This window comes from Aplidium turbinatum, chromosome 4 (assembly GCF_918807975.1).
Source record: "Aplidium turbinatum chromosome 4, kaAplTurb1.1, whole genome shotgun sequence".
Lineage (NCBI taxonomy): Eukaryota > Metazoa > Chordata > Ascidiacea > Aplousobranchia > Polyclinidae > Aplidium > Aplidium turbinatum.
The window spans coordinates 45,148,681-45,202,850 of record NC_137475.1 but is presented as its reverse complement, the minus strand read 5'-3'; the positions used below and the strand labels follow the sequence as shown (position 1 = coordinate 45,202,850).

General features: G+C 37.6%; 3 protein-coding genes and 1 long non-coding RNA gene across 5 annotated transcripts; 3 read left to right on the top strand and 1 right to left on the bottom strand.

The window, feature by feature from the left end:
• The first annotated feature begins 8,085 nt into the window (after positions 1–8,085).
• On the top strand, positions 8,086–12,108 carry LOC145768798 (uncharacterized). 2 transcript variants are annotated; one of them, XR_014288978.1, is made up of 4 exons: positions 8,086–8,852; positions 9,372–9,600; positions 10,113–10,270; positions 10,494–12,108. It is a non-coding gene; the product is annotated as an uncharacterized LOC145768798 (long non-coding RNA). The 2 variants fall into 2 exon arrangements; XR_014288977.1 differs by having other exon boundaries at positions 10,113–12,108.
• A 10,211-nt stretch (positions 12,109–22,319) lies between these two features.
• On the top strand, positions 22,320–29,802 carry LOC145768636 (caspase-2-like). The gene is made up of 9 exons (XM_082580185.1): positions 22,320–22,537; positions 24,069–24,761; positions 25,899–26,012; positions 26,370–26,477; positions 26,778–26,948; positions 27,306–27,398; positions 27,727–27,903; positions 28,268–28,374; positions 28,672–29,802. The coding sequence occupies exons 1-9, from the start codon at positions 22,379–22,381 to the stop codon at positions 28,745–28,747; spliced, it is 1,698 nt and encodes a 565-aa protein (XP_082436311.1). The 5' UTR covers positions 22,320–22,378; the 3' UTR covers positions 28,748–29,802.
• Positions 29,803–31,858: 2,056 nt separating this feature from the next.
• Positions 31,859–38,960, bottom strand: LOC145769636 (ubiquitin-conjugating enzyme E2 D3). The gene is made up of 6 exons (XM_082581309.1): positions 38,837–38,960; positions 36,827–36,890; positions 34,876–34,907; positions 34,524–34,601; positions 34,176–34,281; positions 31,859–32,476 (listed from the first exon to the last, which is right to left on the bottom strand). Exons 1-6 carry the CDS (start codon positions 38,858–38,860, stop codon positions 32,334–32,336), a joined length of 447 nt encoding a protein of 148 aa, XP_082437435.1. The 5' UTR covers positions 38,861–38,960; the 3' UTR covers positions 31,859–32,333.
• An 8,919-nt stretch (positions 38,961–47,879) lies between these two features.
• LOC145768389 (S-phase kinase-associated protein 1) lies at positions 47,880–50,666 on the top strand. The gene is made up of 4 exons (XM_082579872.1): positions 47,880–48,082; positions 48,670–48,813; positions 49,621–49,761; positions 49,940–50,666. Exons 1-4 carry the CDS (start codon positions 47,915–47,917, stop codon positions 49,973–49,975), a joined length of 489 nt encoding a protein of 162 aa, XP_082435998.1. The 5' UTR covers positions 47,880–47,914; the 3' UTR covers positions 49,976–50,666.
• Positions 50,667–54,170: the final 3,504 nt, after the last annotated feature.

Genomic DNA, 54,170 nt, shown 5'->3' with positions numbered 1-54,170 from the left:
AGTACATTATGCTACAAAACTTCTTTTGTTTTAATTAGTTTTGTTCGCCGTTCAGATCGTATCTTTACATTTTGTACAGGTCAACTTATACACCAAGTCGCTAAATATTTCAAAGTTGAACTTGTAATCAATTTGCTTTGCCTTTTTCAGAAATCTTGCATCATATTCATGAACAGAAGGACGTGATTATGCGTACTGCCGCCTGAAACAAAAAAATTGATCTAGAGCCACCTGCACTCGACTCTCTAGCGCCTCTCAAAGAATACAAAAAGCCAAATGCCAACAATTAAATGCTACGACGACCTCAATGATCTCCAACTGCGATGATCTCTAGCAAACAAAAAGGAGACAAGGCTACATTTGTATCAAGTCAATCGGCATGGTCTGCTTTTCAACAGAAAGAGCCAGACAAACAATGAATGCCTGCTACGGTTTTCAACGGCGCTTACAAAACAATTAATGTTTCTACGAGGTGGACTCTTCAACACAGCACAAACTCAGACATTCCTTTGCGGAAGGCGGTGGAACCACGCAAAATCACTTCGCGACACGATATCACAAACACAACACCACATTATTATCATAAACACTAAACATACCTATTTCATACTACGGTATGTCTGTTACAATTGTGTTAACGTTTTAACTCCTTAAATTTGAGCTAAACTTGGTACCCTTGGTTCCAATTTAGCCCAAATTTGGGGGGCCTCTGTAGCGATCCATTATTTCAACATATAAGTTTTCCTGCCTTTTACTAAAGTTTCTGTAATTTTTCATGTAAACTGCTCCCGAAGTAAATAGAAAAAAGGGAACAGAAAATAAAAGGGTTTGTTCGCCCTTTGACGAGAGCTCTATCGCATCAAACCAGCTCAATTAGACAAAGAGCTCTATCAAATCGGACGAGCTCACACGAAACCAGCTCACATCAAACCAGCTCAGTTAGACCAGTTCAGCTCTCAGAAAAACATTAAATTAATTGTTTAATTAAAATGTAATAACTCGTGATAATGTTTCACGATCCTGCAATTTCACTATTCTGTAATGTTTAAATTCAATTTGTGTTATAGACCTACAATATTATACGAACACCTTCTGATAACTTAAAATTATAATTCGAATAACAATAATTGTGTGGAAATTATTTTATGGAGTCAGATAGCTAAATTAGATAAATAGAACTTTCATCAGGTAGTTAGACAGCCTTAATATTAATTCAAGATATAAACAAACATTAGACCTTAAATAACAATAGACCTATATGTAATTATTACCACACTATACGCTAAAAAAACGAGAAAACTTTACGGCGTAGTCTTAAGCGACAACTATCCAAAAAAATGTGGCCGTAAGCGTTAGCGTAAACAAACGTCTATGCCACAACTCTACGGCGTAGAATTTGCGACGTAGGCCTATACGTACATCTCTGTACATAACCTTGCGTTTTTTCGATGCCTCCGGTTGCGTCATCAAAATGTTTTTGCAGATTGATTGTGATGTGCGTCTGTTTTTTGCTTTAGCTGTGGTTCTGTGCGGTACGCAGTGATGCCGAAGTAGTAGCCCGTCCAGTTAGCTCAGTAGTTACGAGCCTGGCTCAAGATCAAGCGGCGCTGGTTCAACTCTTGGGATGTGCGCTTTAGCAACGCATTCTAAGGACTGCTCTCCATTCAGCACCGCACCTAGTGAATGGAATCATTCCCCGACAACAACACTTCAACAATCGGAATACCTCACGCTGCCAATCTCGGTAACTGGCCCTGCGTCAAGAGCCTCTACATTCTACAAGTAGGCTATGCGAAACTACCAGGAATAGGCCTATAACCTATCAAGGCTTTGTCAGTCCGAGGATAAAGATTCAAAACCAACCAACCTATGGCCAGTGATGCCCAATTCACAAAGTTGAAAAATTAAAAGTTTAAGGTAAAAAGTTAAATACGTGAGGGTTTGGACTGTAAAGTATAATACTAATACGAATATGTCAGAATGCTAAGTTGCTGCCGCTACATAGTTTGGCCCCTGTCAAAGTTGAAACGTAGGGGAAATTCATTTGGCAACACTGAACCTTTGACTAGCGCAAAGCATAATAATCAGGTTGCCAGATTGGGCGCTTTTACGCCCAATCGGGCTACTTTTGATTTCTCCAGGCGCCAAAAATTCGCGTTGGGCGCGCTTTTTTGGCTGGCGCCCAATTGGGCTACTTTTTTTTTTAAATAATATAACGTTTTATGTAAAAATTGTATCATGTTTAAGATTTTTACCTAATTCGTAGTTATTTCATTGAGGAGCAGCGTTTTTGGAGGCCTCGGTCAGGCAGGGTTACCAGTTTGGTATAATCCTGGCAACTTAAGTGATCCAGGTTTTCATGAAAATGCAGTGGATATTAGTTCCAGCGCTTCCACTTTGGTGGTAATTACCACAATTGTGGAATTTTCATCATACTTGTGGTAAAAATGTGGTAATGAAAAATTTGTGGTAATTTAGTGGTAATATGGGAATTTTGTGTGGAGATGTTGCCAAAATGTGGAAATTATAAATTTTGAAAATTTGACATAAAATACTATCAATAAATAAGAGCATTTAAACTGTTGTCTTCCGAATCGAACAGATATGCACAAAACTAGCCTACTTATAATAGCATGCTACTAGCATTTTCCGCTGTTTTCGGTTTGATTTTGGAATGCGTCCTGACTTTTGACTTTGAACGTAGGGTAACCATGTGATGGTAACCATGATGATCATATTCATAGTCAAGATGTTGTTCAGATTCTAGTTGCGGTGTCAAGTACAGTACTTTGCTTACTTATTTCAAGCGTTTTAATAAGTGGTACCGTTTATAAACTGAGTAGCCTAGTTGTTTTAGACCTTATTTTACACTATATAGTGTAAATATAGCCAAATAATAGCGTTGCCAGATAAGGAATTCTGTCCTAATTTGAGAAAAGTTTAAAGCTGTTGAAATCAAAAACTTGCATTTTGGAATTTTTTTTTAGTTCTGGGTAAAGATCAAAACCCTAACCTTTTTATTCCTAAGTCTAACCCTTCCTAACTTTAATCCTAACTTTGGCAACAGCTGATTGTAACCATGGCAACAAATGGGTAAAAATAGCTACTTTGTTCATGTAAAAGTAAGTGAAAATACGGTTAAATCGGGAAGAAAATCACAGTAAAAAATGTGGTAATCTGAGGACAAATGTGGGGTGCTGGTTTAGGATCAGCCGCCTTGGTTAGTGACGTCACAAAAATCTGTGACGTCATGCAAAAAAACGCAACTACTTTTAGGAAGGGTGCAAAAACGCGGAATAGAAGTAAAAGCGGAAAGCCTATTGATTTTTAAATATTTGTAGGCATTATTATTGATCAAGCGCTAACTTAAACTGTTACTATTTTGTATCAATTCTCAGCAATTGAATTTTTACAATAAAAATACTTGCTTTATTAACGTAACAACTTTCACGTTTATATGTTATCTACAAAACGAGCAATCGTGGTTCAGTATAAGCCGCCCACAGTTTGCTGTGATCGATGAATACTGCCTCCACCAAATATGCTGTAGCTTTCTCATTTCTGCTTGGATTCTAACAATTTTACTATCGTTGGATGGCATTATGATTCATCTACTCGAATGGATTAATTGCCAGTCTAAAGTAGGCATTACATTTATGTAGCGCTAACTTAAACTTTACTATTTTGTACCAATTCTCAGCAATTCATTTTTTACAATAAAAATACCAAACCAACACAAATTAAAAGAGTATGTCTTGGTTTATTCATATGTTAACTTTCACATTTATATCTAATCCACAAAACGAGCAATCGTTGTTCAAACGTAACCGCTCGACGAAGCTTTTTACCAAAACAATGCAAACACAAAGCGATCAGTTTCGAGTGTTCTAACAATTTTTCTATCGTTGGATGGCATTATGCTTCATCTACCCGAATGGATTAATTGCCAATCTAAAGTAGGCACTATATTTATGTAGCGCTAACTTAAACTTTACTATTTTGTACCAATTCTCAGCAATTCAATTTTTACAATAAAAATACCAAGCCAACACAAATTAAAAGAGTATGTTTTGCTTTATTAACCTAACAACTTTCACGTTTATATGTTATCTACAAAACGAGAAATCGTTGTTCAAACGTAACCGCTCGACGAAGCTTTTTTCCAATGCATTTTTCAAGGCGATTCGATCGTGGTTAAGTATAAGCCGCCCACAGTTTGCTGTGATCGATGAATACTGCCTCCACCAAATATGCTGTAGCTTTCTCATTTCTGCTCGGATTCTAACAATTTTACTATCGTTGGATGGCATTATGCTTCATCTACCCGAATGGATTAATTGCCAATCTAAAGTAGGCATTATATTTATGTAGCGCTAATTTAAACTTTACTATTTTGTACCAATTCTCAGCAATTCATTTTTTACAATAAAAATACCAAACCAACACAAATTAAAAGAGTATGTCTTGCTTTATTCACCTAACAACTTTCACATTTATATCTAATCCACAAAGCGAGCAATCGTTGTTCAAACGTAACCGCTCGACGAAGCTTTTTACCAAAACAATGCAAACACAAAGCGATCAGTTTCGAGTGTTCAATACAAGCCGCCCACAGTTTGATGTGATCGGTGAATAGTGCCTCCACCAAATATGCTGTAGCTTTCTCATTTCTGCTCGGATTTTAACAATTTTCCTATCGTTGGATGGCATTATGCTTCATCTATCCGAATGGATTAATTGCCAATCTAAAGTAGGCATTATATTTATGTAGCGGTAACTTAAACTTTACTATTTTGTACCAATTCTCAGCAATTCAATTTTTGCAATAAAAATACCAAACCAACACAAATTAAAAGAGTATGTCTTGTTTTATTAACCTAACAACTTTCACGTTTATATGTTATCTACAAAACGAGAAATCGTTGTTCAAACGTAACCGCTCGACGAAGCTTTTTTCCAATGCATTTTTCAAGGCGATTCGATCGTGGTTCAGTATAAGCCGCCCACAGTTTCACGTGATCGATGAATACTGCCTCCACCAAATATGCTGTAGCTTTCTCATTTCTACTCGGATTTTAACAATTTTCCTATCGTTGGATGGCATTATGCTTCATCTACCCGAATGGATTAATTGCCAATCTAAAGTAGGCACTATATTTATGCAGCGCTAACTTAAACTTTACTATTTTGTACCAATTCTCAGCAATTCATTTTTTACAATAAAAATACCAAACCAACACAAATTAAAAGAGTAGCCTATGTCTTGCTTTATTCAAATGTTAACTTTCACATTTATATCTAATCCACAAAACGAGAAATCGTTGTTCAAACGTAGCCGGTGGAGGCAGTATTCACCGATCACATCAAACTGTGGGCGGATTATACTGGACCACGATCGAATCGCCTTGAAAAATGCATTGAAAAAAAGCTTGGTCAAGCGGTTACGTTTGAACAACGATTGCTCGTTTTGTGGATTAGATATAAATGTGAAAGTTAACATATGAATAAACCAAGACATACTCTTTTAATTTGTGTTGGTTTGGTATTTTTATTGTAAAAAATGAATTGCTGAGAATTGGTACAAAATAGTAAAGTTTAAGTTAGTGCTAGATCAATATAATGCATACTTTAAACTTGCAACCAATGAATTCGGATAGATGCAGTATCGTGCATTCCAACGATGGTAAAATTTCTCAAATCCAAGCAGAAATGAGAAAGCTACAGCACATTTGGTGGAGGCAGTATTCATCGATCACAGCAAACTGTGGGCGGCTTGTAATGAACACTGGAAACTGATCGCTTTGTGTTTGCATTGTTTTGGTAAAAAGCTTCGTCGAGCGGTTACGTTTGAACAACGATTGCTCGTTTTGTGGATTAGATATAAATGTGAAAGTTAACATATGAATAAACCAAGACATACTCTTTTAATTTGTGTTGGTTTGGTATTTTTATTGTAAAAAATGAATTGCTGAGAATTGGTACAAAATAGTAAAGTTTAAACCATCAGTTAATGGCTCCAGTGTTTATTTGTGTATTAGGGTTAACTGATTCGTATAGATGAAGCATAATGCCATCCAACGATAGTAAAATTGTTAAAATCCGAGCAGAAATGAGAAAGCTACAGCATATTTGGTGGAGGCACTATTCACCGATCACATCAAACTGTGGGCGGCTTATGCTGGACCACGATCGAATTCGCCTTGAAAAATGCATTGGAAAAAAGCTTCGTCGAGCGGTTACGTTTGAACAACGATTGCTCGTTTTGTGGATTAGATATAAATGTGAAAGTTAACATATGAATAAACCAAGACATACTCTTTTAATTTGTGTTGGTTTGGTATTTTTATTGTAAAAAATGAATTGCTGAGAATTGGTACAAAATAGTAAAGTTTAAGTTAGCGCTAGATCAATATAATGCCTACTTTAAACTTGCAGCTAATGAATTCGGATAGATGCAGTATCGTGCATTCCAACGATGGTAAAATTTCTCAAATCCAAGCAGAAATGAGAAAGCTACAGCACATTTGGTGGAGGCAGTATTCATCGATCACAGCAAACTGTGGGCGGCTTGTAATGAACACTGGAAACTGATCGCTTTGTGTTTGCATTGTTTTGGTAAAAAGCTTCGTCGAGCGGTTACGTTTGAACAACGATTGCTCGTTTTGTGGATTAGATATAAATGTGAAAGTTAACATATGAATAAACCAAGACATACTCTTTTAATTTGTGTTGGTTTGGTATTTTTATTGTAAAAAATGAATTGCTGAGAATTGGTACAAAATAGTAAAGTTTAAACCATCAGTTAATGGCTCCAGTGTTTATTTGTGAATTAGGGTTAACTGATTCGTATAGATGAAGCATAATGCCATCCAACGATAGGAAAATTGTTAAAATCCGAGCAGAAATGAGAAAGCTACAGCATATTTGGTGGAGGCACTATTCACCGATCACATCAAACTGTGGGCGGCTTATGCTGGACCACGATCGAATCGCCTTGAAAAATGCATTGGAAAAAAGCTTCGTCGAGCGGTTACGTTTGAACAACGATTGCTCGTTTTGTGGATTAGATATAAATGTGAAAGTTAACATATGAATCAACCAAGACATACTCTTTTAATTTGTGTTGGTTTGGTATTTTTATTGTAAAAAATGAATTGCTGAGAATTGGTACAAAATAGTAAAGTTTAAGTTAGCGCTAGATCAATATAATGCCTACTTTAAACTTGCAGCTAATGAATTCGGATAGATGCAGTATCGTGCTTTCCAACGATGGTAAGATTTCTCAAATCCGAGCAGAAATGAGAAAGCTACAGCACATTTGGTGGAGGCAGTATTCATCCATCACAGCAAACTGTGGGCGGCTTGTAATGAACACTGGAAACTGATCGCTTTGTGTTTGCATTGTTTTGGTAAAAAGCTTCTTCGAGCGGTTACGTTTGAACAACGATTGCTCGTTTTGTGGATTAGATATAAATGTGAAAGTTGTTTGGTGAATAAAGCAAGACATACTCTTTTAATTTGTGTTGGTTTGGTATTTTTATTGTAAAAAATGAATTGCTGAGAATTGGTACAAAATAGTAAAGTTTAAGTTAGCGCTACATAAATGTAATGCCTACTTTAGATTGGCAATTAATCTATTCGAGTAGATAAAGCATAATGCCATCCAACGATAGTAAAATTGTTAGAATCCGAGCAGAAATGAGAAAGCTACAGTATATTTGGTGGAGGCAGTATTCATCGATCACAGCAAACTGTGGCCGGCTTATACTGAACCACGATTGCTCGTTTTGTAGATAACATATAAACGTGAAAGTTGTTACGTTAATAAAGCAAGTGTTTTTATTGTAAAAATGAATTGCTGAGAATTGGTACAAAATAGTAACAGTTTAAGTTAGCGCTAGATCAATAATAATGCCTACAAATATTTAAAAATCAATAGGCTTTCCGCTTTTACTTCTATTCCGCGTTTTTGCACCCTTCCTACAAGTAGTTGCGTTTTTTTGCATGACGTCACAGATTTTTGTGACGTCACTAACCAAGGCGGCCGATCCTAAACCAGCACCAAATGTGGTAATACAAGTGGTAATCTAGCTTTGTAAAAGTGGAAGCACTGATTAGTTCAGTTAGTTTTTATTTCTGACCATCACAACGAAAAACAATATATGTCAAACATAGCAGGGGTCTAGAAAAGGGTAGAAGTGAAAAAACACGGACGCTACAACGTGCATGATGCCAAAGCAAGACAATTAGTTATGGCATGGTCGCAACTGTAGCGATTCATTATTTCAACATATTAAGTTTTCCTGCCTTTTACTAAAGTTTCTGTAATTTTCCATTTAAACTGCTCCCGAAGTAAATAAGAAAAAGGGAACAGAAAATAAAATGGTTTGTTCGTCCTTTGACCAGAGCTCTATCACACGAAACCAGCTCACATCAAACGAGCTCAGTTAGACTAGTTCAGCTCTCAGAAAAACATTAAATTGATTGTTTAATTAAAATGTAATAACTCGTGATAATGTTTCACTATCCTGTAATTTCATTATTCTGTACTGTTTAAATTCAAATTGTGTTAAAGACCTACAATATTATATGAACACCTTCTGATAACTTAAAATTATAATTCGAATAACAATTGTGTGGAAATCAGTTCATGGAGTCAGATAGCCAAACTAGATAAATTAGATAGATAGAAATTTCATCAGGTAGTCAGACAGCCTTCATCTTAATTCAACTTATAAACTTATACTTAAATATAATAATAATAAAATATTACCACATTGGTGACCCCGACGTGATTAGGTTTTTAAAAATAAAAGTAAGTTTAACAAGATAACCAAAATATGGAGACTCTGGTAAGTATATTATGCTACAAAACTTTTATTTCTACGTCAATAATAAAAAAAAACACGAGCTCACAATTATTTTGTAAAAACATGTCACCTTTTATGATTTCACGCGTCGATTTTTTAACAATTTTTCTGTAGCGTATTGTAGCCTACTTTTTTAAAGCACCATGCCGGCAATTTATTGCTTGTTAAACGTAACTGATTTTTCTTGTTTGCTCAATAAAGCGAATCGTTCAACGGCAGACTACTTTCAGCAGCCGATGTCGACAATTTATTTAATTTTATGCCAAAACGCCAATTGCCAATGTAATGTTTTTAAACGTTGCTTAGATAAAGCCTACTAATTGCCAACAAGTTGCCGTTGCAGGGAAACATAATTATGTAATTTTTTGTAGATTTATCGCAGTGTCAAATGTTACTTAAATCTTTAGCTCATTTTAATATATTTTTTTTATTTTTGCCTCCTTACATGCAACTAGCATGGCAGATTGCCAGGTTCGAGCCTCAATCTCACTTTTTATACAGACGTACACGTGCAGGCACAGCTCTGCAAAGCGTTATGGTGTCGCTTCCAAGCAACCATCCGTGAGTTTGTGCGTCTTTTTACTCCGACAAGGAGCATCTCCAAATAGGAGAAATCATTGTGAAGACTTTGCTTCACAACTTTGCCACCCTTATGTTCTCGGCTGAAGCATCAGTTTGTATAACTCTGTGGCGCAAAGACAGGGGAAATTATGCGAAGCCACCCAAAGAGGTTGTACTTTTCGTGTGCCCCAATTTTTTTTAATATTACTAGGAGCTAACATGATTTAAGAAGCGTTGTTTCTGTTTGCATTGCACTACTGTCTATGCACAGTTCTTTTTTTTTACCCTGATAATGGAACTTTTGTGTGTAAGCTTGCTTGGCATTTGGCCATTATCTTTTGTCTCTTGAGATTGAGAAGGCAGAATCGCTGTCACGTGTTCTGGTGCTGAGATCGACAAAACAGCACTATCCATCACAATTAACTTTTACTCAGCAAAACAATCCATTGATGACGCCAATCTCCCTCGACTCAACTGACACTATATAATTTCTTCCATTTGTAATTGTGTATCGAAATATGGCTGATCAATGTTGGATAACCGTTTTGTAGCATATCGCTGAAAATCTTCAAGACAACCCATAGGGTTGACGTGGCTAATCTTAGTGTTTAGTGTTCACGTTGGGTGAACAGTTTTCGATGTTTTAGTTATGTTGCTGTATAACGTTTTTTTCGTCAACAGTGCTATAATCGCCACCAATGATGTCACACGCTGTGAACAACAGTGATGCACCTTCGAACCCCGGAAATGTAGCTAAACAACAACCTTATCAATCAGTGACGTCATCCGGCGAACAGTCGATGGGCAGCTCATGCGGTTAAAGCTGCAAATATTTACTTGTACGTTGTATTTTAATATTGTAATTATGTAACTTTATACTGTATTTTTTGTGTCTTTTTAACAGCGCCAAGCTGTTGTGCTAAGACGAATGGTCTTAAGGATTGACCACTCCAGCATTTGTCCATTTGTTTATTTTACAGTCTGCAGTAATCGCAGAATTAGGTTATTTTTGTTTGTTCTAAATACATGTGACTGTTTAATCAACCATGCAGTTCCTTGCAGGAAAGTTGCAGCTTCTTCCAGTATAGCCATTTCAAGTACTTTGGAATGAGGTGCACCTCAGCCACTTTGTCAGCTCTTCGATGTCTGGCTATATAAGATGGCCAACCTGCTTTTCAAAAGCTCTTGCCTATACACTGTAGGTTATATAGCTTCATCGCAAGAAAAATGCATATATTGCATTAATACGAAATCGTTGTCTTTTTCTCCACTGTCTGCATCTTTTCCAATGCAGATCCAGTGGTTGTCAATTTCAACCTTTCTCTCTTTATAGGTTGTCTGCTAAGCGTTTTTGTTTATTGTGTATGGTTGAATATGACTGCGAGTGGCATGCAAATGCGCGCATCTAACGGTTGGCATGGCATGTTACTAACCTATTTAACCTATGTTGGGCAAGCATGCATATGCCCACGAAACATTAGTTTACATACTGCATGAAACAACCGCATGGTGTTGAATCATGTAGCCTACTGTATCTTTTTTTATTTCTGTGTTTTGTTTGCAGTTGCTGAACGACTGTTCAGACTTATCAACATATACGATTTTGTGAATGGTAGTTAGACCTGTCGATGCCTATGCTCTTTTGTTTTAATTAGTTTTGTTCGCCTTTCAAATCGTATCTTTACATGTTGTACAGGTCGACTTATAAACCAAGTCGCTCAATATTTTAAAGTTGAACTTGTAATCAATTTGCTTTGCCTTTTTCAGAAATCTTACACCACATTCATGAACACCAGAAGGACGTGATTATGCGTACTGCCGCCTGAAACGAAAAAATGCTCCAGAGCCACCTGCACTCGACTCTCTAGCGCCTCTCAAGGAATACAAAAAGCCAAATGCCAACAATTAAATGCTACGACGACCTCAATGATCTCCAACTGCGATGATCTCTAGCAAACAAAAAGCAAGACAAGGCTACATTTGTATCAAGTCAATCGGCATGGTCTGCTTTTCAACAGAAAAAGTCAGACAAACAATGAATGCCTGCTACGGTTTTCAACGGCGCTTACAAAACAATTACTGTTTCTACGAGGTGGACTCTTCAACACAGCACAAACTCAGACATTCCTTTGCGGAAGGCGGTGGAATCACGCAGAATCACTTCGCGACACGATATCACAAACACAACACCACATTATTATCATAAACACTAAACATACTTAATTCGTACTATGTCTGTTAAAATTGTGTTAACGTTTTAACTCCTTAAATTTGAGCTAAACTAGGTACCCTTGGTTCCAATTTAGCCCAAATTTGGGGGGGCCTCTGTAGCGATTCATTATTTCAACATATTAAGTTTTCCTGCCTTTTACTAAAGTTTCTGTAATTTTCCATTTAAACTGCTCCCGAAGTAAATAAGAAAAAGGGAACACAAAATAAAATGGTTTGTTCGTCCTTTGACGAGAGCTCTATCACACGAAACCAGCTCACATCAAACGAGCTCAGTTAGACTAGTTCAGCTCTCAGAAAAACATTAAATTGATTGTTTAATTAAAATGTAATAACTCGTGATAATGTTTCACTATCCTGTAATTTCATTATTCTGTACTGTTTAAATTCAAATTGTGTTAAAGACCTGCAATATTATATGAACACCTTCTGATAACTTAAAATTATAATTCGAATAACAATTGTGTGGAAATCAGTTCATGGAGTCAGATAGCCAAACTAGATAAATTAGATAGATAGAAATTTCATCAGGTAGTCAGACAGCCTTCATCTTAATTCAACTTATAAACTTATACTTAAATATAATAATAATAAAATATTACCACACAACACCTTAATAAAGTTTTTACGAATGTAGATAGATGAGAAAAAAAAGGCTAGTGGATTTTTTTTAACAATTTATATGAGTAAAAAAAAAAGCAAAAAGATAGTTTCTACGTTGATCGACCTTGGTGGGTTATCAAAAGTGTTGATGGTCTTGAGGAGAACACTCTTCATGCGTTAACTCAGGGGTGTGCAACCTTTATTACGGGATGGGCCAGATATAAATAACTGGGTGAAACCGCGGGCCGCACGTTTATTTAACATATGATTTCTAGAAGTTGCAGGCGCAAAAAAGTAGTTTTTTTGTTATTCATGTTATTCTTATGGCATTATTAGGGGTTATCTCCTTGCAGAAATAATAAGTTAAGACGCAGAAATTTCTGAAGAAAACTGCTATTCAAATTTATTGTCACACCGTCCTTTTAAACGACTTCATTGAGAAGTTTGCAGCTGGCTTCTTTTCCCGACGGCTTTTTCCAAATTTACCGTACTTTAATGGAAGTGTTCGCAATTCGAAGTCCACTTTCCAAGTGTTCGTCTGTCAGAACTGATCGATAGGGAGATTTCATGATGCCCATTTTAGAAAAAAATTGTTTGCACAAATACATTGAGCTAAAAAGACCCATTTTTGAAGGCATGGATTTTTTCCAATGTGGAAAGTTATCCTGGTTGAGATGTTTTCAGTAAAAATCGCCAAGATTCATTTCTAAATATCATACTTTGCTTTCAAATCCGTTTTCTCTTGAAGATCAATCAATTCAAGTTGGATATCAGCAGGTGCTTTTGTTAATGACTGTGTCGAATGGCGAAGAGAATATACCAAACAAATATTCATGAGATTTGAAGTCCTCGAAACGAGCCAAAAATTCATACAACAATTTTTCAAATTTAGTTTTCTTCTCAGGATGCATTCCATACTCTCTCAAAGTTGGAAAGTGGAAAACATTTCATTTGTGTTTGTGAGCTTTCCAAAGTCGTAATTTGTTCATAAAGCCTTTTATGTGACCGTACATTTTTACGTTCCAAATAATTAAACACAATGGATTAGCGGTGGCCGGTGGGAGATTTCTAAAATGTTTAACAGAAGATGCGAAATCTATAATAATCTACTCCACAATGAATTGTTCACATGTACCAGACTTAACTAAATTATAATATAAACACGTTTCACGGGCCGCACACAATTCAAAATTGGCACATCTTTGCGGGCCGCACAATTTTTCTTTGCGGGCCGCATTTGGCCCGCGGGCTGCACGTTGCACACACCTGCGTTAGCTCATCGCGAAAAGCAATTAAACTATTTTTTGTGTTTAGGTACTGGTACCGGTACTTGTTTGTAGTTATTTTAACAAACAGTTAAGTGAATGCATGGTTGCCAATCTTTCTAAAAGATGTGAAGAACTGGAAAAACACTTATAATTTGGAACTGATGATCAAGCGCTCTGGAAAATTTTTGTATGAGCCTATCTCTTTGCTTGGGCTCCATTTTAGAACCCCCAAACAATTGGGCTACTTTTGGGCTACTTTTTGCATAAGCTTGGGCTCTTTTTTATATTAACTTCTGGCAACCCTATAATGGCTGCCCCTGTAGTCTGTGGCGGAGGCGCTGTTGGCAGTTGTATTCTTTCTTACTTTTCTGAAAATTTCTGCCGTATTTTCAGGGTTGGGACTATCGATTACGAATCGATATTCGATAGCGTTATTCTTTACTTTGTCACTATCGAATCCGTGTTTTCTTTTCTTTTTCAAATAAGTATCGATTAGCTGCTATTCTTTACTTTTTTGTGTGTTGAATCCGATATTCGATAGTTTTTTGTAAAGTTTACAAATAAACAACGTAAAATATTAACCGAATTCCACAATTTTATTAAGGCAGAGTTTGAAATTCTATTGAAAGGAGAAACAAAATTTTTTTTTGCGCGGAAACCCTGGTTGATCGCTGGTTGGTTGGTCGATTTAAACTGTGTTTGTGACTTTTCTCAGAAGGATTATTATTGCATGACTGCATCTAAAATTATGTTTTGTTACTCCTAGTCCTTTGAGTGGGAAGTATTATTTACTTCTTTGAATTTTTTCAATTTGTTACTGCCTTGAGCATTCAGAAAAAGTGGTGGAATAATTGTTTTTTTTTCACAATATCGATTACTAAGCTACATTCTTTATTCTTTACTTTATTTTCTAGTATCGAAATCGGTTAATTCTTTACTTTTTTTGGCACTATCGAATATCGGAATATTCTTTACTTTTTCACTATCGACTCCCATCCCTGCGTATTTTGTTGCGGAGTAGCGGGAAAATTATAGCAGTTCCAGCCTTGCTGGTTGATTTCGTTTAGTTTGGTTTCATACAAAAATACCATTTCTAGCTAAACATTTCGTTTGTTGACTTTAATGTGTGCAAATTTTCATGTTACCTGCTACTTTTAAGTTTGTTTCAAAAATTTGGAAGGTTGTTAAGGTGGCATCCTATAAAAAGTGTTTCACAAAACAAGTAGTTGAGTTTTTTGGCCAAGTAAGTCACACCCGTAAACCGGGGTGACTTTGTTCACTTTTATTTTTATGCAAGGTTTCGGGGAATAACTTTGTTTCGCTTTTGTATTATCCATGTCATCAACCCACTATAAGAAATAGTCCTTCCGATTTTTGCTATTATTGTATAATAAAAGCAGATTGTCACTGTATACATCTTGTGATAGTTTAGCTTAATTTGCACCAGTAGAACATCTTATATCATTTAATTTAATGCCTGGTGAACAGCCTCATTCAATTTTCAACCCATAATGCAATTGTTATTTTTGCCCATAATTCCTGGGAAATTAAAAGGTGTTTATTCGTTTTATTTTTGGTTATCCACGTTTAGTTCAGTTTGTTTTTATTTTCTGACCATCATAACGAAAAAAACAATACATGACAAACATAGCGGAGGTCTAGAAAAAGTGTCTGGAATGGAAAAAAAAAGAACCAGTTACAGTAAATAAGTCACTATAGCCTACTCTTCCGATAGATTTAAATGTTTGTTTTTTTCTCTAATCGAAGTACGGACCGTCCTGCTGGTTTAAGTTCCGATATCATGAGTCTGATTTAAGGATGTTTAGTTATACCGTACAGAAGGCATAGAGACCACGGTCTACTAAACTTTTTTTCTTACAGATCAGTACGAGTATAAAGTTTGTAGAGAAAATCTGTCATTTAGCTATAATATAAATAATGGGACGTGTGTACAAACGCAAAGTTGGGTTAAGAAATTATAAGTCTGCTTACAGTGAAGACACTCTTTCCAAAGCGCTGCAAGAAATTCGCTCCGGCAAACTCTCGATACGTAAAGCATCTTCTCAGTACCTCATACCTTACGTCACAAAGCCAAAGGGATGCGTTCCAAGTCTATTGGAGGCCAAAAGAGGTTAAGTGACGACTGTGAAAGCCTACTTTTGACTTCCATAGACACACTTACCGAATGGAAGGTTCCCTTAAGTGGAATGGACGTTCGATTGCTCGTGAAATCGTACCTCGACTCGCGAGGAATCACTGATCGACATTTAAGGATAACCTTTCCGGTATCGACTGGTTAAATGGATTCGTGAAGAGGCACAATTTAACTCAAAGACAGACAATGTCAAAAGCAGTCGAGCCGAGGTGTGCAGTGAAGATATGTGCACCTATTTTGACCACTTAGACATCACGATGGGTGGAGTTACCCCAGAAAACATTTACAATTATGATGAAACAAATGTGACAGATAATCCTGGAGTAAAAAAAGTGATCGTACGGAGAGGGCTTCGTCGGGTGGAGCAGAAAATAAAGCATTCCAAACAAAGCATTAGTATTATGTTTTGTGGGAATGCTGCAGGGGATTATTTGCCTCCTATGGTGGTTTACCGGGCGAATAATCTTTACTCCACCTGGACTCAAGGTGGTCCAAATGGAGCTAAATACGATTCCACTCCGAGTGGGTGGTTTGATTCTAGAACCTTTGAGGCTTGGTTTTCGGATGTATTTTTACCAGGTGCATCCCTAAACCCCGGCCCAAAGGTTTTGATTGGGGACAATTTGCCTTCTCATTTTTCCCCAAAAGTCATTCAAGAGGCCGTAAATAATAATATCCGTTTTGTCACCATGCCTCTGAATGCCACCCACCTTTGCCAACCACTTGACGTAGCGGTATTTCAACCGGCAAAACGGACTTGGAGGAAACTGTTGCAGGAATGGAGAAAGGAAACCAGAATCAAAGGGTCTATACCTAAAAGTGTGTTTCCTTCCATGCTGAAAAGGTTATGTAATAGCCTTTTACCGCAAAACATAATATCAGGCTTTCGTGCAACTGGGCTTTACCCATTAAATCGGCAGGAAGTACTCACACGTCTTCCAGGAAGAGGCCAAGATCCTGGTGGTGAGGGAACCAGTTACGAGGCTTTAAATAACTCTGTGATGAGTCTGTTACGGAGTCACTGTGGCCTCAATAAAAACACTGAAGGAGGTTCCCGACGGCGAGGAAAAAAGATCATTCCAGGGAAGGTGATCACCCTAGGATCTTTAGTTGCACAGGTAAATCAACCGTCTTCCTCTAATGTTTCCTCCGCAGCATCAGCGAATCCGACTGAAAATTGGGTGTGCTCCGAATGCCACGAATTATGGGAAGAGGATGGAGACGATCGCTGGATTGTGTGCGACATATGCGACAAACAATATCACCTTCAATGTGCAGGAGTGAAGTACCGTCGCAAAGACTATTATCGTTTTGACATTGAAAATTTTTCGTTTCATTGTACGCAGTGGATCAAGTGGCTTAAACGTGTTGGTTGTTCGTTAATTGCTTTGTTGTTATGTTTTTACTGTTTCATTACAAAATGGTGGTGTCATTTGTGAAGGTTTTGATGTTACATTCAGTGCTGTTATTACACAACTATTCAACATTCGAAACTGAATGCTTTTGCTTTCTATTTGCTTTTTGTCCGTGCGTCAGAAGAGACTTTCTCAGGCCAAGGCAAAGATTTTAATCGTCTTCGTGTGAACCTTCTTTCCACCAGTTAAGGGGCTCTACCTTTTACCACCCAGGAGACAGTGGCTGTGATCCGGTCTAGATGTTTGAGCAAACATCGAGCAGCCATTGTAATGTCTCGTCATCCAAATTGCGCAGACCGCAGATCCCATTTGGGGCAAGGTAGACTGCGCAGTTGATCATGTGGAATGCTGTTTGTTCCTCCATGCCACACTCATGGAAGATACCATTCCCTACTCGTGCATATTGGAGCGAAACAGTCCAGAACAGATTTCTATATTTAATCAATATCTTGTTTTGTCCCCTACAAATTTTTTAAAAATTTCAAAACTGAACAAAGTCATCTCATTTGCGTGCAAATTTGTTCAGAGAATCAGTTTTGCAGTGTGGCTTGCGGGGTGATTTTGTTCACGTACTAACCAAAGGATAGCGCGTTTCGGTCAGCAGCTATGGAAATAAGCAATATATGATTGGATAGGTGAGACCACAAGTGTTATAGTGAGTAAGGTTTCGAATTTCAATCAGTTGCAATTTTTAATTTATAAAACAAAAAGTGCCGATTTGGAACAAAGTCACCCCGGTTGACGGCATGTACTGAGTTTCTTTATTAGTAGCCTAAAGCTTATTGGGTTAAATACTACTGAACTGAATAAAATTTTCAAAATAATGCATTGGATAGCAGTACCGTATTTGCATTACCAACAGGATAGTAGCAAAAGCCATAAACGGTCATTTAGACTTAGTCAGCCACCACCCAGGGGTAGGGTGCACCATTTGCCGAAAATTTTTGATAAATGAGCCTAACTTTTTTTTATATGTGAGGTTAGCTAAAAAAATGACTTGTACAAAATTTCACCCCGATTGAACAAAGTTTAGACCCCCCACCCGGCCCTTAATTTTGGACTCCGATGTCGTTTTTTCAACGTTTTTGCCACTAGGTGGTGCTATGTTTATGCTACACGCATGGGGTTACTTTTAAAAGATGGCCCTTCAATATCCTCATCACATTAAAAAAAAATTTTTTAAATCAGTCAAGGGGTCATCGAAAAATGGGTCAATTGATGTTTTATTTTAGTCAAAACACTGCAGTACGACATCTAGTGGCGAAAATTGAATTCAGGATATCTGCTAAAGTTCTTATCCAAAAAACATAAAATTGGTATCTAGACCCCCATTTTCGAGGGTGGAGAGTCCATTTTTTCCGTTTGCTTTGCATTATTTGGCCACTAGAGGGCTTAATGCTCAATTTCAAACTTCAAATGCATTTAAATTGTTGCCATAAACTTTTACCGTTTTCACAGGAAATTATTAATAGGTTTATCTTAAAACTATACATACCGTAACACTGGTTTGTTATGTCTGACTCTAGCTTTAGAGAATCGATTCTTGAAACAATTGTAACAGAAGATGACAAAAACATCAATGGAAGTAGGCTACCAACTGAGCATCAAGTCCTTCTTTGCTACTTGGCACATCGTGTATGTCCAAGTGTATCTTCTAAACGAGAGGCTGCGAACAAAACCGTAGATTCTGTGATTCCTTTTTTTGAGAAAGCTGGTGTACCTACTGTTCATAAGCAAAAAATGGCTGAAGCTGTAGAAAAGTTATTGGGAGAGTTTGAGAGTTTGTTAAAGATCAAAGTGAGTGCCCGAAAATCTGGAAAACCTAAAGAAAGAATCAACAATTTTAGGAAAAGAATAAAAGAAAAAACCATGAAGTTTTGGCCAAGAAACGTATTGAAACTGATGACCAATGATGACAACAAAGCTTTTTTGGAATCAATGATGTCAGATCGAAAAGCATCGCTAGCTGGAAAGGACAGGACAATGGCTGTTTGTGTCAAGAGGAAGAAGACCAGAAATGACCAAGAAGCTAAAAGAAGAAAGCAGCATGAAGTAGATGCAGCTCACCCTGCCTCTATTGTGCTCAGTGACGGCACTACTACGGACACAAGCACAGATGATGATAACGAATTTCATCAAAATTCCTCCTCCACTCAGATTATCAGGAAACACACAAGATCTGTGAAAATCGGAGTCAATGTCCATATCCCTCCTGATATACTGAAAACACCGAAAGTAGTCCAGGCCTTAGTACGCAACAAAGTTTCGTCTTCTGCTATTTCAGCTGTGTTGCATGAACTTATCACTACAACAGATGGAGATCCTTCCAGATTAAGCTTAAGTTACACATCCACAGAAAGATACAGGATCGAAGCAATTCAAACTATCTCAGAAGAAATTGCTGACAATTGGACACCCCCTGCAATAGCAAATATACATTGGGATGGTAAGCTGATGGATGCATCAGATGGAGTAACAAAAGTTGAAAGATTACCTGTTCTTTTATCTGGTGTTGGAGGTACAAAACTGTTGGGTGTACCAGCTATTCCTCATAAGTCTTCGGATTCTGCAGGTACCCTCATTGCCAACGCATCTGTAAATCTGGTCAAAATATGGGACTGTCGCAACAGTTTGTCTGGAATGGTATTTGATACCACTAGTTCCAATACCGGAGCTCAAACGGCGGCATGCGTGGCCTTGCAAAATGCCATTTCAAAGCCTTTACTTTGGTTTGCATGTCGTCATCATGTAGGTGAAATAATTTTGAGCCATGTTTGGGATATTCTACAAATTGAAGTATCGAAGAGCCCTGAAATATCCCTCTTCAATAGATTCAAGCAATTCTTTCCTGCTATTCCTTCTTCAAACAAAGACCTCGAGTATATTAATATTCCGGAAAATTTAGCTACAAAACGAGAAGAAATTATCAACCTCTGTTACAATTATCTGCAACAGCCATGCAGTAGGGGGGACTACAAAGAGTTGGTCATGTTAACCTTGCTCTATCTTGGAGATACCTCAACAAAAGAAAAATTTAACTCTTTCAATAGACCTGGTGCCTTACACAAGGCACGCTGGATGTCAAAACTGTTATATTCAGTCAAAATGGACTTGCTAGGATCCAGTATTAGCAACAACTTAAAAGGTATGTTTGTGAGAGGGAAACATAATATTTCAAATGGTTAATTACAAACTGGTGTGTTAAGAAAGGTTCCACCCTAAAGGTATGAAAACTAGTCTATTATGCTGTAACAAATTTTAAGTACTAGTTTTGCTTATACAACTGCTATGCAGAGTCGACAATTTTACATAATCAAAATTTGTTTTTAGGGAAAATTTTTGGCAAAGATCAATTGGAGAAGCTTCAACGTTTTGTGAAATTTGTTGTGTTTTGCTACATTCCATGGTGGCTTACTGCTCCTATACCATCCAGCGCTCCTAAAAACGATCTACTTCTTCTTCATTCATTCCTAGAATACAAAAGCATGGATAAAGTAATCGCAAATGAAGCTCTTCGACGATTTGGGAAGCACATGTGGTATCTGACCGAAGAACTTGTCCCATTGACCTTCTTCAGCAACAATATAAAAGATTCTACCAAGCAAACAATGGCCAATAAATTGCTTTCTAAAGAAAATGATGGTGTGTGTAAGAACAGATTTGGTTCTGGATTTGGGAAACCGAAGTTTTCAAATTTACCGAAGGATACTTTTTCGGATTTAGAAATATACATTGGCGTTGATTCTTGGGTATTTTTCAATGTTTTAAGAATTGACACATCGTTTTTAAAGCAACCTGTTAAGACATGGAACAGCAACCAAGCCTACACAAATGCAAAACATGTGGTGGACAACATCAGAGTAGTCAATGATGCAGCAGAGCGAGGTGTTAAACTGGCACAAGACTTCCATGGAGCTGCACAAAAAGAGGATCGCTACCAAAAGATACTACAAGTCGTGGAAAATTCCAGAAAACTTCTACCTAATCAAAGAAATCAGAACACTAAATCTTCATCGTGGTTTCTGTGCCTATAAATTGTTCAACCAGAATTGTTCTTTCAGCTTGCATACTAATTTGTGTTTTATTGTTTGACTGTACTTTAACCATACTTAAGTTAAAACTTATTAACTTTCTAAAAATTGTCTTGTATTATATTGAAGACTTCTGTAGCGTCATCTAGTGTCCTAAATGTGCAAAACAAACAGCAAAAATGGACTCTCCACCCTCGAAAATGGGGGTCTAGATACCAATTTTATGTTTTTTGGATAAGAACTTTAGCAGATATCCTGAATTCAATTTTCGCCACTAGATGTCGTACTACAGTGTTCTGACTAAAATAAAACATCAATTGACCCATTTTTCGACAACTCCTTGACTGATTTAAAATTTTTTTTTTTAATGTGATGAGGAAATTGAAGGGCCATCTTTTAAAAGTAACCCCATGCATGTAGCATAAACGTAGCACCACCTAGTGGCAAAAACGTTGAAAAAATGACATCGGAGTCCAAAATTAAGGGCCGGGTGGGGGGTCTAAACTTTGTTCAATCGGGGTGAAATTTTGTACAAGTCATTTTTTTAGCTAACCTCACATATAAAAAAAAGTTAGGCTCATTTATCAAAAATTTTCGGCAAATGGTGCACCCTACCCAGGGGCACCGGAACCATTTTTGACTGGAGGGGCAGGATTATAAAAAGAGGTACTTTTGTTGCTGAAAGGCCAATTTTTTTAAAGTTTTAGGATAAGATATACTAGGTTAGCAATAATGCTGGGCAGTTCATTATTTTCACACCCCTGCCACCACAATGAATAAATCTAATTATATATTATTATTAATGCACATACCGGTAAGTTAAACAAGACAGGCATACTAGGCCTACTTCAATAAGAGAATTAGTCTGATATTGAGGATAAGATACAGTAGCAGACTAGAACACAGTGGTTGCTGAAGTTTTTCTTAAATAACAAGAAAGCAAAAGTTTTTTCCAAGTTGCCTCTAATGCATTATTCAGTTCCTAGACCTTAAAATCACCTACTGTGACATTTATTTAATTACGGTAAGATATTTGGAGAACATTCATATAAAAACCAAATGGACACTGGAAGCATTTTAAACTGTGTTTTTTGGAAACATATAGTTCTGGTAACTGATAACACAAAATATATTTTTTATGTCTTGTATCAGGTTTAATGCATTTTATACCATATTCACATAGCTAGAGATATTGAAGTGCTTAAGTTAAGTGTCATTCTGTAGACTGCAGAAGAGAGCTTGCACAATGATAGCAAGTCACCAGTTGATATTAAAAAAGAAGCGACTGATTCTTGCCAAAGAAATGCTTTGTGATGAAGTTTTGCAAATTCTTGTAGAAAATGAAGTTTTAAATGATTATATGGTGGAAAAGATATGCTCAAAACCTACCTCATTTCATAAAAATGTAAGATTTTAAATTGGCCACGTTATGTAATATTTATATATGTGCAACATTAAATAGGCTATACGGTATACCTTATGTTTTAAGATATTACTGGTAGCTATACATAGTATTCTTCTACTGTACTATTTGGAGAAAGCCTTTTTTCGGAGATTTCTGAAATACCACAGCGACGTGTGTTTATTCTAAGGAATTAGCTTATATATATATAATAATTGAATAAAGTCTCAACTAAAGTCTAAGCGAGAAAAAGAAAACAGTTGTCAAATGACGTTTCATGATTAATAATACTGGTTAATCAAATACAGTCTCAGTGCATAAAAAAAAAGTTCTCCAACAGCGTTGCATATCCTTACTTATTACGCATGAACTGGTTTTTTTTTGCTGAGACTTCTCGGTCATTTGTCCGAAATGACTTGAAAAAATTCGGTCATTTTTTATTTATTTTAGTCATTTTTTCTGATGAAAATATTTCCTTTCAAGTAGCTGATACAAACCAAAATTTACACTTTCTGACTAGCTACAACATTAAGTTTCGCTGAGAAACGTTGTTTTTTTTTGGACATTTTGACCGAATTGACTACGGTACTGTATATATATTTTTTTTTGCTAAAAAATTGGTCAATGACCGAAAAAAAAACAGCGCATGAATTATTGCCACGGTCGACACATCAGTGGCGAATCTGGCAATCGCTTCCATAAAACATGATGAAGGATTTTATTAACCTGTAGGGTAGGTAGGTAGGTAGGCCAACTGCTTTTTTGTCAGATACGTATGAAATCGCCCCTCCACTCAACATTACTAGCATGATCCACCACTGTGACATTAACGATTATAGGTTAGGTTAATGGCCTAACTGTTGCTAGATATTGCTATAGCCTATACCAGCAAGATAACAGCTGGTCTACTTCCACCTCACTGAAACATTAACTGCGTCGTTTGCATGAGTATGAGACGGTAAGCACACTGAGCTCCCACCTAAATGATCCCTAAAAATTATTTAAATTAAAGCCATTGCTGGATTTTCAAGAAATCACCAAATCGGTTTTCTCCAAAAAAGGCTGTCTCCGAATCGAGCCATTCCATGTAAAGGGTGACCTGGTTTTTTTTTCGGTCATTTATCAACCGATTTTTTAGCAAAATGTTCAAAAAAAATATAGTCAATTCGGTCAACATGTCCGAAAAAATATATTGTCAATGACTATATATATATGACCAAAAATGACTAAAAATGACCGAAATAAATAAAATTGACCGAATTTTTTCAAGCCATTTCGGACAAATGACCGAAAAGTCTCAGCGAAAAAAAAAAACCCAGATGGTGACCCTGCCGAAACTTATGGTTTTAAATATATTATATATACATCTTTAAAATGTGCATCTTCTGTTCTGGAGCAAATTCAAATTAAATAAAAACATAATTTAAAATTTAGTTGCCGTGGCTTTGTACAAGATTCTCTGCAAGATTTCAATCAATCAACCATGCACTGTATGCTTTTTGCTGTCAATTCATTGTATGTTAAAATATTACAGGTGGAATTATTGACATTGCTACCCAGAAGAGGACCATTTGCCTTCCAGCATTTCCTTTCTGCCCTCAGAAGTTCAGATCAAAGTCATCTCGCTGATTACTTGCAATCTGGTTTTGAAATCACACCCACAAGTTGTATGACTGATAGAAACATTCCCAGCAAGCTAACATTAAAGTCAAGTCCAATCTGTTTGTCACCTGCAAGTGGTCATGAGCAACCTACGGAATATGCAGACTTGTCAATATCTTCCCCTCAATGCACAAGACCTACCCATTCCAACTCTGTTCCTTGTAACAGATCAGATACAAGTACAGGATGTGCAATGGAGTATCAATCAATTTGTGGAACTAGCAAGAGACCTGTTGAACTTCAAATTGAAAATACAAATGATTGTCCAGTGGCAAAAAAACGAAGACGAATAAAGGGGAATTCACCAGAAGTATCCATGGAAACTGTGCCATCTCCACACGACCCTCTTGCAGATATCCTCTCCTCTACTTCTGAGTCACTTTTGCTCTCTGCTGCTAACTTATCGCTGCCAAAGTCACATTCTGCTATTCGAAGCAACTCTTTGGGTTCATATTCACCTATTCAATCATCTGCAAACATTTCTTCGCAGTGTCATCTTTCTGCATGTGACCTTGCAGATGGGCCAACAAAAGACGACCTGGTAGTCCGAAGGTCCAGACAACAGGTCTGTTGTTCAATGCGGGTTTGCAATTTTTAGTAATGTTAAAAAAGGAGACTTTTGATTGAGCTGTATGACTTCATGTGTTTCATTGCGGCAGTTTTGTTTTGTTTGGTTGCTGTTGGTTTAGTGCGAAATTGTGCGTTAGTTGGTTTCAGCCAGAATAAAACCTGTTCTAGTCACCAAGTCTGTGGAGTCGGGCGGGAAATGTAGTTTCCTAGTCATGGGCTATAACGGATGGTGTTGGAGTCAGTATGTCGTTGTTCATTTCTTTGGCTTGAAGCTGCTGCCTTCATAGCTGTCTGTTGAGTTTATATTGTGTTGTCAGGCATTATCACTGTAATGATAACTCATGACTAGGGAACTGTGTTCTGAAAGCTAGTGCAATTCGCTATTACCATGCAGCGAACTCGCAGCATCAGACTAAAACAGATTGTTTGTATCAACATTTTTCAAGTAAGCAACGATCATGCTGCTAAAAGCGAAACTCAATTTATTGCAAAATTTTTATTGTTTATCGTTTTGTATCAAGCTGGAGTCGGTCTTATTTTTCACAGCCCTGCTAGCCACAATACTTCACTATTTTGCAATATAACATAGTAACTTTAGCGGGTTTAGCATACTTTATTTCACACAAAATATAACATAATTAAAATAAAATAAACTCAAACGTTTTCGACACGTACGTGTGTCCTCATCAGGAATTAAATTTGCAATACATAAAATGAAAAATCGTAAGATAAATTTGACTATGCACTGTAACGACACTCATGTCTACACCTCATGTGATCTGGTTTCGCAATTTACTTTCGCAGTTTTACATTTACTCGCAATCATTCTCTTATCATTTGTTCAGCTTGTGCTTTCAGTCCAGAGTGTCGTTACAGTTACAGTGCATAGTCAAATTTATCTTACGATTTTTCATTTTATGTATTGCAAATTTAATTCCTGATGAGGACACACGTACGTGTCGAAAACGTTTGAGTTTATTTTATTTTAACTATGTTATATTTTGTGTGAAATAAAGTATGCTAAACCCGCTAAAGTTACTATGTTTTATTTCTCTATGGTTCAACAAAGCAAACTCTCTACCAAAGCTTTATCATTTTGCAATATCACGAATAATATTTCTTATACTTTTAGTTTCAACAAGAACATGTCATGGATTGTTATGAGATGGCTTCAAATCCAAGAGGACTTGCCTTAATTATCAGCGTTGATCAATTTGAGCCTTCAGCATGCTTGGACAATCGTCTAGTGAGTTGCATACATTAACGTACTACTTTACAACTTCCCAGTAGATGCATGGCAATGTATTGCAATGGTGGAATCCATCAAATTACTGTAACTGTGATCAACTGATCAATGATCATGCAAGAGCTGCAATCAACTATTTTCGAAAAATATTTGATTGCTGTTTTGGGTTATGATGACGCGTTATATTGGCTAGTTTATGACCAAAAATCAAATATGCTGAACTCTGCAACTAATGCAAACGTAAATCAGGGTTTCAGGGTTTTTCACCCATTTTTTTTAACACCCTTGATACTTTAAAAGTGATCAAATTGTCTCCGTATTTATATCCTTCAAGCTTTAAAGCGTTTTATAATCCAGGCATCCGATGTGGATCGGGCAAGGTTGGAGTTTGTTCTGCGACAGTTAGGATTTCGATGCTACCTGCTGGTGAATGGCACTGCCCGGGAGATATGGACAGTCTTAGAGGTGCTTACAACTGTCTTTGTTCTCTCTTGCCGCTCCCGCAAATCGTGGCGCCAAGAGTTGTCTCAATTAAACGTTGCGCTATCCTAAGCGGCTAAGGGAAAAAAATCTTGTCGTAAAAATTGATCTTTTTTTACAAAGATACAAAAATGTTTGTTGACTTTTCTCAAAACATCTGCTGGTTTTGAACGTCCTAACATGACAGCTTCGAAAATACTTTGACAACCGAGCATATGGTAACATTAAGCATTGTAAGCAATCACTTGTTCTGGTGGAAATCTCAGTTTTCTGGTTGTGTTTCAGAAATTCGCGTCTTTAGAAGATCACGAACATTGTGACGTGTCAATGGTGGTTGTGATGAGCCACGGGGAGGAGGGATGCTTCTTCGGCCGCGATGGTGGTCGTGTCGTCATCGATAATGTGCTGGATCTGTTCAGCAACGATAAGTGCAAAGCATTGCAGAACAAACCAAAGGTTCAAACCAGAGTTCTTTTCATCTGGATTCTTATCAAAACGTTACGGTTTTGAAGACGTTGCATTCGCGACAGAGTTGACTTTTTTTATTTCTACAACGAACCTAATTGGAGTACACGGCATCGTTTCGCCGCTGACCTGTCGCAAGGACGTTATCACCACTACATAACTTGATGCGAATTCCTTACTGATCCGATTAACGCTTTTTCATCACAGCATGCCCATGGCTTGTTTGACTCGATTCTTGGACATCTGTTGATCTATTTTAGAAAACAGCAAGAGAGTAATCTTCCAACAAGCTCCAATACCTTCCAACAATCTTCCAACAAACTAATTGCTGATATTTTTAATCTTTAGATTTTACTTTTTCAATCGTGCCGAGGGGAAAGCCCCGACAGAGGTGTGGATGAAGCAGATGGACCAACGTCAGATCTCCTGAACAGGATAAAGGTAAACTCCACATTTCTTACTTTATTCAAAAGTCACTTCAATTCCAGCGAACATCGAGAAGCAGGCGCGGATCTTAGATAGTCTCATGTGATATACGTCATGACGTCATCATCATTCCCAATGGCTGTACCGGCACGCGCGTGTCAAAACGCAAAGATCCGGTGTTCGATACCCTGCCTGGCTTGAACGTTTATCGTATTCATGTAAGCCCGGTGGTGCTCGGTTCTGTTGAACATGATGCTAATCCTTCTTGTTGCCCTCTCATGTGCCACCGTCAGAGCAAGAGTGCACATGAGAGCATCTCGAAGCATTAACTCTGTGTTTTCAGCCTCCAGAGAGCGATGTCATGTCGAGATCTTCCTCTCGCTCCTCTATGAACAGCATGACGATACGAAATAAATTGCCGAGTCATTCTGACTGCCTGGTTGGCTACGCAACAGTGAAAGGTTACGCAGCCATGCGGAACACCAAGTACGGAAGTTGGTTCATCCAAGCTTTGGTCCGGGTAAGCGTCGCTGTTCCATTCATACGTTGCATAGCTTTGCAACTATACGACATTTAACATTGTAATACAAAAACAAAATATAGCGAACGTTTTCGACAATACGCATATGAAATGTGCCAATCGTTTCATGAAGTCAGCCTAACCTAAAAGTATTCAAGTTCCTTGGACTTGACACGATCGCTTGTTCTAATTTGAGCCACAAGAAAGTTTTAGCTTATTCTTTTGGCGCTTTTTTACCTTTTATTTAGGCACGTGACATGCTTGACTGGCATTACAATTGTCAATGTTTACCCAAAGGGTACTGAACGGTTTCAGTTCCTGTTTGCTTTTGCCGTAACTGATCAAAGCACTTTCTCACCGCCAGGTCTTAGCCTACCACGCATGTGATAAGCACATTCTCGAGATCATGACCATGGTCAACAATTTGGTCAAAGGCCGCGAGGGATGGAGCCCTTCCTCAGACTTTCATAGGTTTGTTTACAGATGATATTGATGTGCTTTGCATTGATATGGATTTTATGTCGTTGAACTAATCAACAAAATATCTAGTAACTTTATAATCGTGCATACTTGAAACAGCCGCATAATTTGAATACCGGTAAAACGTTTTAAACTTAGGCTAAAGCTTACGAAATTCTTAATAAAAATGTAGTTTCACATCTATTGCTGGCTTATGAGTGGCGATACGTTGCCTGCACACTACGTTGTGTATTTCGTCTCATATTCCTTCCCTTGCCATCAACTACCAGTGATAACAATGTTTTCCAGGTGTAAGGAGATGTCTATCTTTCACACGACCTTATGTAAGAAGCTCTTCTTGTTCCCTGGCCTCCAGCTTGCCTGATTGATGTTTTGTTGAGGATGTCTGTGTCCACATAAACATCAGTGTGTTGTCAACAAAGACAATTACTTCTCTCACGACGGTCACCTCACAGCAAGCGGGCGTAGTGAGTTGTATGCTACTGGATCGGTCGCTCACTGAAGTCAGTGACAATGCTAACATTGTTAGTAACAATGGTCCCCGAACGCACGGTACCACCTGGTCCCGTCCGTGTAGCAACGTGGCCTCGTTCTGCCATGAACATTTCAATGGTTTATGTTTCGTGCATAGAGACATTAAACTCTTAATGTTTGCTTATCCTACTGTGGTGCTGGTGTATTGCACACGAAGTGACACATGCAGCTTATCCTTCTGGTGGTTTCGCTTGACTGACAAGCAGAACGTCATGCTTTCGCAATGCGCACTCCGATCCTGCGCATCTGTTTGATTTCTGCTTAACCTATCCAGGGTCGTTTCATAGGCTACTCTCTGCGACGATGATCATACTTTTTTATTAGTTTCGCATACCTTGTGAACCATAACTATTGTTGCTTTTTGGAAAGTGACTGCTACGCAAAGAGTACTGGGTGCATGCTGCTTCCCAGGCGTGTTGATTGCAACAGAGCCCACTTGCACGAGCCCCCCAGTTCATACACGCCCCCCCCCCCCCCTTACCTTGTTTATTGCAATGATTACCATGAACTGTTTGTAGGCTTATTAAACTTTGCCTTGTTTGATGGGTGATAGTTTTGTCTCCGCTGGTTCATTGCTCTCATCAACTCATTGCGAACCTAGTCTTGATCTCAAGCTATACTCATTGTGGCTATAGTTACATCTGTTACGTGGCTTTTAACGTTGTTTTTTTTAAGTTCAAAATGTTTTACTCGATGTCGGTCAGTTGCAAAGTGCAAGTAAAGACAGCATCTGCGAGACAGAAGTTCATAAGCTTTCTCATTGCCACTGCACGTTTTGTATCTGGTTTTATAGTTTGACATAAAAGTAGTTTGCTGCTACTGTTGTCTTGGGCTACTGCCATTTTTTATATGTGTTTGATTAAACGATTGCTGTGTTTTTGTTGACATTTAGTTCATCTGCGTCAAGACGTGTAGCCTAGTCCAAATATCATTGAGGGGATACTAAGAAATGGCTTTAAACAATCTGCTGTTGTGGTAGACACACTCGCTCTTCCACAATGCGTCGGTGCTCCAAACTGTCAATTGGTACTACCAGGAATAACCTCGCAAGTCGCCTACGTTAGCCACACCACGCAAACGCGTCCAGGAGGTGTGTATTTACTAGAGAAGTTGAAACAAACCCTAATGTAGATGATACCAAAACACACATTATAGCCTACGTTGTGATTGGCAATCTTCAGAAACAGACGTCGGTTTTGCAACAAATCGTTTTAAAATTACAACCCAAATGTTTTTTTTCACTGGAGCTGCAAAAGCAGTGTGGCAACTTTCCCCGGTTACCAAAGACAGAAAGTTAATGCCGCTTTGAGGTGAAACTGCCCAGCAAGCCAATGTTGCCATTAGTAGCCTACATCGTTTTAACTTCTCCAGAAGATGTAGAAATGGCACCCTTTGATTACTGGATATGAAATCGAATTTGCAACATCGAAACAGAAAAATAAAATTTTACTAACAGCAGACGTTCAATACCGCAGTCAAGTTGCAATATAGGCCTGCGCCTACTTCCTTGGCTAGCCTACCTATGATAGTTGGTGCGATCCGTATTAAATATTTACGCAATATCGGGGACCATGGGAGAAACTCATCCTCCTGAGCAAGTGCACTTCTCAGTGCAGGTAGCCCCACCTGTCGTATGGGTGGGAGTAACAATGTTACAGTTGAACGTGGAAGGCCTTGTCAATGCCAACATGTTGGAACACCTAGCCTCAAACGCAAAAAGAATGTTAGTAGTCTACATATGCCCAGGTCCGAAATGATTTGTGCAGTAATCCTTTGAAAAAGCTTGGATTACGGTGACCACTGCGACCTATATGTTCATAAACCTTCTGATCCCTCACGTCCCTGCTAGTGATCCACAATTATTTATAAAAATCTATCAATCACACGTTTGAATAATTCCGGTAGAAGTGTTTCTCGAAGTATTTTAAAGGCGTAACAAGAAAACACACTCTTTTCTGAAGGGCACCGCTTGAAACCTCTCCCGCAAAAAAGCAACAGTGATTCCTTCAATCGAGTCTGTCAGTGCAAGCTATTCATTGTTGGCAGAGCAAGATGTGCCAAATTTCATAAGTTTCGTTAAATCGCAGCTTGTCGCAAGCAACCTGATGGTGATATAACTTGAATTTCTTGTTTGTGCATAGACCTCTCTGCAAAAATTGACCAACTAGGCTACCAATACGTAATCGTTCATTGGGCTTTTAACTAAAGACAAGTTGACTCGCCCCTGTTAGATTGTGAAATAAAAACGCAAGAATTTCTCCGTTTTCAGTGGATGTAACTTTTCGAAGAATACTTGCAACTATCATTACTAATTCATTGAAGTGTCACGTATAAATTGACACTGCACTGAGGTGTTTGCTCATAGCATACCAATCACTCACTTCGGTTGATTTTGAATCTTTATCCTCGGACTGATAAAGCCTTTGATAGATTAATCTTCACGCACACTTGTTAACCGCGCTTTTGACGCAGGGCCGGTTACAGAGATTGGCAGAGTGATGTTTTCTGATTGTTGCCAAGGAATTATGTCATCCACTAGCAGACGCTGAGTGGAGTGCTGTCCTGAAATACGTTGCTCAAGCCGAAGCGTACACCCCGAGAGTCGAACCAGTCGGCGCAGTGCAGTCGCTTTTTTGTACTGTATCGTGCTTTACTATGACACTGAACAAAAGGAGTTTGCTACTGGTTTTTGTTGACGGTTTTGTCTTCTTTCGTACGTCACTGTGGGGGGTTGATAAAAAGCAAGAAAACGGCGTCAAATGATCGCAACTCTCATTTTAGCACAATACCTGATCTAATACTACCAGCATCCACAGTGCTGTTGGGCGTACCTCTTATTGCTGGATCAGTGAATGAGCGTCCTACCAATCAATCGAACTGTCAATATTTGATACTACCGAGATGAACCTCCCAAGTTGCTTTGCAATACCACGCAAATACATCCACGAAGTGTGTTGTACTTACAAGAAAATTTGAAAGAAACGGATACGCTAACCCTAAAATAGACAATATCAAAACGAATATATCCGTTTCGATTGGGCAACCTTCTTGTAACAACTGTCAGCTTCACAATGCATTTTTGGCAAGACCTGAACAACGAAATTCAATCTCACCAAATTATACGTTTTTAGTGAAGTATTTAAACAAATTAAAGGGAAATGGTCCATTGATGAGATGCCTGCCTTTCAAAACTAAAGCCAGGAAAGACACTAAAGATTCGTGGTTGCCAATAAAACTGACAAAAACATGCAGTGTGACAACTTGCCCCGGGTATGAAGGTCAGAAAATTAATTACACCGTGGAGTAAAACTATGAAATCGAATTTTACAGTAATTCAACGTCTTGCAACGTTGAACCGACAAAGAAAATAAGATTTTAATAACAGAAGACGTTTAATATCGCAGGCATGATGTAGTCTAGGCCTGCGCGTACTTCCTGGTCCATTCCTTGGCTACCGTATTATATTTGGTGCGATCCGTTTTAAACATTCGCGCAATATCGGGGACCAGGGGGTCATCGGGGTTCGGGTCGCATAGCAACGAACAAATTGAAAGCAGAACTAGAAAAGCAAGGAAAGTGGTTTAGTTGGTGTCTGGTACTCTGCTAGGTCTCAGCAAAATCAGAAGTTTTACAAAGATGTAAGATCTTCAAACGTTGAATCAACATAAAAAGTCAAATATTAAATAGTTTGTTAACTGGATACGTATAAAATTGCTTAAACGCCATGAGCCTAATCTAACCTCGTCTGCAGGGGCACTGGGAATGCGGAAGTGAAGGGACAAGTGTTTTTATTTTATTTTCAAAAAGGTAGATAAATAGTGAGCATTGAATTTCGTGACCGGTAGTTGTATCTGAATTCACAATTGTTTAATTTCCAGAAAGGAACGGAAAAGGGTGAGCACCCAGAGAAGCTTTCGCAGCATTCCAAATCAAACATTTGGTTCATCAACTGTGACGCTGATGAATCTTTCCATGACAAATGAACAACTTACGAGTGGGTCTCCAACTAAACTAGAAATAGGACCCGTTGTTGGTCAATGACAGAAATGCGACACCAACAGGTCGTGTGGAACCTCGTCGCTCAATAAAGAAGGTTCAGGGCTTTGACAAGGTCATTCCGATGCTACTGTACAATTTCGAAATTTTTTTCTTTGCAGGTGATTCAAAATTAATGCAGGGCGCTCAAGTTACAGCAGAAAGATATTTTGATTGTAAGCAACCAAACCAAGTTAGATTCGTTTGCAGGAAATGTGCTTAAAGAGTTTGTTAAGGCACAAAAGGAAAAAGTTTCAAACACTCTTGTCGTCTTAACAATCCGGATCACGCACCTGACAAGAACAAGGCTGGAGTAAACATTTTACTACGTGGCAAAAAAAGATTGCAAAGTCAAATATTAAAGGTGTTTGTATGGATGCAGCTTATGCCTCACACAAGATTTAGCATTTGTACTCAAAGTTTATGAGTGCCGGAGGTATTTCATAACGGCAAAAAACTTATCGCAGTCTTGAATACCAGATAACCAAAATGAAACCTTGAGAAAATGCTCTCCTGCGCATATTAAAATACTACTATCAAACGTCAGCGATAGCTGTACGAAAAGCCGTCAAAACGTTTGCATTTGTTGAGTATCATTCCAGGACAAAAAAATTCCCTTTTTCTGAAATTTTGATCATCATCATCATAATCCATCGTCGATTTGTTCCCCACTAGTGGGGGTGGCCGATTGTTTCCGCGCAGCAATTGTTTTAATCCCTTTTCTCCATTTCACCCTGTCCCTTGCATCTTCCTCCTTCAGTCCGACTTTTTTAAATTCATCCTTCACTTGTTCTTCTTGGACGACCGCGTTTCCTCTTCCCATCCACCTTTAGATCTAGTGCCTTTCTAAGAAAACTTCCTTCCTCCCTCCTTATCACATGTCCATACCATCTTACTCCATTTGCCCTTGCCAGTTGGTCTATGGTCTCTCTCATCTCTAGCATATCCAACAATTCTTCAGTCCTTTTTTCCCTTCTCGTTTTCACCCCATATATTGCTCTCACCATTGACCTTTCCGTTCTTCTCAGGATTGTCAGTTCACTCTCTCTCAATACCCATGTCTCGCTACCATATAGCATTGCAGGCCGCACACAGCTCCGATATACTTTTTCTTTCATCCTTACTGAAAATTTTCTGCCATGCAACATTTCCCCTGTAAAAATTCCCGACGCCCATGCATACGCGAATATTTCTTTTACATTACACAGCTCAAAATCACTGACCTTTTGATATAGTTAACGCAGGAGACCACTGCGACCTCAATATGTCAAGACAAATGCTTCCATTGCTGTTGATATTAGGATGATAGATCTTTGTAGTGAAGGCAATCTAAAAAAGACAAAGAAGGAAAAGCTTTAGAAGTGTCTGGTACAAAAGTGAATGGATGGACTCGGGCCGCCATGTCGAATTCTTGCTTTCAGATTATCGTCTACTCTCTACTGCAATAGGTTAGTATATAAAAAAAAATTATTTTAATTTATAAAATGGATATTTTCTGGTCGTACAAGAAATTATCTTGTGTAAAATTATCTTTACATACGGTAAAAGAGGAAACAATGAGCCTCACATACCTTGGGTGGCTTGAATGGATAGTCAGTGGGGAAATGAATGGAAAGGAAAAAGACTCCTCCAGCGAATGGCGAGTCGCTCTAAAACAGATCAAAATTCAAAATTCTTTCCACATATCTAACATATAGCCTCCCCCTATAGCACTTTTAGTCTAAAGAACCAATTTTTCTGAATTGCTCGTTTTTAAGTGGACATGAAAGCGACTCTTTCTGTTCAACTTCAAGCATGATTTAGTGTTTTTCCCCAATCCTCATGACATAGCAGCATGCTCCTGTCAGGTCTAAGCTAAGGAACCATCGATACAACTAGTCACACATATGTAACAGACAGCAAGATATTTGAGAAGTAACTTACCGGTCCCATTATTGTGGCTTGCCAGTGAAAATCTGAATAAAATACGAAATAACATTATGAACATCGGCGCCTCAAGCACGCGATAAACTGAACAACGAGATTGCAGCAAAAGTGGGTCAGGCAAATTTACATAAATCTTATTTTCAGACCCTTGACTGTAGTTCAACGTGACAAAGAAGTAATCCATAGACTTTACATACAGGGCATTACACATTAAAAGTACAAGCTTGTAAGTTGTAACCCAGCAACTGTCATTCTTTCAAGTAGTCAATGACGGATTAGCTTGGATACTTTCATGTAGTTATTGAGCAATGTCAGTGGGACAAAACTACGGGTCCACGTCTTTTAGGCGCAGACAGTTAGGCACCGGTCAAATAGGCGCGCACACTGTGGCGTCTGGATATTTAGGTGCGGAGCACTGTGGCGCCCGTTCATTTAGGTGCTATTTCTAGCTTGGCAGGTAGAGCAATGCTTTTCACACAAAGTGTTATATTGAACAGAAAAACATGTTTTGTTAATGCGCGTGTGGAGATTAGGTGCGAGACAACGCTCTACTACTCTTGATATTAGCACATCTCCACAGGACATTTGCTATGCATCCTGAACACAGGTTGCAGCCAGATGGAACCTTACTTAATCTGTTATCTTTCGCAATTACTTCTACTGGGGATGGATAGGTCGTGTGGCGAGTACGTGTGAGACAACGCTCTACTATATGAATACACTTCTATAGGGCGTATGAACCCTGGCTACAAGTTGCAAGCAAAATGGTGCGACTTTGCTCGTTATTAAACCTAGTCGGTCGGTTATTAAACCTAGCTCAGTTAGCCTAGTTGGTTATTAAACCTAGCTCACAAAATTACTAAACTTAATTAAAACATCTAACACAAGTCAATATAAAGCTAAATAGCTTAACAGTTACAGCAAAAATTGGGGGAGCAAGTCTTTTAGGCGCAGACAGTTAAATAGGCGCGCACACTATGGCGTCTGGATATTTAGGTGCGGAGCACTACGGCGACCGTTCATTTGGGTGCTATTTCTAGTAAAGTCTGCAGATTGTATCAGCTTGGCAGGTAGAGCAATGCTTTTCACACAAAATGTTATATTGAACAGAAAAATATATTGTATTTTAATGCGCGTGTTCGGTATTTATTTGTTGTTAGCCCAGGTTTGCATTGGCGAAAACTTTATCAATAAATTATTCAAGTTTAAGAACATAACTGAGTTCACTTTTAGTGAGTCAAATAATAACTACACTAAACATCAGTAAAAAATATACCATAGCCTATATTCAAGCGGGTGGTAGGCTTGAGTGAAGAGTAACTTAGTTTTCTGTCAAAACTCTGACTAGGTTTAATAACGAGCAAAGTCGCACCATTATGCTTGCAACTTGTAGCCAGGGTTCATACGCCCTATAGAAATGTATTCATATAGTAGAGCGTTGTCTCATACGTAGTCGTACCCGCCACACGACCAATCCACCCCCAGTAGAAGTAATTGCGAAAGATAACAGATTAAGTAAGGTTCCATCTGGCTGCAACCTGTGTTCAGGATGCATAGCAAATGTCCTGTGGAGATGTGCTAATATCAAGAGTAGTAGAGCGTTGTCTCGCACCTAATCTCCACACGCGCATTAACAAAACATGTTTTTCTGTTCAATATAACATTTTGTGTGAAAAGCATATTTGCTTTACCTGCCAAGATGATACAGTCTGCAGACTTTACTAGGAATAGCACCTAAATTAACGGGCGCCACAGTGCTCCGCACCTAAATATCCAGACGCCACAGTGTGCGCGCATATTTGACCATCGCCTAACTGTCTGCGCCTAAAAGACGTGGACCCAAAATTGGTGATGTATCCATTTATGAATTAATATGATAACACAGTGCTAATCCCTATAAATAGATTGCAAGCATAAATATATAACACTGGTACAGCATAATACTCACGATCATCTCCGACTGGTCCTGCACTGCATTGTGCAGGGGGGTCTTTGCTTAGGTCTGATAATTCCTAAAATTAAACAAAGTTATGTACAAGTCATGTTCTTTGTAGCATTGCTTAGCTGCCGCCTGCCAGCAAGGATTCTGTGCGGCTCAACATACCAATTACAGGCCTCTAATCTCATAAACAACTTCAAAAAAGAAAAAAAATACACAAAGTTGAAACAATTTGAGTGCGTAGTAGACTATTTGAATGAAACCTATACTTGTCAACAAAAATCAGTGGTTTAACTCCAAGCTAAAATTCCAAACCTACATTTCCATCCCTGGTATCATATCTGTTTAATTCATAGCAATCTATATTCACAGGCCTTGACAACGTACAAACTGGAGGTTAACTGAAGGCCAATGTAATTTCAATTTTGATCTAAATTTACTTTATCGCTTTGAAATGATAGTTTTGACTTGCCAAAGTATGACCATTTAATCTCAAATAACGACAAAACTTCTAATTTTGCCTTAAAAAAATGACAACTCTTTTCCAATTACCAGTGTTGCCAGATGCTTTTTATATTTTCCAGCAGAAGTGCCAAAACGTAATCTATTATTGTAAGCTACTAGTCGAAGTATTAGTCTTGTTTGTGTTTTCTTTTTTGATTGTAACTAATTTGGTTAAATTGTTGATTAATTTCACTTTCATAACTCAAATTATTCTTTCCAGGGTGGCAACTGACTAGTTGACCGTATGGTCGTTTCGTTGTCTCCCTATCAATAACAAAACCTAAACATTGTATGTATTATTGTTTTATGTCACTTTTGTGTTTTGTTTTTTGATAAATAAACGATTGATTGATTGAATAGTAACAAAAGTAGCTCAAAGTCACATGTAGCGCCCGAGCACTCTCTCTAGTGTCACGCGCGCTTCAATCCATTTCATTTGTACAAATACCGCGGGCTTTTAGCGCAATCCTGCGTTTTCCTCAAAAATCTATGGAATTGTAAGCAATGAATTTGTGGAAGAATGCCTAATCGCATTTTGACTACTGACTAGTGCTTCATGGACACATAGATTTTCCGTTATGTTACATTGTATGGTTGTGTACAGCGTTTGCAATGGCCACAGTAGCGCTTTCTCAATCAAGACTAGGATCCTTCTTAAGCAACTTGAACCATGATTTCTGACTCACTTTGGTTACTTAGTCTTACGCGGTCGTCCAAGAAGAACGTGGAAACAACAAGTGAAGGATGAATTTAAAAAAGTCGGACTGAAGGAGGAAGATGCAAGGGACAGGGTGAAATGGAGAAAAGGGATTAAAACAATTGCTGCGCGGAAACAATCGGCCACCCCCACTAGTGGGGAACAAACCGACGATGGATTATGATGATGATGATGAGTCTGACTTAGCGGTATTCAGTTTTACTCAAAAGAATTCTTAATATTTTAAATCAAGCTAACCATGTAGGACGACAGCATATTGTACTGGGTTCTGGTGGTGGAATCATTAGTCGTTCTGGTGTTTTTAGTCAGTGTTCTTGTTGGATTCTGTCGTTCATTGCTACTCAGTTAAAATAAGTGAATAAACGTATCAATAGTGACTTCGCATCTCGGTCACTTCTCGCCATTCAATCATGCCCAAGAGTGTCGCCGTCCTAATGATGCCTGTGTAGTGTGTATAGGCGGGCATGCTAATTGCTAATCAGCAGCGTCTGTTATATCACACAAAATATACACAAAGACCTTATTAACTAATACTCAAACCATCAACTTATACTAGTGATTTTGGCTACTAACAAATCGACCTTCAGTCAAATTTAAAGCTGCACATTGTCATGGCTTGTAAATAAAGGTCGCCATAAGTTTAATTTTTATTTCACATGCTTTGACTAAAGTAGCATATACATAATTGCAACAAGTTGATTTGATAGACTACCGTATTAACTGCATAACTCCATCCAAGCCAATAAGATGCTTAGTAACACAAATAAAGTAAACAGCATCAACACAATTTATTTTACCTTGTTTATCCGTTTTAAAGCCATGCTGTGTCAGTATTAGAAGCAGACAAAACAAATAAAATTTACAGTCACTATAATTATCACTAAAGTCACTGTAAAAAACTTAAATGTCAATTGTTTGACTATACTGTAATGTGATACATAGTAAGTCAGCTTGCAATGAATGAGGTTTAATCTATAACCCAGGCAAATTATAAACTACCGGTTAAAGTTTTATAGCCTAACTGTATTGGAGAATGTGAATTGACAGAAGATCTTGCAGCATGTGTATCTTAAAATTGCACGCGATTTTCATCCCACATCTGTATATTCTACATATCTTATCAAAGCTTATGTTTTCAAAGTGGCTATTTTTACAGCGCTGGTTGCGATCAAAAAGCTTTGTTTTGTCATAAATATTGCCAGAGTTAGGGTTTTTCTCTCTTCTTAAGACTTGAACATTTCTCAAATTACAAGTTTTTGTCATTAACAGCTTTGAAGTTTTCTCAAATAAGGACAGAAGTCCTTATCTAGATTCTGGAAACACTAGTATCCTCAACCTAGCCATATCATCATCTTTTTCGTGTAGCGTCTCAGTAGAGTGCTATCTTTTTTAATGCTTGTAGGTTTTACGCCGTGTAAGATTTTAAAGTGAAATGGTAGGCGGCGTAAATTCTACAGGAACCTTTACTTGCATCAAACAAGCTTCTGATAATAAATCTAGTCAATGTTCTTAACAGAACAGAAAATCTCACAAAAAGTAATTTCACCACCTCAATGGTTCTCTGACTTCGAGTTTCGATAAAGAAAGTTCTAGGAAGTGTTGCCAGAGCTAATGAATTAAATGATAAAAGATACATTTCCACGGCTCATGTCAAAGTTACCTAACTACCAGCCACGTATTAAAATTCCACAATCGACAGATTGCATAACAACAAACGATACATTGTCATAAACAAATTTTCAAGATAGTTTTCCATGTAGAGGCACTTTGTAGATAGATAATTTGAAAACAGCAACCTATTATGTTGCCATCTGTTGTGGTAATGCTACTGTCTGTTGTGGTATTTAGATAGCTATGGTACTATTTTATTCGTATTTTGTATGATTGTATTGTACTGTTATCGCAACAGACAAAATAAAAGGTTTCCCTCTCTCTTATGTTGATTGCAGTATGGTCTCAAACTCAGTTCAATGTGTCACAGCATGAAATATAACATATTAGTTTTATTTATGTTCACCTGGTTTGTTTAATGGGTTCATAAAGAAAAAAAAATCCTAGCAAATATAACCGAATAATCAGTGTGTCATGTCTATAAAATTATATGCTGTTTTGCATGCACTAAGGAATTTTCCAAATTAGTGTAAAATTTTGTTATCTGGCAACTCTAATTCCAGAGGCAAGCATAAATTCCATTTTGGGTGATGGCTATTATTTTCACAACTATTCGGTTTCTTCTCTCTCAGGGAACTGCAACTTATCATTATTATGAATTTAAGAAAAGCATAAAAAGTTTTGAAGCACTATCTCAGCAACCGACATTAAAAAACAAAAACTCTTTACCATTTTTTAATTACTTTACAATGCAATTTTTCAACAGAAGCTTTATTTATTGTAAAACAAAAATTGAGACCTAACCTAATTTTCGGGTTTTCGCATTTGTAAGCTCCATCTAAAACGTGTACAACAGTTTTTGAAGTTTTATTTAACATAATTGTAACACGGTTATCATCGAACATAATTTGATTTGGCTTATGCTGCTTATTTTTCCCTTCTAGAAAAAATGAAGCTACTACACTTGATTTGCTTCGCAATTTTCAGTGCAATTTTCTTTTACCAAGTAACAAGCATCAATTTCTATAGAGTTGAAGAAACTACTACGTAGCTTTAGTTTTTAAATTTCACAATTTAAAGCAACTTTATATTCATATTTGAATGTTGAAGTCGAGTTGAACTATACTCTGTTCTTTTGGGCTCACACAATGAATACGTTAATGAAATAGACGTGACGTTAGCAACTCACCGGTTTGAATGTGAGTGAAGATAAGAATGCTTCACAGACAAAAACCTACTTTCCGTTGTTAATGTTAAAGTTCAGTTTGATTGTTCGATAGAACCTGTGAGGTTATTGCCGTTAGATGTTGCTATCTTGTTATATTTTTCATAATTAATGTATCCGGAAGGAAAAAGACAATCATGAACTTGCTACAATAATAAGTAAAGTACCAGCACACCAAATAGCTGGAAAAAATCTTTCTTTAACTTCGGTTATTGTCAAGTGTCCTCGCATATTGTTTTCACTTTAAGAAATAAAATGCAACTGAACTGTAAAGGTGCTAGCCCTTGAAGGCTTGAAGGGCATTAAATGTACAATTTGATAGTTTGTAGTGGATCTATGTATTCAAGGATTTTGCTATGTAAAACATAGTAAAGTAACATAATTTGTGTGGTCTTTTCAGACAATGAAAATATCACTAATCAAAAGTGTTTTTCCTCAACAATCGTAGTTGCCACAAATTTGGAACAAAGTTTTTATCTGGTGACATTGATTCAAATTTGAAGCAGCTTGTTCAATTATGTTTATTTGCTGCTCCCAGGAATCTTTTGTGGCTCATTTTTAACAAAGTGGCTATTTTTACCCACTGGTTGCCATGGTTACAATCAAGTTTTGCCAGAGTTAGGATTAAAGTTAGGAATGGTTAAGGTAAGGGTTAGAGAATAAAGGTAAGGTTTTGATCTTTGCCCAGAACTAAAAAAAAAATTCCAAAATAGCCTACAAGTTTTTGTTTTCAACAGCTTTAAACTTTTCTCAAATTAGGGCAGAATTCCTTATCTGGCAACGCTTATGAGGCTATATTTACAGGCTATTGCACACATAAGTCAGGCTCAAGTGGTGCTAGGTATGAGGCTGTGGTTATTATAGCAATGCCTATATATTAGGGTGGAGTGAAAAAAATTTTTTTTTTCAAATCAAAAAATCAGGTTAACCAAAAGTGGCGTATGGACCTAAAACCAACTTCTGAGAAGGTTTTGGGTTTGTGCCACCTACACTAGGGTGAGGCTGATGCCCCCTATGACTCCCAATTTTTCTGGCCCTTTCAACAAATGTTCTATATCATATGCATATAAATAGTAAAAATCCAAACTTTCAGAAAAATTGATTGACCCCTTGGGGTGCCAGTTTCATGTTCAAATTCCTGCAGTGGCGTGCTATGCATACCCTTTAGCTTTGTATAGCAAAATCTAAAGAAATTGCCATTTTTAGCAATGTTAAATCAATTTTGGATCTACTCAACAGGCCATGAATATGATCAAGGTGAGGTAATGGTCATACCGCTTGTAAATACATGAGAATTGGAGGCATTGCTTCGAGGGAGGCTACTTACCATCAGCATGGCAGAACAACAAGGCAGCAACATACGCTATATATAGGGCTAATGTGGTCAACGATTTGCTGTAGGTTCTCAATTCATTTCAGTTCAGCCTAGGTACAAAAACATAGAACATGGAACTATGTACTATGGCGATACTATAAACTATGTACAGAGGTTCATGCAGTGCAGTGGCGTATTGCTTTCACTGATGAAATACAAGCATTGCATCCAGGTGGAACATGAAATAAAAGAGAAGCTGCCAAAAAAGTTGCTAATCAAATGGTTAGATCATATTCACTTGCAAACATAAACGCAATTACACAAAAGAAGATGGATGGAAAAATTGTTAATTTTTACGAGAAAGATTTAAAAAAGTTGTAAAAGATAAATGCCACTGATCTTGATCACAATACAGCAATAATGAATTTTCAGAATGTTTTAATCAAAACTTTGCCAATTTGGCTTAAAAACATATTCAAGTTGCGGAGGAAGAAGATGTCAAATTTTTAGAAAGTATGATGACAAACAGGATTGCCACATTTGCAGGTCGAGACATGGTAACAATAGAAAAAAGAAAAATGGAACCGAGCAGCACTCTGTAGAATTAGCTAAAAAGGAAGAAGACAGGAAAAAGATAGACAATTCATAGACACAACACTTGATGAAACAGCAGACTTTTCATCTGATAATGACTCGGGAACTGAAGCTATTTTGCCAACATCTTACAAAAGGTGTCATCGTCAAAATGTTAAAGATGGCACAACGATTCGGGTGCCTTATGATATTCTCAAATACCCTTCGATAGTTGGGTGTTGTCTGAGGAACAAAATTAGCCCTGTGGCCGCTTCCATAAGGATAAGGGAATTTATCACTGCGTGTGGTGGAGATATGTCAAAGGTGAACCTTAATTATACACCGGCACTGAGGTATCGCACAAAAACAGCTAAAGAAACTGCCAGTGCCATTAAAGAAAAGTGGCAACCTCCGTTACCTGGGACTAGATCCCTACATTGGGATAGAAAGCTAATGTCCAGCCTCAATTTAAAGGTCAATGATGAAAGGCTGCTACATGTCCTTGTTTCTGGTCCGAGTGGCGCTAAACTTCTAGGAACGCCTAAGTTGCCTGCTAGCTCATCAGAACCTATGGGAAAATTGATCAGTACTCCAACAGAAAAGCTACTTGATGATTGGAACTGCAAAGCATCGGTGGAAGCTATGGTGTTGATACCACCAGCTCCAATACTGGCCACATCACAGCTAGCTGTATTGCCATCCAAAATCAGTTAAATAAATCGTTATTTTGGCATAAATGCAGACATAACGCAGGTGAGCTAATTGTCGGCCGGGTGTTTAATAACCTGCAAATATAATCATCAAAATCTCCTGATGTTATGATATTTTAAAGATTCAAAGAAAACTTCAACAGCCTGTTGTATAGTAGTTTAGACAGAATTTCATTTTCCAATATCGATGATGCTCACCCTGAACTTGAAATATACAAATAAGAGCTGATCACAGTAATGAAAGCTATCTTACATTCCAAGAAAACACCAAGAGATGATTACAAAGAGTTGATTGAGCTCACAGCCTTCTACCTACAAGCAGACATCTCCGATGTACCGGTACACAAAAAGTTCAGGTTCTTGAGCTGTGGGGCAATGCATGAAGCCAGATGGATGGCAAAACTGATTTATGCTATTAAAATGTCACTTTTATCCGAAGAAATTCTTGCCCTTCCAAAGAGTCCCACTGTTTGTACCCCAAAACAAATGTAGAAAATTCAACGTTTTGTAAAATTTGTTCTGTTTTTTTATGTTCAGTGGTGGATAGAATGTGGTTCCTCTGCTGATGCTGCTTACAATAACATCAAGCTTCTGAAAAAATCCTCCTTTATAAAGAAATTGCAGAGTCAGCTTCATTTGCCTTCAAAAAACATCTTTAGTATCTGACAGCAGAATCTTTCCCGTGAACTTGTTCAGTGACAAAGTAAATGAAGTTGACAAGCAAAGCTACAAAACTGCTGTCTTTTGAAAAAACATCAAAACCCTTAAAAAGATACAGCACTGGGTTTGGAAAACCATGGCAGTTTCCTGATACTTGCACTTTCACCTATTCAATTACATACAAGGATTGGTTGAAACGAGACTCTTGGTTTTTCTTAAGTGTTGAACATTAACACAGAGTTTTTGATAAGCCTGTCTGCTCGTGGAAAACGGTCAACGGATATCAATTTTCTTAATGCCAAAGATGTTATCAAATCTCTGCTGGTTACCAATGATTGTGCAGAAAGAGGTGTTAAACTCACAAGTGATTTTATCAGTGGATGTAGGCTGGAAGAAAACTTTCAAAACGTGCTGAAAGTTGTGGAACATGAGCTGAACCAAATCTCTTTCTCTAACCAAAGAAAACGACACAAATTGACTTCATAAATCATTCTTATTCTATCCTTGGGTCTTTTCAACAATATCAAACTGTGAAAAATGGTATTGACAATGAAGTTCCTTTTGGCAAAACAAATTTTTGATTGTATTAGAAACACACTTTATGTGGGTTTTTTTTAACAAAAACAACATTTTTTTTAAATTGTCAGATCAAAACTGGCACCCTTAAATGGTCATTTTTCACATTTTTTCTTTCAAATAGTAATTATAGAGAGGCTGTAGAACATATATATATACAAAGGGCCGAATGACTAGCTCAAGTTTTTAATTTTTAAGGGGCACCAGCCTCACCCTAACCTACACCCAGGTGGCCCATAATTTTTAAAGGTCATCCGAGGGTCAAATTTCATGAAAATCCCATAACTTGGAAACCGGTTAAGCTAGAATGTTGGTTTTTGGCTTAAAACTTCCAGAAGGTCCATGTTTATATATGCTCTAATGCAACTTTTGTCTCTATTTTAACTACATAAGCTGATAATAATAAAAAATGACGTTTTAGTTTGAAAGATATGTAACGTGAAGAATTGAAAATGCTATATTTGAACTATTTGCACCCATAGTTATGTGTTAAGGCATAATAGGTACAAACTGACTAAGTATATACTGCTTAAAATACTTTCTAAGTAGTTGGTACAAAGGATATGCAAGCAACAATCATGGATATGTGACAAAAAAACTCAATGACAAAAATAATGTAGCAAAGACTCTTATGCAATAATGTTACAATGTTATTTGACATTAAGTTTCAAAATTTACATCTTTGGTTTCCATGAAATTTATAAGGAACTACTTACAATCAGGGTCACATTATAAAAATTATCATGTGGTGAAAAAATATTGAAAACCTTCAACCTGAAAACATCAGGACTATCAAAGTCAGAAAAAATATGTTTCGACTCTGATCCATTGCAAATTTGGGCAAGGCTGACCCTGGTTTGGTAAAGAGTAAAGACCCTTGCCAACCTTAAGCCACCACTGTTTGCAATGAGTGTTACAGAAACCATGACATCAACTCATTTATAATTACACGTATCCAATAGCAATACACAGCCAGGGGCTCCAAGAGGGGGGGGAAGTCGGGCAACTTTCCCCCCTAGGATAACATTGTAGCCTAAAGGAAAAACGAGTAGCTTTTCGTTTTTTCACGTTTGAGGGGGCCCATTTTTGCCACTAAAAATGATAGTGTACCAACTTAAAAAAAAACAATTTTTTGAATGAAATAGGCAGTTCCAAGTATTTTTCGATCATAGTATATATATGTAACTTCAAATGTATCTCATCAAGAACAAATCATTCTCGTATTAAGGTAGGCGATGTTAAACTGCTTCAAGACGTAAAATTTGATGCTGTTAAGCCTACTGATTTATGCATCATCAATTTTCTATTGTTTTAACTTGAAAACTGGTGCTGCTGCGTTTGGCTAAGCGTGTAGCCTACTATTTTTGCTTGACCAACGGAACCTTGACTTAAAAACTGCGTTAGCCAGGCGTAAGTCCACCCTGTTAGCTCAGTGGTTATGCGCCCGGCTCAAGATGACGCAGCGCTGGTTTGACTCTCGTGGTCATATCATTTTTGGAGTAATTGATCTACTGTAGCTTGTGTCATTTTCAAGTGTAACCAGGCCAGATAGGAAATTCAAAATAAAGCTGCCTCATTCAAGAAGCCTACTTGAGCAGTTTCAAATCCATGCTTCTCTGCATTTGTTTTTCCTTTACAATATTATGCTAGGGGGGAAAGTTTCCCGACTTTCCCCCCTCTCGGAGCCCCTGGCTGTGTATTGCTATTGGATACGTGTAATTATAAATGAGTTGATGTCATGGTTTCTGTAACACTGATTGCAAACAGTGGTGGATTAAGGTTGGCAAGGGTCTTTACCAAACCAGAGTCAGCCTTGCCCAAATTTGCAATGGATCAGAGTCGAAACATATTTTTTCTGACTTTGATAGTCCTGATGTTTTCAGGTTGAAGGTTTTCAATATTTTTTCATCACATGATAATTTTTATAATGTGACCCTGATTGTAAGTAGTTTCTTATAAATTTCATGGAAACTAAAGATAATGTCAAATAGCATTGTAACATTATTGCGTATGAATCTTTGCTACATTATTTTTGTCATCGAGTTTTTTTTGTCACATATCCATGATTGTTGCTTGCATATCCTTTGTACCAACTACTTAGAAAGTATTTTAAGCAGTACTCAGTCAGTTTGTACCTATTATGCCTTAACAGATAACTATGGGTGCAAATAGTTCAAATATAGCATTTTCAATTCTTCACGTTACATATCTTTCAAACTAAAACGTCATTTTTTATTATTATCAGCTTATGTAGTTAAAATAGAGACAAAAGTTGCATTAGAGCATATATAAACATGGACCTTTTGGAAATTTTAAGCCGAAAACCAACATTCTAGCTTAACCGGTTTCCAAGTTATGGGATTTTCATGAAATTTGACCCTCGGATGACCTTTAAAAATTATGGGCCACCTGGGTGTAGGTGGCACAAACCCAAAACCTTCTCAGAAGTTGGTTTTAGGTCCATACGCCACTTTTGGTTAATTTGATTTTTTAATTTGAAAAAAAAAATGTTTTTCACTCAACCCTACTACGGTATATATTTGGTTCCTGGATTAAGGCATTTGTCATATTTTGACAGATTAGAAAAATTAAACTTGCCTACTCTAGCATTCCGACGTCTTCGCCATGATATTATTCAAGTGTATAAATATTTAAATGGTTTTTATGATGTAATTACACTGTATTGTTTCAAATGAATCCAAATACCTATGATACAAGAGGCCATAACTTAAAATTGTATAAGCCACAAACTATGTCATTATGTCAAGGCTGAGAAGCAACTTTTTCACAGTACGTGTAGTAAATGCCTGGAATAATTTATCACCAACAGTCATAAATGCACTTAGCTTGAATGCATTCAAGGGAAGGCTTGACAAGCACTGGAGCAGTGATCCATTGAAATTTACCTTGAAATCATCTTATGATATATATATGTATTAAGTGACAGTACTATTGTGTATGTATTTTTCATGTACATATGATCGTATATTTTTCATTTTCTGCTCCCACTAATATGTCTTCTAAAAGTTTATATACCGTATGTTATCAGATGTTAAATTGATGGTTAGAGTTTTATTAGTTGTAAAACTAGCTTATTGGCGTTATTAGATTAAACAAAAAAAAATGATTTTTGTTGAGTTGAATTTAACTTTTTGTTATATGACAGGTTAAGTGTTTAGGGACTGATATTTTTATTTCAGTTATAATGCCAAATATCAAGCTTCAAAGTCATGATGGTGAAACCTTTTTCGTCGATGTTGAAATAGCTAAACAGTCAGTCACCATTAAGACGATGCTGGAAGATTTAGGAGTCGATGAAGATGATGAAGAAGGTGTTCCTCTTCCCAATGTAAATGCAGCAATTTTAAGAAAGGTGAAGTATAAATACATGTCAGTAAACTTACTAGTTTGTCAGTAAACTATTTTCTGGGCAGATACAGTAGGCCTCATAACTTGTCATCCAGGCTCACCAATCATTTTGGATTAAACATATTTACTTTAAATCTTGCCACTGCCGTTATGTTTAATGGTGTGGACTGTAACTGTGTATACTCTGTGTCTTGACAACAGATCATTATTTATATACTGTCTTTCTAGAGAAGTTTCAGCTTTAATAGTTTTGCAATTTCATGTCAAAAAATCATCAAAAATGTTCATTTCATGCAGTATGGATGAATGCATTTTGATCTGATAAAGCCAGTTGCTTTTTATACTTTATGCATTGGCTTGATTACATTCCTATTGTATGTATACAATAAAAATTGTTCTGAACTCTGACAGAGCAACCTGTAGTTGGCAGGTTGCTTTTGTGGAAATGTGTGGTTAAAGCATTAAGTCAATCATAAAATAAATAAATAGCCCAGCAAAGGTTTCAATCATGCTTTATAGAAACAAATTGCTAAGTCTGGTTGCGTGTTACTGTTTAAACTTTAAACCATGATAATATTTTATTTGTTACAGGTGATTCAGTGGTGCACGCAACATAAAGATGATCCTCCTCCTCCTGAGGATGATGAGAACAAAGAGAAACGTACTGATGACATCCCAGTTTGGGACCAGGAATTCCTTAAAGTTGATCAAGGAACTCTTTTTGAATTAATTTTGGTAATTCCAGCTGGCTACTAGCTTTTTGCCAAACGGTTGGTTTAATTTTATCTTCAGCTGATCATTTTGGGTGCTTTACCTCTAGAAGTGCGCACTGCGCATGTCTGTATACATGGACATGTGCATCATACAAACACAAAGACATTTAGCAATAAGGAAATTAAACGTTTGGAAATTAAATTTAAGAAAATTGCCACACCCACGGAGGCGGCGATGTACTCGGGAGAATGTGCGCCAACTTAGGTTGCTAGGGCCAGGCCATGAAGTCGAGGTGCTTGTGAAAGGAAAGTGGATCGAAAGTTTGTGGACTGTAGCACCCGTCTGCAGAATTTAGAATGGCGGAACGAGCCAGGCTTAACTTTCCGCAATGCAAAAAAGTATTGCGGCCTTCGAGTTAGTTCACAAGTAGCCATTCATTTAGCCCTCAGAGCAATTTGAGACCCTTGCTCTAAATGGTTTGGTTACGGTACCAAATGTTTATTGAGCGGTTATATCTGTGTACAGTGGCGTACGCAGGATTTTCTCAAGGGGGGGGCCATTGAGAGTAGCGTAGCCAGGAATTTTGAAAGGGGGGGTTTTGACGACCGGCGGGCGAAGCCCGACGGCGTTTTCGCTTAAGACGACACCCAGCGGCGGGGGGTCTGGGGGGCCTCCCCCAGAAAATTTTGAAAAATTACTTTGAATTTGGTGCATTCTGAGAGCATGGCCCAATGCCCCCCCCCCCCCCTGCGTACGCCACTGTCTGTGTAACACCCGAACATTGCGAACAATGCCGAACATAGCATCTTAGCGCATCATGATTTGCAGGCGGCAAACTATCTGGACATCAAAGGCCTGCTGGACGTGACTTGCAAAACAGTCGCTAATATGATTAAAGGGAAATCCCCTGAGGAGATCCGAAAGACATTCAACATAAAGAATGACTTCACAGAAGATGAGGAGGCTCAGGTGAGGAGCATTTAGTAATATCTTCATTCTTATTTATAAATTGCAATCTCGCTTTCTTGCACCTGATTTGTCGTTTTTATGAGATAATTCCTTTATTACTTTCTTTGTCATAAGCGAAGCTGGGTGATTATCTTCTTGCTAAGAATAGTACTTTGCTGATAACTCTTCTCTTTTACAGGTTAAGAAAGAAAACCAATGGTGCGAAGAAAAATGAACCTCACTGTGAGACCTACTTATTAGTTTATAGCTGTCTGTAGAAGTGTTCAGTTGACAAATTTGACTGTCGTCTCGAAACTTTTCCTCATGTTGCTTGCAATTGATTGTGACGTTCACGATTACCAAACTTCGTACAAAACAAAATTTCTCTGAAATTCCAGTGTTGCTTCTTTGTATTAACTTGGCGTGTCTAGACGTGACTTTCTCCATGAAAACATCTGAACACTTTACTTTTTACAACTCAATCCCTCCAACGTTGGAACCATGTGCAGAATCGTCGCTCAATTTATTTCGGTTTTGTATCGATCACCTTCGTCAACAACCAACATTGTAAGATATCAACGAGACCATGCATCTCAGATAGCAAAATCCATCATTTTTACATCGATTCAACGTCTGCAATATCAAAATGACGGATATTGCTGTTTGGGTCACTGGTCTAATAGAATAATAATGAGCCAAGCGGTGTATGATGAACATGATTGGCCGCTGCTACGATCTCGACCGATACGTTGAAGATCCAACAAACAAAGCGTTGTACCTACACAATATCCTATTTCTCGTTAAAGATTTTTAAACTTTTTTTGTGGAATTTAGAAGTTCATTGATCTAATTTGCGTCAACTGATGCTTCTGCGATGTAGATGTGTATTTTGTAAGTTGCGTGTTAATACATTATTTTACCCTCAACGCAGTGGGCTGGTTGGCGTGGTGATTGAAAAACTGTCAGTTGTAATCAAATTGAGATAAAAAAAAAAACTAGCTGGTACCGTAAGGTAAACTTATGATTCAAAGATTGAGAATTCTTTGAGAATCAACGACAATATTGGTTGAATCTTTATCCTCCGAGTCCGACTGGGAAAGCTTCTTTGAGAGCTTAATCCTGGCAGTGGCGTATATATACGCAGACCCGATCACCGAGATTGACAGAGGGAAGTTTTCGATTGTTGAAATGTTGTTGCCGGGGAATTATTCCATCCATTAGATGCCGCTGAATGGAGAGCAATCCTTAACGTGCGTTGATCAAGCGCACACTCCGCGAGTCGAACCAGCGCCGCGCTTGATCAGTCGCATGGTTTCATTTCGTGGTCTATTCACTGACACATTGGTTGCAATAGAGTTGCTGCGGAAACTAAGTGGCCTAGCTATGTCTGATAAGCAATTGCCTCATTCAGCTGAACGATAAGGTGAAATCACTTTTATATTCTCGAGATCAAGATAAAACTTCCGTCGTAAAAGCGGCTTCCTCACTATTTAGTTCAAATGACGAACGATAAATTCTAAGATCCTCAGTCATTACGGAGGCAAAATCTTCTAATAAACTTGACATGAGCTGGTACAATAGTACATACGGTAACAATGTTGAAGTCTGCAAACTGATTAAAACGTCAATGCACTGAATATGGAGCAGCAGAGCACAATAGGCCGGTCTGATGATTAAACATAATTGAGCATTGCTTTCAAATATATTGTGTAGAATTTGGTGCAGCACATTTTCATTGATACGGTACGGAAGCATAGAAAAAGGAACTCTCAAATCGCCCTGTCGTCGACCTCACTGTTGGACATGGTCTTTGTTTCATTACTATTTGCACCAGACCAACAAGTCCATGTTACCAACACAACACGCCAAATAACAAAGTTAAAAACTGATGAAGAAGATAGACAATACTGTTGGGGAAAATTGTCAATGAGTATAGTGCGAATGGCACCATTGAAACACTACAACTTGCCAGGTGAACTGATGCAGCAACTGCTTAAACATTTACAATTACATGGACATAAAAAGTTGGAGAAGCGAAGTATCCTATTGTGCTCAATATTAAAATGTTATGTTCTATTTGAATACAAGCACTTGCATATGTCGGGTACCATACGGAAACCATCGTTACATGCAACAAACATGACTTACGGAGTCAAGCAAAAACTTTAAACACTAAAGAAAGAAACTTTTATAATGTTAAATGTAGTGTTGTTGCTGGGTTCTGTCTGTTTCTGGTCTAAAGAAAGTAAGCTACTAATTATTTCCTAAATTGTCAGCATCTACCCAGTGCTGCAATTTTAACATTGATATTGGTTTTTAAATGAACAAAAGGACAACCTTATTGATTCAAGATTCGAATCTATTCTTATGCTTGCATGAAATCATTCATGTGCTTTCTTGGTGAAAATCCGGCACTTGAAACAATCCTTCCTTCATCACAGGCATATATGGAATCGGAATCACAGATATTTTTTTTATGTTTCTTTGAACAATTGTTCTGATCAAATCAGTAAAAAGAGTATTTGTTTTCTGACTGAAAGACAGCAAATCACACAAAGGTTGGTGTGGTCTGTACAACGTTCTCCAAATCTTGGAGCAGTGAGTAAGTGACCAAGGGTTTAATTGCGGCAGATGATGCTTCATTCCATACTTCCATTCCATGACTTCACAAACCAACTACTAAGAAACTTATAACTGCAAAACAATACAAAGATAACATGCAGTTTACTGTAAATAACAATGTGGCAATACAAAAAAGTAAACGACCAGACAAGAAGACATCCCAATGATATCTTCATTCATTGCATTAGCGATTTGGTTTACCTTTCCATTTTCTTTTATGGAACGAGTTTTTTAACAAATCAGTTGGCATTAAATAACAGAAACGAATGTCTGTAATCTAGCATAGGATCTACTATCCTTAGCACAATTAAACATTTATTTCAAAAACAAAACATTTTAACTGTTTTTATCTTGTGTGTCCAACAGATCAAACATAGTTTTTAAAGATACGGTACAGAAAACACTATTTTTTATTTTATTTTTCGTTTTTTTTATATTGCTACGTAAGTTATCATGAAGGTGAAAAAGCACTACTGTGCTTGCAACACCATTATTACGGTATTATTATTAATGCGTCCGGGACGAAAAACATACTAACTACAAAAATCGATATAGACCTACCAGCACGTTAATGAACGGGAAAAGGTGGCAAAACCTTGAAAGGTTTAAAACGGGCCTGAATGGAAAATCATGTAGTAGACTATATGTCAGTAGTTAGCACGGCCACAAAACCCAAATATGAAGTGTGATTGTATTTTGTATCACGATTTATAATTTTCTAAAAATAGAAAACAATACTGGTGTATATCACCACAAATGCTTGTCAGTATTTTGTCTTGCTTCCATGACTGAGTAACCGTTTTAAGGCGCTGAGGATCAAGATTGCCATCATCGGCAATGTGCTTTATGCTGTCCACTATAAATGTTTTTTCACTAAAGCAAACATTCATGACTGTTGCAGCATTAAGAAGCCACAACACAATGTCGCTAAGGGAAGGTTCACATGTTGTCCATTCATAGCAGCTTTCAGGCACTGATCTAATAGCAACACGAGCACATTCAGTGCTCCGGCGGAGTCGATTGTTGCACTTTTTAAACTGTTTTAATCTTGTTTCAAGGTTTTCCACATCACTGTTACAACTTAAAATCAATTTTGATATAAGTGCTTCCTTGATGTCAGGAAACTTGTTTGCAAGAGAAGTACCTTTTATCTTCGCTCGCTGGCAACATGCCATCTGATCAGCTACATTGGATAATGACGATACATATGGTTGACATCCCTGGAGAAGTTTCATCCATTCTTTAACTTCTTCTTTCAAGATTATCAATGATTTACCAACTGCACGCCTTGCACCATCCATGACACTCAAACACACTATCCTTCATGCTCTATCCTTATAGACGTAAAAACAAATATTAATTAATATTCCATTGCCTATTCTAATATCCTCACAACTTATTCGAAAAAGCAGCAATGCCCAAAGCTGTAAAATTTGCCTTTAAGAATATATTATATAACCATAACTTTTTGCTTAAGCAAGGACTATGATAGACAAAAAGTACAAAGAATAGCGAATACCAAGGCTGTCAATTGGATAATAAGATTTCATTCATAGCCTAACATTCATATCAGCCTAATATTCAGCAGCAGGAGTGAATCTTTATTAGCCTATTTCTTGATAAAATTTTAGGAGATTGAAAGGGTTCGCAAGCAAAAAAGTTTGGGAAGCTCTGGTATAGACAACTACTACAGTATCATAGCCGATGCAGTCTTTGATGAACTAGATGCTCAGTTCGTAAATTCTTCCAATGTTCCCTTTGTCGTCCAGTGTCCCAAAGTGTTCTTGGTTGGCTGATTGATGTATTTC

Coding starts and splice junctions, on each gene's coding strand:
- LOC145768636 (XM_082580185.1), top strand. CDS start 22,379: ATGATAGCAAGTCACCAGTTGATATTAAAAAAGAAGCGACTGATTCTT. Junction 26,478..26,777: donor AGATATGGACAGTCTTAGAG/GTGCTTACAACT, acceptor GTTGTGTTTCAG/AAATTCGCGTCTTTAGAAGA. Junction 27,904..28,267: donor TCATCCAAGCTTTGGTCCGG/GTAAGCGTCGCT, acceptor TCTCACCGCCAG/GTCTTAGCCTACCACGCATG.
- LOC145769636 (XM_082581309.1), bottom strand. CDS start 38,860: ATGGCTTTAAAACGGATAAACAAG. Junction 34,908..36,826: donor AGGACCAGTCGGAGATGATC/GTGAGTATTATG, acceptor TATTTTATTCAG/ATTTTCACTGGCAAGCCACA. Junction 34,282..34,523: donor ATCCATTCAAGCCACCCAAG/GTATGTGAGGCT, acceptor TGTCTTTTTTAG/ATTGCCTTCACTACAAAGAT.
- LOC145768389 (XM_082579872.1), top strand. CDS start 47,915: ATGCCAAATATCAAGCTTCAAAGTCATGATGGTGAAACCTTTTTCGTC. Junction 48,814..49,620: donor CTCTTTTTGAATTAATTTTG/GTAATTCCAGCT, acceptor CATGATTTGCAG/GCGGCAAACTATCTGGACAT. Junction 49,762..49,939: donor CAGAAGATGAGGAGGCTCAG/GTGAGGAGCATT, acceptor TCTCTTTTACAG/GTTAAGAAAGAAAACCAATG.